Here is a 72,089-nt window from a genome sequence, read left to right as displayed (position 1 = left end):
ATTACATATAAAAATACAAACATTCTATGAAATTATTACACAAAAATATAAAAATGAAACCTTAAATCCTAAACAACTATATTAAATTTACAGATATAAAAAAATACAAACATTCTTAAGAAATAATACAATTATTTTTAATACTAGTTTCTTCACAATTAATCGTCTTCTGCTTGAATCAGGTCTACGTTGCATCGATACTAGTTTCTTCACAATTAATCGTCTTCTGCTCTAGACTTTTTCTTCTTCCATTCTCCCATGAGATACCTTTGCATGTGAGACTCTACCAACCGGTTCCAACCACAACCTAGTTGTGGAATAAACACTATTGCACCATAGATAATGTCCATCTACGTTGGACAACTCGATTAGCCATATATGGTGCAAATAATCATCCAACTCTTAATGTCATAACCTTTAGGGTGAATATGACAGTATATAATTCAACTCCATTAAAATATGACAGTATATAATTCAACCCCGAAATTCAGTTGTACACTACGAAAAACTCCATATACAATCCACTCCAAAAAAACTCATTTGATGATATACTACAAAACACTCTCATTTTGATGACTCTCTTAATTTTTTTTCTCATTCCATTTACACTATCAGAACCCAAACCACCCACTATATATAAAGTTTGATGCCAACCATTAGAAGTCTAGCACCTAAATTTTTTTTCGTATATTGGTCTCGGTCATTGACAGGCCAACACCAATTTTTTTTTTAAATTGGTGCCGGCCATTCACAGGTTAGCACCCAAAATTTTTTTTTCATACTGCTGGTACCGGACATTGACAGGGCAGCACCAAAAAATTTTTTTTCATACTGGTGGTGCCGGCCATTGATAGACCAGCACATAAAATTTTTTTTCGTACTGCTGGTGCCGGCCAGCACCCAAAACAAATTTTTTTGTACTGGTGGTGCCGACCATTGACAGGCCAGCACAAAATTTTTTTTTCGTATATTGGTGCTGACAATTGATAAGGCAGCGCCTAAATTTTTTTTTTCATATACTAGTGCCGACCATTGACAGGCCAGCACTAAAAATTTTTTTTGTTTTTTTTTTAAATTTTTGTATACCAGTATGATACGATTTTAAAAAAATATACTGGTGCCGGTCATTGACAGGTCAGAACCAAAAAATTTAATTTTTTTAAAGTCTGACGCAATCATCAGGTAATCATGGGTCTAAAATATCAAGTGGTGCCGGCCATTGACCAGGCAAAACCCCTTTTTACTGTTCATTTCAAATTATTTTGGTGATTATTTTTAAACTTGAGTCATTTTTATAAATATCAAACTTTTTTGAGTCAATTTGGTAAAATAGCCAAAAACAAGTTCATTGTTTCAATAAAATACGAAAGAAAATAGAGATTACTTCGTGCTCAAGGCATTGTGGATTCATACGTTCAGGCTGAGGTTTATGCACTAAAATGTCACAGTTTAATGAGTGGTTAACCAAAGCCGCCACACATGTATCCCATCACCTATTTTTCAACTAACTTTTCAGCTTCTCATTGAATTTTAAATCCCAACCCCCGCACTCCCTAAAGTTATCGGCTTCATCCATTGAAATTTAAGTCTGTTTTTCAAGTTGCATCTTGCAATTAACATTTATTTTCAACGACTTTTGGATTTTCTTTTTGGTTCGATTTCACACTTATCTAGTAATGATTGCAACATAAATAAATAAATAAAATTATGTCCATATATTACCCAAATCATTGAGGGAACATTATACATTTCAAACTCGTAAATTTCAAATAATGCAGCAACAAATTAATACTCAATTAATTTTAAGGAGACACTTCAAAAGAAACTACTTGTTTCAATGGGTCAACCGTCGTTAATGATTCAATAATAGTGGATGAAAATTTTGCCAACTATTCCACATATTTCCTTTAAATGTTGTGGACATGTGCATGGGCTAGCTGGATTGAGCCTGATTAAAAGAAAAATAGGGCCTAATTGAAAAAAAAATCTAAGTTGAGGCAAAATTCAATTCGACCCAACAACTCATTTTGTTATTCATAAAATAATAAACTATTAAAAATATATAATCTTTTATTAACCTTTATATATTTTTGCCATTAATCTTTAATTCAACCTCGACGTGACCAAAATGAAAAATGTCATGCTCACATCTATCTCAATTAGGGTGGGTGACTAAACTCATGGATAAAACTACTTGTTATGTATTTATGATTACCAACCTAAAATTTAGATAAAGTTTGGGTTGCCTACCCGTGACCCGACTGAGCTCTACTAGATGATGTGTGCAGGCCTTATAGTGAGGGCTTAGCTAGGGGAGTTCACAGTCTCAATTCGCATATGCCGAGGAGTGCTCGCACAGGGAGTCTGCAATTTCAGTTCGCATAGACCCAAAGAGTTTGCATGTGAGGCCACGAAGTCCATCAGAGAAACCAAAACAGTATATGTGTCCAGCATGTATAGAGCCTACTAAGAATATCAATTTCATGAACAGTAACCATGTGTATAAATATTTAATTGTCCCCTTCAATGAGATACAACAGAAAAATACTCAACAATATGTAATATTTCATATTCAATTTTAAAGCCTTTCATAGATAAGGTACATTAAAAAAACTAGTAGATCCAAGTAGATTTGTCTTCAATTGGGTGAGTCGGATGCATTTGAATCAAATTAATTAAAGTTTTAAAATTTTTGGGGCATTTTAGGTTTGAATTGTTTTGAGTTTGGATTTTGCAAATCAAGTTATATGGATTCGAAGTATTTTAGATTCTAACATGTTCGAGTTCAAATTATTTTAAATTAATTCAAGTAAATAAACAATTTAGCTTAGGATGAATTCGGGTTTGAATTCAAATTATTATTATTTTTTATCGAATCAAATTTTAAGACTTCGAGTTCAATAACTCAAATTTCTAATTCGAATAGATTTGACAAGATTATCCAGCACAATCCAGGCAAAAGAAATTGAAGCTGAAAACACAAGGAAAACAGAGCGAGCAATGAAATCTTTGATTTGATCCCCATCGACCATGCAAGGCCATTTCTAACAATACATGTTGCTGATCCACATATGACTTGAACATAAATCCAAAACATAATCTCTACTCTATTTGCATCCACAACCTGTACCGATAATGTATTGTATTTCTCTCTGTTTTTTTTTTTATGGATTATTTTGGTGGTGATATGTATTTTTTTCAATATTAGAGAAACGAAGTAATTATCATCTGGGTTAAAGAACAACAAACCACAAATTTATAACATAAATGAAATTTAACTTGAGATCTAAAATTTCCAACTTTTCTTATCATGTTATTTTATGGATAAAAGACACTGTGCAAAATGGGAACCAACTCTTTATTGATTTAAAGATCAAACAAAGCAGAAATTGTGGTGGTGTTGGTTGATTCACCCCATTTAAGAACTGACGGTGGTGGTCGGAGCTTGGTGAACAATGAAGTTTCCATAGAAAAAATGGGAGCATGACGGGGTTTCGTAAACCCCCGAGAGGTGTATGTGTACACTCTCGTCGAGCAGTTGTGCATTTACCTAGTATAAGCTATATATATATATTTTCTTTCTTTTTTTTTTTTCTCGCAAGCATTCAAGATTTCTAGTCATGGCCTCTTAAAAGACAGCTAATTGTCAACCCACAATTTTTTATTTGGTTCCGTAACTTATCCGTATGAATTCAAATACTATTTAGACACTTTGACGAAAGGTAAAATTATTCATATTTTCCCGAGTCACCTAGAGATAAATGCTATGTCATGTATACCTCATTAATAAATAAGTGAACGCATTCTAATCTTTTCAGGTATATATATTCTGTCTAGAGATAAATATTTATTATTGAAAAAAATATTAATATATTTTTAATTTATGCAAGGATAAATATCGTACCATGTATATTTCACCGGTAAATGAGTGAGCACATTTTAACATTTTCAGTCACAAGAGGTAAAACATATATTATTATAAAAAATTACTAATATTTTTAAGAATCATACAAAGATAAATATCGTGTCATGTGTAACTCGTGGATAAATGAGTCAACACATTTTAACTTGATCCGCGCAAGGATAAAGATCGTGCACATTCTAGCCTTTTTCAAGTGCACTGCAACTAAAGTTTTCCACCTTTTCAAGCTTGACATTGCCTTTACAGGCTCAACATGTCTTTTTAGGCTCATCAAGTTTAATAGCAGAGACGGCGTACCTAACGAGGGCTGGTAGGGCTCAATCTCTCTTAAAATAAAAAATTATTCATTTAGACTTTTTAATCATTTTAAAATTTTAAATTAATAAAAAAATTATTACTTTATTTTTCTAAAATATAAAATTTAAATTTAAATTTTTTAAAATTATAAAGAGTTAAGTTATTAAAAATTATAATTTAATTTTGACCCTCTTAAAAATATTTTTGACTTCGCCTCTAATACTACCAACATTTTAAGGCACTAAAAACTTGTCACATAAAATAATACAAATACAATATAAAAATACTAAAAGTCAAAGTCTATATAAAACATATTAATAAGACGTAAAAATTGAATAAACTTCAATTACTTTAAAACAAAGAAATAACACAATTTATCATTTCTGAAATTAAGTTACAATTATAAATTGTACATATAAATCCGACACAATAGTAACACATCATAAAATAATTAAAACTATAATCTAATAATCTAATTTTAATTAATTCAATAACCTAAAAGTATGAAGTTTAACATTGAAACTGATAAGTTCTAAACAAAGAAATTGATAAATTTAATCCAATTAAAACCTTAATAACAAATCCCCACCATATCCCATAAATCATAATGTTTACTATTGCTTAGCTGCCTCCAAATCAACCATCCTGTATTCAGAAATTTGTAATTATGTTAGGGACAACTTTAAATGTGCATAATTTAATATAGATGAGATTAATTAGAAACCGTAATTTAAATGGTAGGGGATAGAAAATTTAGTTCATGACCTACTGTTTTCTTGATTATTATGAATGTGCATGATAGCATGGTTAATAAACTCATGAATGCTAAAAAATTTAGAACGGATACATTGTCCCTGGGTTATTGTTATTTATTGTCAAATAGTTAGACAGTCATAATTAATGTACCAAAAATAGAAACTAGCTAGCCAAAGTTGCAAGCCAGATTGAGATGTGCTGATAAAGCATAGAATACAGGTAAATGAACACATGCGATTCATAATTTTTTTAGTTGAATGCTACTGTTTTCTTCTAGATTCGAATATTATCTTTTAGATGTTATAGATAAAAAAAAAATATGAATGTATTTAGGGTAATATATTAAAAAACCTGTTAAAGTATCTCACTTTGTTTAAACAAGCTCTTCAATTTTTTTATAGTTAAATAACTTCCTATCCTATGATTTTGTCGATTAGATCTTAGTTCGATTAGCATAGACATTGTTGTCAGTATAGGAGAACGTGAGTTTGAGTGTGTTGAAGCGCATTATCCTCCAACTTAAGGGTTGGGAAGAGGCTATGAGTAGTTCTAGGCATTGTATCAAAAAGAGAATATATGATTAGAATCTATAATGAAATTATAAAAAAAAAAGTTCATACGAATGAATTATTTTGAATTTTAGGCTCTTATCTTAATTTTTTGTTGATATAATAGAAATCCTAGACAATTATAACATCAACATAAAATTTAAGAGAGTTATCAAAATTTTCAAAAGAATGATTAAGTGTGTTATGTATATAAGTTTTTCAAGAAAAACTTAAAATAACATTTTGTTTTACTTTCAAAATTATTATTTTATTTTTATTTAATAAATTCTTCACATCATATTCACATCACATCATCATAAAATGTAAATTAGTTTAAAAATTCAAAATAATTTTACTTTAATATTAAAATTAATGACTTTTATGGTAGGATAGTAGCTTATTTAAGTGCAAAAATAGTTTAAGGACTTTTTCAAATATATTAGCCATGTATTTACCAACTTCCTCTATTATAGAGATTTGATCAAATAAACTCTTCTACTATTAAAATGAGTTAATTTAGTCATTATATTATTAAAAGAAAAAAAATAAGGTCAAATTTTAATGGAGTTAACTTTTGTAGTTCAAAAAATTATATATTTCTTTTAACATGGTTAATATTTTGAACTTTTTTAATGGTTCCACAAATTAGGGTTTTTTTTGACTTTTTAACTATTGTGAGTTTGGTTTGGTTCGATCAAGTTTTTGAGTTTTAGGTTTTTGACATATTTTGACAAAATGAGTTTTGTTTTATAATTTTTAACATTAATTGATAAGTTTTCAAAAATTATGAGTATTTCTAAAAATAATAATTTTTAAGCGAATAGAAATCTCAAAACTCTTAAACTAAAAAATTAATAAATTTTATATAATATTTTTAAAACATTATTTTCTATATAGAAATTTTAAATTATTCTCACTATTTTAAATATAAAATAATTTTACATCATAAAATATTAATTTAATTATAAACTAAATAGAATTTGGTTTGGTTCGTTCAATCATAATTTTTAACTTATATTTTATAAATAGTCCAAATATCTCAATTTGGGTTGGTTTTTGGTATCTCGAATTTTCTTAGTCAACCCTCTTGCAAATGAAATTTTTGTTCGTAGTTGAATTGCAAAAGAAAAAATAATTTCCATGTCATTTTTAAACAACAAATGTTAACTCTATTATAATTTGGTCTTATTTGATTCTTTTTAATAGTACAAAATTAAATTGATCTATTTAATAGAGAAATGATTGTATGAAATAAGGATATTATCCCTTTTCAATAGTTTTATGCCACATTAGTAATTTTATCCTGAATTTCAAGATTTTAATTTGGATTTGATTTATTTCAGGATGAAAATGCTGAAATTCAGGATGAAAATGGTGACATAAAACTATTAAAAAATATAGAGATGACGTGGCGTCACTATTTCATACAATCCTTTTCCTATTTAATAATAGAGATTAATTTAATCTAATCCTTAAAATAGAAGGACTTGATAAATTCTTTCACCGATAAAAAATTAGTAACCAAAAGTGTTAATATTTAATACATTTTCAATAAAATATTTTAACTGCACATGTTTTTTTACTTACTTTCTATTAATTTTGTTTATATATATTTTTTTTTACATTTTTATTATACATTAAATGGATATAATGCCAATTTTTATGGCTATATCAAATAATTTTTCTAAATGAAAACGAGTAAAAGAGTTAGAAATTGAAAGGAAGAGTTAAACAATTGCAACTGATCACTAGCTTCAATGGTCTCACATGGTTTACTATGGCCAAAACCCACAAATCGTTCCAATAATTTTCACACTTCAAAACATTTTTCTGATTCAGTGGCATCACCCACTTTAGCACTTTTTGAGATAATTTAAAACAAAATAAATTAAAAAGAAAGGGTATAATTCAAAAAGTAAATTGTTAATAATACATTCTGTTGTCAATCCTGACAAAGTTCAAGCACTCATCATTGGTCCAACTATACTTCTCAGTGAAGGGATATTTGACCAGGTCTTTTCTAGGGTACTCATCAAGCAATCTTCCCAAACCCTAGTATCCTCCAAACCATCCTTCATTACTTCCTACACGCAGTTGTTGCACATGAACCCAGCTCCAAGGCCCACCACGAGAATCTTATCACCTTTCTTCAACCTCTTCTTAGCTTCCATGTAACTCAAAATATACCATAAACCACTTGCTGATGTGTTCCCAAATCTGTATAGTGTCATTCTAGTTGGCTCTAAGTCATATTCACTAAGTCCCAAACTCTTCCCAAGTCTATCAATCAATGCCTTTCCACCTGGATGGAAACAAAAATAATCAACCTCAGACTTGAGATTTAAATCGAAACTTACTTCGGTTGATTTTTTCCCGAGAGTTGATATTGCATATCGAAGCAGTTCCGAAACTGGTAATATTTTTGGCAATAGGAGCTTGGAATTCTCTGTAAAAGCTTTAGTAACAGCTTTTATTATGCTTTTAGTAAGGCGGAAACCTTGGTAGCCTTATGGATCTTCAACCTGTATGCAACATCCAAATGCTTCGTCATCGTATCCTATATTGGGTCTTACGGTACACTTTAACTTCAACAAGCATCGATCCTTCAAACCCCTTTTGTTTGTTAAGAGGATCGACCACCCTCCGTTACGGAACAGGCAATTCGATAACATCATCGATTTCTCTTTGCCGCAGTACCAATGCCTAGCGATTGATTCGGTGCTCACAACGATGGCGAACTGGTTCTTGTATGTCTTGAACAACTGCTTCACCAGATCGATTGCAACCATCTTGTACCTGTTTATAATCCGGGATGTTAACGACGGTGCAGGTGAAAACAACGAGATATTGATGACGAGTATGTCGATTTCTGACGGGTAAACTCCCGTTTTCTCGAATAGATTATCGAGAGTGCTGAACATGATCTCATCCATCTCGGCATGTGCATCGTTTTCCGAAGGAAATTCTTCTCTACCATCAACAACATTCCTTGGACCATAAGTTTCTTCACCAAGACCAGAACTAACAATGGTTTTTAAAAGAAACCTGTATTGGTCCAGACCAAGCTTCTTGTTCCTCATCACAACTCTCACACAAGCATCAGTATCGAGCTTTCTATCACCGGCAGCCTTGAAACACTCGTAACCCAACATATAGCAATGTTGATTTCTCTTCTGAAAAAACATGTTAACAAAGTAGGAAATGAAGCTACAAAGGAATAGGAGACATATTTTCATTAAAAACTCCATTGAAAAGCTTAGAGAATGCGATGGTGATGGGATGTTTGTATATGAGATCAAGATCTGTCTATTTATAGTCTTCAATTGGGTTATTCGGATGGAAAAACCTGTACCCGACAGGTTGCAAACTGACCCGATCCTATAGGGGTTGGGAATTTTTATTTTTGAAATCGGGTTTGGAGACGGATTTAATTTTTTAATTAATCAAGTCCGGTTTAGGGAAAACCTGCCCGCTTCAAGTACCAATTTTTTAATTAATCAAGTCCTCTTTTATATATATAATGTTAATTTAAAATATATAATAAAATTTATATTAATATTTGCCCTAATATAATTGTACTTAAAAATAATTAATAGTATTATTAAAAATAATAAAATTATTATTCTACTATGATAAAATGTAAAAAAAAAAATTGTAGCATATTACGTCGGGTCGGATTTGAGTATAACTTTAATTTTTCAAGTCGAATTCGAGATAGATAAATTAATATTTAATTTCAGGCCAAGCTAGAATTGAATTATGTTGAGGTAAAAATGTTGATTAAGTTTTAGCTCAATTGGTATTGATATTATTGTCAGTGAAGGACGTGGGTTCGAATGTGCTGAAACATATTATCATCCTATTTAACAGTTAGGGAGGGGCTATGAGTAGTTCTAAACATTGTATCAAAAAGAGCATATATGATAAAAACATGTAATGAGATTAATGTTAAAAAAATATAAAAAAATATTTATATATGCATTAAAAGTGTATAGTTTTATGAACATCATTAAAAATGTTAACATCTTATTAAGAAATATTGTTGAACATCAATTAATTGGGAATGCTATTATATTTATATTATTATTTATTTATTTTATTAATTTCATGTCACGAATAAATAAGATATTAATTTAATTAAAAATATCAAATAATGAAACCTTTAAAACAAAATTCATAATGTTATATATATATATATATAAATAATTTAATGAAAATCTTCATAAAAGGAATAGTATAAACATGTCTTCATATGTTCTAATTTTTAGAGGTTGGAAATAGAAATTTTGCAGTGCAAAAGCTTTATATCCATCCATAATAATTTATCATGCTAATTATGATACTTATGTTATATTTTTCAATCCCATATTTGATGTCAAATAGCATATGATTTATAATTGGGAAATCCTTACAGGACAGTCTCCATAAAGGTGTTAAAAAAATTTACACCATAAATTTCTTTGTAGTATGCATCACAAGTTTTTAAATTGTAGTTAAATAATAATTTTATTTAATAAATAATTATGCATAAAGAAAAATAAAATATTTTTTATTTCTTCAACGTTAGCTTTCGAGCTAGTAGCGGTTCTTCAACATTCTTTTTTAATTTTGTTTTGTTTTTAATTTCAATACACGTTAATTTTGTGGTTTTTGTTTTATCTAATTTGTTTTCCTTGAAAGTAGATATTTTATTTTTACTTTTAATTTTTAATCATATTTTGGTGTATATATGAGATTTGCTAATATAAGGGTGCGGTCAAATCTATTAGGAATCGTTCTCGAAGGGTTTTTATCATAATAGATTATAGTGACGATGATAGATTCGAGATGATAATGATGATAGACAATCTGTGACTTGTCTTTTGTGCATCACAAATGCAGTGGATGTCTTGAGGCTTTTGACAAAATTTTCTTAGTTGAGCGGTGTTAATCATCATGTTGATTTGATGATGACAAGATTAGGATGAAAATTTCAGCGGTTTGATCAAGTTGATACATTTCTAGTTTATTTCTGAATTATTTGAGTATTGCAATTGCTATCAATTTGTTCTTTTGTTTTAGATTATTCGAAGGCATGATATTTTTGTATTTTATAATGATTTATTTATTTGTTTTACTATATCTCATGTTTTTGTATTATTATTGTCCATGATTGTTATTAATAATAATTTTTTAAAAACAATAATTTTATTTAGATAAAATAAATATGGGCATATAGGGTTTACATATATCAAAGGTACTTCTTAGTCCGTTTCGGATCATTGTGTCATGTTTTCTAATATCCCAAATCTGTAATATTGATTCATCAATATGAATTGATTTAGTTGATAATAGAGAAAGATCTAATTCGATTATAAATTGGATAAACTACATTTAAGGTCACTAAAGTATTAGTAAGTTTATGTTTCGATCACTCAACTTTAAAAAATTATAAAATGGTCCGTTAACTATTTGCAACTTTCATTTAAGTCACTGAGTTGTTCCTTCTATGTTCGCGCTGCCTGCAACAATCAGAAGCTCTTCTTCCTCTTATCTTCTACAATTTAGTTTTCTTTTTCATAAAACAACTTTGAACATTACAAATCTATAAATCAAAATCCAAACAGTTTTCTTCTCCGATCTCCGACACTAATTAATAGATCGACTTGGATCTAGGGCATGTTCTTCTACTTGTCAATGGGTATTGATTCACCATACCGATCATCAAATCGTCATTTGGAGCTCTCTCTTAAAACAAAACCCTTAGAAGCCTCGTGACTTAAACAAAAACTTTTGAATAGTTCAATAATTTCAATGAAAACTTTCAAAAGTTCAAGTACCGTTATGTAACGTTTTAAAGTTGAATAACAAAAACATAAACTTATTAATAATTTAGTGACTTGACTATAGTTTATCCCTATAAATTTCCGACAATTTCAATTGGTATAAATGATAAAAAACTCAATATAATTAAAAAATTGGTGGTAAGAGAGTAAAGACATTGTTGATTCATCTAAGTTTAAACGTCTATTGAATATTTAAGAGAAATTGACTAAAATATAAGACTAAAAAAAAAAACTCATCAAACTCATGAGCAATAAAAGAACCGCAAGCTTAGAGATGGGTTCTATCAATTTAATAAATTAATTGATTTTGTCATTCTTTGATTTTAAACGCATGTAAACGGTGTTTGCAGTACTATCAACGTTGACAAATCCCAACCAATTTTTCTTATCGGTTCATTATTTGAAAGTGTTATCATTATTATTTTTAAATTATAAGTGTTTTTATTCGTTTTACGATATTAGTTTAGTTTTATTTGGATCAAAGGTGATATTTAAGTAAAATCCTTTCAACAATGTTAACTTCAGGTATAACCTCCCAAATCCAGCCTAGATATTATAGCCAAATCTTGAAGGTTACATTAGCCACCAGAATGATCAACTAAAAACGTTTGGTCTAAAAATCGCTATTTTGATCAAATTTTCAAAAAACTTAGCACAGTTGCTTTAGGAATTCAGCCAAAGTAATTAGTAATTCGGCAAGAAGAAAAGAAAAAGAAGAAGAGAACACAAAGGGGTGGCACACGGGTGAAGAGAAAAAAAGGGAAGAAAAAGGGAGAAAAGAAAGGAAAATTGAGAGGAAATAGAATGGAAGGGGATGACAACAGGGGAAAAGAAGAGAAAAAAAATGAAAGTGTTTGAGTCAGACTAAAATCTAACAATTTGCTAGCTAGGGGTGGACGACACAGGCTTTAAAAGAAAAAGAATTTGTAAGTGAAGAGAATCAACCTCAAATCTCAAAGATAATTTCACTGACTCTTAATCACTAGGTCAGAAACTCAATTTTACTATAATTTTACAATATTATCAATTAGAAATTTGAGATATGACACCATGATTTAATACCTAAGGGTGGGTTTGGATGGGCGATTAGGTATTGTGTGGTGTGTTTAGCTTACTTTTTGTCACACGCTACAGTATCGCTATAGTCTCTAACTTACCGCCACCGCTGTTTTTACACTAACCGCAGGTAAACGCACCGTCCATCCAAACTCACCCTAAGAAAGAAATCTACTTCTGTTACTGTGAGGTCCCCTACAAAAAAAATATAAAATATTACTTTTAATTTTTTTAAAAAAAAATTATATAATTGATGCAATTACTCTACAAAACATTTGAAAATGACCTTATGAAAAATATGTTTTTGCAAAATTTAAAAAAGGGTGTAAGTTTTAGAAAAAAGTGATTAAATGTGTTATATCTATATTTAAGTATTTTCAAGAAAATTTAAAATAACATTTTATTTTACTTTCAAAATTATTATTTTATATTGATAAGTATTAGGTGTAATGGTAAGGTACATTGTACTTCCAAGAGGAGATATAGGTTCAAACCTTGGAGACGAAATTGTTGGGAAGAGCAGTCACAAATCCTGAACATGGGTCGTAAAATAAACATGAAGAAAACTAAAAAATAAACTACTATTTTATTTTTATTTAATAAATTATTCTCGTCATATTCACATCATATCAGCATAAAATGCAAATTAGTTTAAAAGTCAAAATAATTGTACTTTAATATTAAAATCAATGACTTTTATGGATAAAAATAATAGGATAGGAGCTTAATTAAGTACAAAAATAGTTTAAGGGTTTTTTAATATATTAGTCATGTATTTAACAAGTCCCTCTATTATAGGGTTTTGATAAAATTAATTCCTCTACTATTAAAATGGGTCAATTTAGTCATTCTACTATTAAAAGAATCAAAATGAGGTCAAATTTTAAAGGAGTTAACATTTATTGTTTTAAAAATATATAATTTACTTTTTAAGAGAGTTGGTATTTTAAATTTTTTTAATGGTTCAGTAAATTCGGAGTAAGTTCGGCTCGGTTCAATTGAGTATTTCGGATTTTTTGAATCATCCATTATAGTTCGGTTCCATTCTTAGTTTTTCATGCTATTTTTGAGTTTTGGGTTTTTTGACTTATTTTTAAAAAAAATGAGTTTTGTTTTATGATATTAAAACATTAATTGATAAAATTCAAAGTCCTTTTATGAGTATTTCTAAAAATAATAATTTTTGAAGCAAATAAAAAAATCAGTAACTTTTATATAGAAAATTTAAATTATTTTCGTTATTTTAAATATAAAATATTTTTGCATCATAAAAATAATTTAATTATAAATTAAATAGAATTTGGTTTGGTTTATTTAATCGCAAATTTTTAATTTATTTTTCATTAATTGTTTAAACACCTCGATTTGAGTTTTTGTTTTATTGTATCTCGATTTTCTTGCTCAACCCTATTGCAAATAAAATCTTTGTTTGTAGTTAAATTACAAAAAATAATAATTATGTTATTTTTTAAACAGCAAATGTTAACTTTACTACAATTTAATCTTATTTAATTCTTTTTAATAATATATGAATTAAATTAATCTATTTAATAATAAAAATCAATCCTTTATCCACCAAAAAAAAAAAGTACAAAAAGTGTCAAAACTTAACATGAATTTATAAGCACAAGAGATGTCTTTCATATTTGCCATGGACAACCAATTGCAACTCACTAGCTTCTATGGTCTCACATGGTTTACTGTGGCTTAATATCACTATTAAGCTTTTAAAGTCACACAACTATACATACACCCACTTAAATTATCACATGGGCACAACCTACAAATTGCTATCATAATTTTGACATTCAAACATTTTTCTGATTCAGTGACATCACCCTCTTTAGTAATTTTTGAGATAATTTAAAACAAAATAATATTTAAAAAAAGGGTATAATTCAAAAAGTAAATTGTTAATAAAACCTTCCCTAGTCAAGCCTGACAAAGTTCAAGATCTCATCATTAATCCAACTATACTTCTCAGTGAAAGGATTGACCAGGTTTTTTCTAGGGTACTCATCAATGCAATCTTCCCAAACCCTAGTATCATCCAAACCATCCTTCATTACTTCCCACACACAGTTGTTGCACATGAATCCAGCTCCAAGGCTCACCATGAAAATCTTATCACCTTTCTTCAACCTCTTCTTAGCTTCCATGTAACTCAAAACATACCATAAACCACCTGCTGATGTGTTCCCAAATCTGTATAGTGCCATTCTAGTTGGCTCTAAGTCATATTCACTAAGTCCCAAACTCTTCCCAAGCCCATCAATCACTGCCCTTCCACCTGGATGGAGACAAAAATGGTCAACCCCAGACTTGAGATTTAAATTGAAACTTAAATTTTGGCCTTTGGTTGATTTTTTCCCGAGAGTTGATATTGCATATCGAAGCAGTTCCCAAACTGGTAATATTTTGGGCAGTAGGAGCTTGAGATTCCCTGTAAAAGCTTTAGCAGCAGCTTTTGTTAAGTTTTTTGTAAGGAGGAAGCCCTGGTAGCCTTGTGGATCTTCAACCTGTATGCAACATCCGTATGCTTCGTCATCGTATCCGATATTGGTTCTTACGGCACACTTTAACTTCAACAAGCATCGATCCTTCAAATCCCTTTTGTTTGTTAAGAGGATCGAACTCCCACCGTTACGGAACAGGCAATTCGATAACATCATCGACTTCTCTTTACCGCAGTACCAATGCCTAGCGATTGATTCCGTGCTCACAACGATGGCGAACTGGTTCTTGTATGTCTTGAATAACTGTTGCACCAGATCGATTGCAAGCATGCTTGCACTACATCCCATTCCGGAGAGACTAAAGGACTTAATGTTGTGCCTCATCTTGTACCTGTTTATAATCCGGGATGTTAGCGACGGTGCCGGTGAAAACAACGAGACATCGACGACGAGTATGTCAATTTCCGACGGGGAAACTCCTGTTTTCTCGAACAGACTGTCGAGAGTACTGAACATGATCTCATCCATCTCGGCATGTGCATCGTTTTCCAAAGGAAATTCTTCTCTACCATCAACAACATTCCTTGGACCATAAGTTTCTTCACCAAGACCAGAACTAACAATGGTCTTTAAAAGAAACCTGTATTGGTCCAGACCAAGTTTCTTGTTCCTCATCACAACTCTCACACAGGCATCAGTGTCGAGCTTTCTATCATCGGCAGCCTTGAAACACTCGTAACCCAACATATAGCAATGTTGATTTCTCTTCTGAAAAAACAAGTTAACAAAGTAGGAAATGGAGCTACAAAGGAATAGGAGGCATATTTTCATTAAAAACTCCATTGAAAAGCTTAGAGAATGCGGTGGTGATGGGATGTTTGTATATAAGATCAAGATCTGTGAAACTTTGCTTCACAGAAATTTAGAGAAATATACTAGTTGGGTTACTCTTGGTGGATTTGATATCTGTCTATTTATAGTCTTCAATTAGGTTATCCGGAAGGAAAAACCTGGACCTGACAGGTTGCAAACTGACCCGATCGCATAAGGATGGGAATTTTTTTTTTTCCAAATATCTCTTATTTTTTACACTCTCTAGAATTTTTATAAGATAAGCATTCATTATATTGATACTTTCAAGTGGATGGTATTCTTAATTGGTAATGGCTTTTCCTTTTCTTTTTAAGTTTATTGATTAATCTCTAAAAAGAAAAAAAAGAATTGTAAAGTGTTTCTGATAGATTAAGATTTTTACTAAGATTTATTTTTATTGCATATTTGAGATATTGATTTTGTATAAAATTTCTAACATCGTGATTAGATAATAATTTTAGAGATTAATTAATACAAATCCTTAAATAAATTAAAATATCGTTAATCATTAATTTATATAACTTTTATAAATATTTTAATTTAAAAAATGGACCCACAATTCATCAATTAATTGAAATAATGATTGCTCAACAAATTCACGTGACAGTCATTTTCTCTTTTAGATTTTAGTACTTTTCTTTGGCTACTTTTACTATTTTCCATGGAAAAAGATATCATTTCTCCGTGTTAATTATATTTATTAATTAAATTTTATTTTAATTATATTTTAAATATTAAAAAACTAGTTTTTTTATCTCACATGCATTAATGCATGTAAAGGATATCATTGTAAAGTCTTAAATAATCAACATAATAATTAAAATGTTAAAGAATATGAATAATATTAGAAATATTGAATAACATAAAGATTTTATCCAACTTATAAATTTTTGAATCACTTCATATGAAAATAATTCATTATTTATTACAAAAAAAATACTATCATTTCAAAGATCAAAAGATATTATATATTCAAAAATTAAATAATTATAAATTTAAATAAAATTCTAAAATATAATAATGATACATGCAAATATAATAATTTAATTGATTTTCTTATATATAAGATTCATTGATAATTTTCAACTAACTAAAATAATTAGTAATAAATAATAATGTGTAAAAATTACTTAATTTTAAAATTAAATAATTTCATAATAAATAACAAAATATAGACAATTTTGTAGCCATTAATTTAATTATACCTATAATTATAATGTATCATAATTATCATACTAAAACAAATATAGTTTATTGACTCTTTTCAGAAAATTTCATATTTTAACCAGTTATGTAAAATGGTAATTTTTATATGTTATTTTAAAAATCATAAAATGAAACTATATATTGTGATATAACACAACTTTAATAGAAAATATATATAAATAAAACTAAAAGGAAATATTTAGTTAATATTTAATGGTAATAAAAATAATTTTAATAAATATTTTAATGTTAATGGTAATAAAAAGATTAAGATTTTACTGTAATGAACAAATGGTGAGTATTTGTTACCCTAGTAATGTATTTTTTATTCTATAAGTTGTTTTAAAAATTGACATGTGTCTGCTTTTTTAAACATTGTTTTTTATATTTTCCTCTACTCATATATGACACTTGTCAACCATTTGATCTTATTTGTGGAGTCTAAAAACTCCACTAATAGTGTTTTCCCATAAACAAATAGGATTAACAAATTAATTTTAGAAATTATCAAGGGCATACTTACGGTTTATTATTTGCACAGGTGTCCTCACTAATTTTTCAGTCTGAGTTTAATCCTATTAAAACTGGGATGGTATTCATATAAAGCTCTCCCGTAACAATTAATCAACCAATAAGAAACAACGATTCCTCCTTCATTAATAAAGTCACAAACTCTCTTTCATTAAATAAATTAATTGAAGTTAAGCTTAATCGCAGAACCTCTAAGACATCATTTTCTTTCCCTATTCGATCAAAAACAATTAAAGTCTCTTATATCTAATCACATAATCTTTCTACTCATCATCTCACACAATAGATATACATTAGCTATCAACGTTACCCTTCAATAACACTTTTAAGTTCCAATATATCTCATCTGATCTGACACATAGACCACTCCAATTTCAAAAAGTTTGTACACCCACCTTCCTTTGATAACAACTAGTTATGCTTTACACTATTCAAATCCATTATAAAAATGATTTTTACCCAGATGATGATTAATCCATTAGTTCTATCAATGACTATTTAAAATGAACTTCATTATTTATCAACTTAAAATTTTGTATATATATTTTTCATTATTTGTCTAATGAATATAAAGAGAAGAATCCTCAATTTACACCATTAATGTTCAATAAAAGAATCCCTTAGCTTTATTTCATTATTTTATATGCTTTTTTTATTTTTATTTTCCGTACATGTTTCACGAATTATGTTCAAGATTCGTGAAAATATGATATATCTTAATATCATACTCAACTTTGTTGATTAAATTTATATACTTTGATTGTTTGTATAAGTATTGGGTGAATATATTTTAATGTAAATACCAATATAATTTATTATAGATTACTTTATGGTCATGGAACAGGTTGGATGCGGTGTCGCAATGATGCTGAGGTTTGTGCACGTAAATTTTCTTGTTCAGCTTAATCAGTGGTAGACTAAAGCCACCACACACTTACCCATCACATAGTTTCGTATCTAACTTTCAGCCACCCCATTTAATATAGAAATCCCAACCCCACACCCTAAAGTTTGAGTTTCATCCATTGAAAAGTTTCTTTTTTCTCTTGTAAGTTCCACTCATGTACTAATTAATTGTGCTCATCTCCCCCCACGTCACTAATTCATTACTATTAATGTCATTGTTTCAACTCACAACTTGCAATCAACATTTATTTTCAACTACTTTAAGATATTTTTTTTGGTTCAAATTTGCACTTATTATCTAGTAATAGAAGCATGTGGATGGTAGAGCTGTTAATGGGTTTATTTTTATTTAGTTAGATTAATTAATTAAACGAAACTCAGAGGGTTAATTAGTTTAATTGATGAAATATAATTATAAATAGTCAGATTTATTTGAAATTGATAAAAAATCGGAAAATTAAGGCCACAAATGATTTTTGATAAATGAATTATTTTTTAGTGTTTGGATGATTCTGCATAAAATATTTTCGTTGTTTGATAATTTTTTCAAATCATTTTCTGAAAGTTGTTACAAAATATTATAGTAACATTTACTTCTAGCAATCAAATTTATTTTATAATAAGATCATATATAAACTTAATAATAAACAATGTATAATTAAAACTTAATTTAAATTACATATGTGAGAGTAGATAGTGATATATTTAAGTTGGAGATAAATGAGGCTAAACATGACTTAAACAAATACACATATTTATATAACTAAAATATTCATATTATATACTATAACATATTAAGAATATCATTTAAAATTAACATTGTTAAATTTATTATTAAATTAAAATTGTAATATCAAATAATTGATTAAAATAATAAATTGTACCATTAAATATAAATAATTAAATTGGTATGTTTAATAATATTTAAAATCATAATATTTTATATTAATATTTAATATTTTAAAATTAAAATAAAAATATTATTAATATAATAATATTAGACTTGATTCAAGTTAGTTTTATATAAAACAAAATTACTGACAAAGAAGCTTTTTTCCGGAAAATAACTTACACTTTTCAAAAGGATAAGTCAATTTATAGGAAAATGAATTTATTTTCCGTTAACCTTTTAAGTCATTTTTCACTTGAACAAACTGTTTTCATGAAACAAACACAAAGAATGCAAAGAAATCTTTTTGAAAGTCATTTTATTTGGAACAAACGTCTAAAATCTAAAATCCGGTTAAAATTTGGAAAACCAAATAAATTTTAATTACTCTTTTTAACAAAAAAATGGATTTTTCATTATGTTTTCATTCATTTTTATTTTTCAAAATATAGTTTTCTTAATATTTCATTTTAATTATTATTAATTTTAATTTTTAAAAGAATTGAATTAAAAAACTAAAAATTAAATCCGTCAAACTGTGGATCGGTTCTTACAACATTGGTTTGGTTAATGTTCACTTTTATTTACTTATAAAGGCTTAAGCAAAGCCTGGACTGGTCTTAGGGAAAAAAAGAATATGTCCATGTTTGACCTAAATTGGGCAATTTGATGAGCAGTGAAGAAGATAAACATTAAATTCGTTCATTTTCATCATTTTGTATGAAACCCATCTTTAATTTACCTTTCAGAAAATCCTTGAATCAACTCCAAAGAGGACATCATTTGATTCTTTGAAATATTATGTATTTTTAATATTTTTAAAATTAAAATCAAATTAATAGAATACAGGCTAAATTTATTATGATGTTAATACAAAATAATAATGTCAGACTTCCATCAGATAGATCAAAAATCAATTAAAATTTTATTTTAAAAGTACAAAATAAAAACAACCTCATAATTAGGTTATTATTCGTGCAGTTTATCCTACAATATTTTAGATAATTATATATTTATACCTTTAAATATCTTTAAACTTGAAAAGGCCTGAATCTAAACATTCAACACCATAAGCACTAATGTTTTACATTAATTCTGGTTATTTGGAACCTTTGTATCTTTGACTTATTGCTATTGTCGTACTATCTTTGACAGTGTATGATCTATGAGATGAACTTCTTCTACATCAAAAAGAGAAAAAAACCTTAAACCCCTAAAACAAGACCAAATGATCATGACCTAAACACTAGGCCCAAGTACTAAACATAACATACCATAAATATAAGGCCAAGTTTAAACTTTAATAAGCAAAATTTTCATCTTGAAGTTTATTTATTAAACAAATAAAATGTATTCAAAACTCAATTTATTGTTATACTGGTATATATTAATAAAATAATTATTAGTGCGTTTATTTTATTTATTTATAGTATACATTTAATACTTATATTTCACTATTTTATATATAAAAATAATATATATGTTTATTTATTTTAATGAACATGAACAAATAAGTATGAATAAAGTAAAATATATTTTTAATTTTACTTAAAAAGATATTTTTTGAGTTTTGTTTCACCTGTATAATGTACCACGATTGGAATTGTTTAGTTACTGACCAATTTTTCGACAATTTACTGTTTTCCATATGAGATTGCAATGGTTGATGTAAGATTTGAAGGTGTCTCACATGGAGTGATACTAAGGGTCAGTAATGGTGGTAGACACAAGTCTAGATCCAAGCAGATAACAGCAAATAAAACAGCCAGAACCATGCAATACCATTTCTAACAATAGATGTGGCAGATACCTAAATGACTTGGAAATAAATTCAAACAGATACCTAAATGACTTGGAAATAAATTCAAACAGAAATGTCTTTCTTTCATAGCTTCTTTAACTGTTTAATGCAAAACCGCTGATCATCATTGAATGTTGAGAGCATTTTCTTTGAATTTTATATCTTTCCTCCACAAATTTCAAAACGATTACATCAAAAGTAGACCAAAGCTACCATAACAGGATCACCAAAAGTCTGTCCCAAATGTTAAAGACACCTTATTTTTCAAAGAAAACCTGCACTTACTGAAAAAACTCCTTCGGTTTCTTGCAGAAGATGATTTCAGAATTTTTTGTTGCCCAAAAAGACACTTGTCAATACTGTCTTGGACTTTAAGGAAGCCTTAAGCAACCACAAAGCCTACCAGGGAGAACATACAAAAAAAGAACACTAAGAATCATGATATATATATAGAGAGAGAGTAGTTTTTAGGAGTTTAAATACCTCATTCATTCCCAAATCAACAACCTTCTCTTGAAGTGCTCCAACATCCGTAACATTGAACTTGTTGAGCATAGTCATGCTGGAGATTGTAGACATTGGTTTAACAGCCAAATCGTCCATCACCATATATGTACCCCTTTCACAAATCCTCCTTCATCACTTGTTTTCCCTTCCCCGACATTTCGACCTACAACCGTCACCTCAGTCGCCATCCGTTTCTTACACTGAGGACAAGCCATGCCCGAATCATCAGCCACATTGCGATGATTACTATCAGGACACATGTACACTTTCCTACCCGCCGCATCATTAACAAGCAAGAGTGGGACACCAGAAGCTGGAGTTCGAGCCCTAGGGTTGAGCAATGAATCTTTGTTTTGGTTGGGATGCATGTAGGTTTCGCTGAGCTTTTCGATACTCTCGTAGAGGCTTCCAAGAGAACCCACTATGGAGTTTGTTTTGAGAAGCTTAATAACAGTGCCAAGAGGCAGAGAAAGGAGGTTAAATAGGAAATCAACAAAGTCTTTCCCTGCTTCAGCAAAAAGGACTTTGTTACTCTTGCAGTCAATAAGGAGCTTCAAGCTCACCTTAGAACTCGCAGCCATGGTTTTCGCAACAAATTAACACTGTGGTGAGCTATTTTGTAGTGAGCTGAGCATCCTCCATCTTATAGGAGAAGTTGAATTGTTTGTGTGGGGTTCCCAAGGGTTAATTATGATCTTAATTTTGTTTATACCATTTAAATGCTTGGTTATTGGAAAGAAGCAAAAGTTGCATGCGGAGAAAACACATAATCGATGTGATCTGGCAGCTTTAACCAAATCTTAATACTACCTTCGAAAGAATCGATGCATAATTATTCGATTAGCAACTATGCAGAGAAAAACACATCGCCTCTATCCATTTCGTAGCGAGCATGAAGATCAGGTGTGCAGTGCTTGTGATAAGTTACGTATTTCACAAACAAATGTAAGCTTTGCAATTTTAATTTGCATCACAACCGTCTTACAGTGCCACTTACAGCTCAATACAGATCTGATGTATATCCTTTCACACTCACTTATCATCATCATCTGACAATTGTTCAGAAAGTCGATGTACAAGTTCCACCTTCAATAAATGAAACAAGAAAAAAAATCCTCTTCTTCCCACGAAGGGAAGTCCCTTACTTTATCGTTTCAAATTCACTAACATCTTTAACGTTGAACTTGTTGAGCAATGATGACAGTGGTGGGACTCAAGGAGCCGTTAAGAACATTACTCGAAACTTCAACCTAGCAGTGTTGGCAACCACGAGAGGAACACTATCAAATAATACTTTGACTCAAGGAGCCATTAAAAACATTACTCGAAACTTCAACCTAGCAGTGTTGGCAACCACGAGAGGAACACTATCAAATAATACTTTGAACTAGTACTTGATGGGCCATTCCAGAACAGGAAATAAGCCTTCAAAAATAGGCGTATGCCGCAATAAGCGGCGAGCACACGGTATTCTTTAGTAAAAGGCGAAAGAATAGTTCGCTCTGTACTCACCGCACGGCTCCGTGATTTTGCTGGGATGATTCGCGCTTTCATTTATAAAAGATGGTAGAGTGGCCTTATCTGTCTTTATGGAATGTGGGATTCTGTTCCTTTCTAAACCTTAGCAACTTCTTTTCCACCTCATTAAAAAATAAATGAAAAATCCAAATAATGTAAAACAAGCAGATACCAAAAACACCAAACCCATGACTTTAGGCATTACATTTTTGCCGCTAGCAACAACTCCATAGACAAAACTCATAGAAGCTAAAATTCAATAAATTAATAAGAGATGATACTAAAATTAAATATGTACACAATGGATTCAGAAAACAATATCATTCTCTATCAATTTCATTGTACAAACATTCACAATTGTTTTAACTTCTAAACTCAAATTTTAATTAATTAACAAATTAATATAATAAGAAATACAAATTTATGCATGTAAAATAGTACTTCCTCTCTTCTAATAAAAATACAAGTGTTGGTAGCTACCAATTAATGACTAATGGGAAATAGATGGCCAAAAGCAAAATATGACTACTTTCCTTCATTGGGTCTCAAACAAACTGAGTTGAACTGATTCACAAGGGATTCTTTCAACTATTTTCAAGTCTCATATTGTAACATACAGATGGTGTAATTTTTAGATATCATTTAGCTCTAACAATTTTCAAGAGAGATTGCATCCCTGCATGCAAACTTACATATACACTTAAAAGGGATCCTTTACCTCATCCACTCCCATACCAATAACATTCTAGACTTTGAACTTTGTTGAGCAAAGGAATAGTTAGCATAGGCCTCACCATTAGTTCATCCATGACCATACAAGTAACACCCTCACATGAGGATGAACCCTTGTTTCTAAGTTTCTCAAGAGTCATATTTTGTAAATAAAGTTAATTTATTTATAAATTTTAAATTCTTATTATTAGTTATTTTTTTATTTAATATAAATAAGGCTATTTTGGGAGTATAAAAAATTGATAGGGATATTTTAGGTAGAATAAAAAGGCAATAGAAATAATTTAGGCATGAGATCTTAATAAGGGCAATTTAGGCATTTAATTTTGTAAACAAAGTTAATTAATTTATTTATTTATAAAATTTAAAATTTATTTTAGTTATTTTTATTTAATATATATCCATATAAAATATATCTTTACCTCCTCTTTATTCCAAGAAAGTTAATAGGTAAACTCATCATCTTTTAATTCTATACTCCTTTAATATATAAAATATTTTTACCAACTCTATAAAAAGTATTTTGGGTGAAAATTTATATCTTTAAGAAATTTACTTGCAAATAGTCTATCAAAGGTGCAATAATTATGCATGTTATTTATTTTATTGAACAAACATATTAATTTATTAAAGATACTGTTATAAGTATATTTTAACCTATTGATAGTAATTTTTTAATACTACAAATACAAGTAAAAGATTAATGTAATATTGGTAATACATTTATTAGAATATTAATTATTTCTGACTATTATATTAATACATAAAAAATCTAATTTATGTAGAAAATACATTGAAGAGGATAAAAAAAAAAAAAAAAGAGAGAGGAGGAAATTGAAAAGTCCTCCGTTATGGGAGAAACTGATAATTTATTTATGATTTGATATTGGATTGGTTGCTTTTTACCATTCCGTGTTATTGGATGAAGTCTTGGAAGTCTCCAATAGCCTCTTAATTGAAGATAAGTATCTCATTTTTGCATGTTAACGGTTTTTACCATATTGATTTGCACAAACGCGAGATTACCTATTAACGAAGCTATTAGAATTCCACATTTAATCGGAAGAAAAAAAAAGAATTAAACATTTAATGAAAAAAATCTCTCAAATATTCCCTTCTTTAATTTACTGACAAGATAAGAATAAATAAGAAAAATTGAATAATAACATGCTATTGATTGAAGCGCAAGATAAAGTAAAATTCTTTTCTTCTCTTGTTATATTTATTAATTTTTACTATTTGAAATTAATAGTAAAACTTGATTAATTTTTATTCCTTATTCTCACAACATTTCATGTAAGTTACAAAATAATAACCTACTTAGAATTTGTTAACTTTTCTATTGAAAATCAAAATATATAGAATTATAATCTCATATATATACTTTATTTTTATTAAAAATTTTCCACTATATTATTTTTCCTTTCAATATTCCATGCAGAACCATTTTCCTATGAAGGAGACGACGCTATTAATCTAAATGGTTCAACCATATAATAAGTAATTTTTTTCTAATTCTTCGAGATTAATAATTAAATGAATAACCATTTATTCTTTTCTTTTTATAAGTTAAAAAAACATAATTTAGAAGTAAGGAAAAGTTAAAGCATCTCAGGTTTACTATTACTTACCATTCTTACAAGCATTTTATGATTCTCATAAATTGGAACAAAATAAATATTTGAATTATAAGTTTAGCTTCCATTAACCCATTTTGTTGTTATTTAATATACAAACAAGCAAGCAAACAAACAAAAACACAAAGATGAGCCTTCTACATTTTAGCCATGAGCATCCACTGGTGTCTATTGAAAGCCATAGCCACGAAATTGAAAAGGTGTATTGCTCAGGATGTGGGGAATTAGTGTCAGGTTCGAGCTTTGGTTGTGTGAAGTGTGGGTTTTACCTACACAGGCAGTGTACTGAGGCACCTGCTGAGATGAATCACCCTTTCCATCGCAACCACAACCTTAATCTTCTTACAAGGAATCCATACGGGGGTAGATGTATCTGCGATTTCTGCGGAAAAACCTGTGAGAATTTTGTTTATCATTGTTCTTGCAATTTAGACTTTCATATCAAATGTGCATTATTTTCTCATAGCATTGGTGAGAAAAGAAATGCAGAGTTTCAAGACATTCCCCGTATAGATCCATCGATCAAGACAGGAAATGTTACTGAAGAACTCAAAAAAGCTGAATGTTTTGCTTGTTGGAAACCATTATTAGATTCTGTATACTTTTCTCCTAATTATGGCTTTTACCTACATGCAAAATGTGTTGATCTACCAGCAGAAATCAATCATCTTTTCCACCAAGAACATCCTCTCTTTTTACAATTCAACAGTCAAAGGCTGTTTTGCAAGATTGGTCAAAAACCCCAACGTCGGGGATTTGTTTATTGTTGTTCACCATGCAAATTTGTTCTTCATATCCAATGTGCCACAATACCTACCAAAATCAATCAGCCTTTCCATCGCAAACATCCTCTTATTCTTCAAAATGTCAATGAATGTCTTCCTTGCCAAATATGCCAAGATACCACCGAACTTAATGATATCGTGTATTTTTGTTCAATTTGCAAGTTTGTTCTTCACGGTTGTTGTGTGTCATCCCCACATATCATAGAAGATAAACTTCATCATGAGCATCCATTCATCTTATTTCAGAGACAAGTCTCATTTTGTGATGCTTGTGGCACTATAGGGAATTATGTTCCTTATATTTGTTCTACATGCAATCTTGCGGTCCATAAAAAATGCATTTCAGTGCCACGTATCATCAAATTCTATCGGCACCAGCACAACATTTCCCACACATATTTCATTGAACAACGTGAACATGAAACTTGGGAATGTAGATTTTGCTTCGAGGAGGTGAACACTGAGCATGGAAGTTACTTTTGTTCTAAATGCAATTTCATTGTCCATGTAAATTGTGCAACAAAAAACCCTCTTCACTATTATGAGGTTGACTCAATAGAAACGATGGACTCAGAGGAACCTGTTGATTTGAGAGAAATTGTGACAGCCACGTGGATTAAACATTCATGGCATCAACATATCTTAACATTGAGTGGAGACATCCAAGATTTTAAACAATGTGACGGTTGCCTTCTACCCATCGTTACTTCTTATTATTGTTGCTCACAGTGTGACTTCTTTCTCCACAAAATTTGTGCTGAATTACCTGTAAAGAAGCATTTTTGGTTTCACTATTGCCAAAGGCTTCTTAAACTTACTTCTGGTTGCATTTTTCAATGTGATATTTGCGGCTATTTAACTAGCGGCTTCGCCTATATCTGTGATAAATGCGAAGGGAGGTTATGTTTGCGATGTTCTTTGGTTTCTGATATGTCCAGATCCCAAGGACATGAACATCGCATCTATCCATTTCTTAGCGAGCATGCAGATCAGGTGTGCAGTGCTTGTGATAAGTCTACGTATTTCACATTCAAATGTAAGCATTGCAGTTTTAATTTGCATCTCAACTGTCTTACATTGCCGCTTACAGCTCAACACAGATCTGAGGTACATCCTTTCACACTTACTTATCATGATGATAATGATAATTATTCAGAAAGTCATTATTGCGATATTTGTGAGAAAGAAAGGAACCCAAAACACTGGTTGTACCATTGTTCAGCTTGTAACACTTCAGCTCATACCAAATGTGTTCTCGGAGAATACTCATTTATCAAGTCTGGGACCATTTACACAGATCATCCACATCCTCTCACTTGTGTCAAAAGAGTTCAATATTATCCAGAATGCCAAATCTGTGGTAAGCTTTGCCTTGATCTGTCCCTTGAATGTAAGACAATTGGATGCAGTTATATTGTTCATTGGGAGTGTAAACGAGGCAAAAGGGGTTTGCATATAGCACAATAAATGTTGCTATGGTTGGTTGTTTTAGAACTATATTTCAATTATTCTCTATAATTATGGCGTGTCATTGTTTGAATTATTATTTAGAATATCAATGGTTCTGGCTTGATCTATATATGTATACTATAGTATGTAACTTGCATTCGATTTATGATATTTCTTACACATATATATTTGAAGATTCCAGGCTTCTCTATTTTTCAGATCAACGAATTGATTTGCGATCATCTGAATTGATTTCTGCCACGTACGAAATGTACGTATATTGAACAACATCAACATTAACAATATCTTGTTTTTGGTCTTTCAATTCTCTATGTTTTGAGAAACCAAGAAAAACACCTACAAAATAACGAGCCAAGTTTAGACCAATATATGTTATCTAAACTTGACAGTAAGTATTAGATATGGATATGTAGTTAATAAGGTTATGTTAGGTTTTTTATAACATTTTTCTTACATATATATTTATGGCAAGGGTCCCTCTTGTTTTAATCAATGGTTGAGAGTTTGATTTTCATTCTAGATATGGAATAGCTTTAAAACTTGTGACCAGAGTTTAAATCTCATATTATATATCTATTAAAACATAAAAATGGTAAAATTTTTAAATTATTTAGCTCTAAGCATAGGGCTATGGGGTAAACTTATAAACAATTGGAGAGATATGGCTACCTTCTTTAGCAGAAAATCTAATATTGCTTGGATCGCAAGAATGAAGATTATACATAAAAGTAAGAGTGAGTAAAATCCGATTCAATTCTAAAAACTCAATAACAAATTTAAATTTTGAATTAAATAGTTCGAGTTATTTGAGTTAATCAAGTTATCCGGATTAACTCGAATAAAAAACTATGTTTTTCGGTTTAACTCGAATATGAATTACACAATTCGAGTTATCCGAATATCCTAATAACAAAAGGCAAAACTACGTTGTTTTGATAAATGTTTATTTTTTTAAAGTTAAAAGTCAAAACCATTATATTAAAAGTCAAAACCATTATATTAAAAGACAAAACTATATCGTTTTAATAAATGTTTACTTATTAAGTTAAAAGTCAAAACCATTATATTGTTTATGTAGTTAAATAATCTTATACTTTGTCTATTAGTTAAATAATCGGTCCATGTAAACGCAACATTGAGTATAAGTAATAGGATTCGTTAACTCAACTCGACTTGACTTGACTCGAAATTTTTTGACTCGATTCGAAAAAAAATTAAAATTGAGTTAAGTTGCTAAAATAGGATTCGTCAACTCGACTAATTTAAAATTTTTTGACTCGACTCGACCCGACCAAATACTCACCCTTACATAAAAGGATAAAACAAGTTTAAGAGTTGTTAAGTAATTGGAGATTACCAGAGTGATGGTCTAAAGCACAAGCTTTGATTTTCTTGTAAGCAAGTTGGACATTGATATATATGCACCAACTTGAAAGATACGTTGAAATAGGGTTTTTTTTTGTCTAAATTTAATTCTTTACTTAAATAAAAATAAAACAATTTTATTCAATACTCTGTTGAAATCATTTATTAATCCTTTCCAATTCTACTCTTTTGCAAAGCCACACACTTCTCCATCTCATTTCCTCTTAATTTTCGCCCTTTCTTTTACAAAATATAGTAACCCTTTAAGCTCTACACTATGGATCTATCCCTTTATTCAAGTATTTATTCTGAAAATTATCTTTTCCATAGAATTATTTTAGCCATTACTTTATATTATCATTCCTATTGGTAAAACCTCTGCATTGTCAAAGCCACACAACTAGTTTGAAATATAAGTCTGCAACTATATTTTAACATCAACAAAACATCGACATATCAACATATATAATAACCATTCGAGTTCATAAAATTTCTAAATTAAGAGACATAAATATTGAAATCAACAAAAGAAAATGAGCAACGACAATCTTTGGACCAGCCAACAGCAAACATTTCTTCAATTTGTAAGAATAAAAAACAGCCAGGACAGCAGCAGAAGCATCAAGCATTTCGACCACTTAGAACCCGTCTTCCAAGCCTTTTGGGTAAGGAATACACTGGTAAGCACGGTCTTGGATTGTAGTGATGCCTTTAGTATAGCCACACCCTGAAACAAAAAACCAAACGAATGCCATGCCATGAAACCTGAGTTTATTGCAGCAACTTGTTAATGAAATGATAAAACGAAGCTCACCTCCTTAATGCCTACATCAACCACTTTCTCTTCCAAAGCATCAACTCATTGAGCCTTGAACTTATTGAGTATAGCTATGATTGAAATGGTTGACGTTGGTGTCACTGTCAGATCATCCATGATAGTATACGTGAAGACCCCTTTCACGTAGCCACCCTCATTAGCAACAGCTGATGAAGTTGAGACCTTATTTGGGGGGTTCACAAGTGTTGCGGGGGAGTACATGACACTAGAGCAGCAAGGGCACGTAGACGTTGGATCATTTGCATAATACAAACGACAGTCGCTATTACGACCATACGAACATCGGTAAAACCCTAGTGTTGTTGATGATTCAGTATTTGGCAACAAAAGAGGAACATCAGCTGCCAAGCTTGAAGAATATTTAGGTTTCAACAATGTATCCTTGTTGGTTGTCGGCTGAAGGTATGCGTCGCCCAAATTCTCAACGCTCTTGTAAAGGTTTGCAAGACATCCAACCATGCCTTCTTTTGCAAGCAGCCTTATAACAGTACCAACAGGCAATAACAGTACGTTGAAGAGAAAATCAACAAAATCTTTGCCAGCTTCGGCATATAGAACCCTTTTCCCTTTTTTATCTATCAGAAGCTTCAAGCTCACAGTGGTGGCAGTGGAGGCGGTCGCCATTGAATTTGTGGATATTAAACGGAGGGAATTGCAGTGAAAAACCATCCTATTACTGCTTGCTTTATATAGAGAGAGAATGGTAAAGGACAGAATGAACATTCACTAAAGAGAACTCTTGACTTTCCACTAGTTCATCTGTACGTAGTTTGAACCTGCCATGTAACATTAATGGAGTTCATTTATTCCCACAACAAACCATCAATGACTTAAAATTCGTTGAATATGTTATATAACTTACTCCTTCATCAACTTTCCAAACTTAATTACTTCAATATATATAACTTTGAACATACCAAGCTTAATTATATTCTTGATCATTCTTTTTCCTAGTATTAGCTTTTTATCAAGCATCAACAAAATTATAAGTTAAATTTCACATTCAAGATCAACATTTTCATATTTATCATATGACTCACGACTCAAAATGTCTACTTGTGCATCAAGGTGCCTTTATATACATGCCACAATATTTATACTGAAAAATGACATATATCTACCATCTTTTCATAGTGTGTGCTCCTCTACTAATCCAACTCAGTAGGTTCTGCAAGATGACAATCTACAAGGAAGAAAAACAACTTAAGTAAGCATTAAGAATACTTAGTAAATTCGAATGGAATCTGTGTACTTACCTTAACCAATTAAAGCATTATAACATATCAAACTTCTTGGCAATCAAAAGTGGTTTTTTTCTTAGCACATATTGGTACATCTAAATACATATCGCTAAAACCCTAGTTGATGATTCCGTGTTTGGCAACAAGGAGGAACTCGACCGCAAAGCTTGACGAATATTTAGGTTTCAACAAAGTATCCTTGTTTGTTTTCAGCAAATGTATGCACCTCCCAAATTCTCAACGTTCCCATAAAGATTTCTAAGGCATCCAACCATACCTTCTTTTCTAAGCGTCCCTATAATAGTACCAACAAGCAATAACAATATATTGAAGAGAAAATCAACAAAATTGCCAGCTCCGGTATATAGGACCCTTTTCCCTATTGAATCAATCAGAAGCTTCAAGGTCACGGTGGTGTGGCAACTGTGGCAGTCGCCATTGAATTTATCGGAGGGAATTGCAGTGAAACCCAAACCTATTATTGCTTGTTTTATCTAGAGAGGGAATTGCAAAGGACAAAATCAACGTTCACAAAAGAGAACTCTTGACTTTCCACTAGTTCATCTGTTCGTAGTTTGAACCTATTAGAAATCAAACCGATCGACTTCTCAAAGTTTGCAAAGCTTGAAGCTAAAAGTGGCCCTGAAATTTAGCTTAGCCGCAGCTTACTAATGATTACTTAAGTACTAAGCATGTAGATGAGGAGGCAAAGAAATTGGCCTGAAAGGTGGATAGCAAGCTGTCAAGAAATTTACCCGCAACTTGATAAAACAAGCAAGGTGGAAACTTGATACTTGTTTCATGGTTGACTAAGTATGAACGTGGGATGAGTTTAAGCATTAAATGGGTTAAGTCAATTACTAAACTTATAAATATGTAAGTAGAGTGTTATGAAAAGAATTATGGAATGTGTGTTGAAAGAGAAAAAAAAAAGTGTGAGAGATAGAAAACTAACCGCAGCTAGTATAGAGAGAAAAGAAACGTTTATACTATTAATTATACATCACGCTTCCAACAGAACCTGCCATGTTTAACATTATTGGAGCTTCTTGACTCCCACAACAAATCAACAATGCCTTAAAAGTTTGTTGAATTAATTTGTTACATTATAGAATTATTAGAGGAAATTTCTTATATATATGTTTAACACTTAAAGTTTAAAATAATGGGCTTGCATCAACCATATCGATATGTTCATCAAGATAACTATGACAATAAAAACCTTGAAGAAAAATACAATCATAAATGAATAAATTAGTTTATACAGGAAATTAGCAATGCCAACCATTTTAACTTATTTTTAGGGTTGTAAATCAGGTTGAAGCTATAACGTAATCTTATGATTAAATGTTTAGTTTACTTGTAACCAATGAATCTTATTTACCTTTTATTTTTAACATAAATCTCTCTTTCACCCTAAATTTCGTCCAACTTTATTTTTAGCGAGGGGAAACACTAGACAAATCTTCTATTACTTTCCTTTTCCTTGTTAATTTTAATAATAAAAATCTATCTTTTCTTGAAGCTACTATTAAAACTAGAAAAATTTAAAATAAATAATGTTTTATTAGAAGACTTTTTTCATCTCTTTTCTAGGATTAGCTTCGATTCTTTGGTTAGGGGTTTGATTTTTTATTTTTTAGGAGTTGAGGTTTTCGGTACTTTATAAATTAAACAATCAAGACTTATTGAGAGGAGATGAAAATAGAGGATCAAACAAGATTTTTGTTTGAGATTTCCCTTTTAGATAGACCAAGAGGGCAACAGTTTCTTATTTGTTGATCTGGGTTTTTCTTTGATTACCTTGTGAATGGTGTTTGTGAGTGTGGAATGTGTCTTGCATATTCGGGTCAAATCAGTAACAAAGTTGACGTCACAATGAGGAAGACCACGATGTCGGGATAAGACGATGCGTGATATGGTGATGTAGCGACGTGTTCCCCACTAAATCAAGTTTCTTCTCCCATTTAAACTTTGTTATGTTTTCTCAATAACTCTAGAGATATTTTAATAATATTAGCCTACGAATTTCAGTCTATAAATAAAGTTTTTAGCAACACTAGAAAAGTTGATGAAACAACACAACGAAAGAGAGTTTTAAGGAATATCGTGTTTTAGCTAGAGAGCTTTATATTATTCTAGGTTTAGGGTTTCCGTTTTGACTTTCTCCATCATTGTACTCTTTTTTAGTTTATTTGCCTACTAATTAAATTTCTTTACTTGTGGTTTTTTATTCTCTTCATTGGAAGGGTTTTTCCAAGTATATATTTGCGTTATCAATTCTCTTTTTTCCTTTTTATTTTTTTCGTTGCTTATACGTGTCGATCCAACAGTGAGGAATATGTTTATAATAAGCTTTAGTTTAGTTATGGATGGTATTTCACTTTTGTACAAGGCTTTGTTTACCTGATATTGATACGACTTCAAGGCTTTCCTACGAAGCAAATGTTGAATCCATAGAACACATATGTTAAGCTATCGGGTGTTCTCATGGATTCACTACAGCAAAACAGGCTTTTCGCAGCGCTTTTTTAGGGCTATAGCGGCGTTTCTTTGCGCCGCAAATAAGCGCCGCAAAAAATGCCGCTAATGACTGCGTCGCTAACTATAGCGGCGCTTCTTCTAATAAACGCCGCTATAGATGAAGACCTATTACGGCGTTTCTTTTGCCGCGCCACTATAGATGTGGCTCTTTAGCGGCGCTTACATACAAAACGCCACTATAGATCGGCCTCTCTAGCGGCGCTTATCCGAAAAACGCCACTATAGAGGGTGGGTCTATTCCGGCGATTATACTCAAAACGCCACTATAGATGTGATCTATAGCGGCGCTTATACAAAAAAACGCCACTATAGCTTGGGTTCTATAGCGGCGCTTGTACAACAAACGCCACTAGAGAGGGTTCTTTTAAAACTTATACAAGAAACGCCACTATAGATAGGGTTCTTCTCCGGCGCTTCTATAGGAAACGCCACGATAGATGAGGTTCTTTTCCGGCGCTTATGCAAGAAATGCCACGATAGATAGGGTTCTTTTGCGGCGCTTAGTCTAAAAATGCCACTACAGACGGGGATCTTTCGCGGCGCTTATGCAAAAAAACGCCACAATAGGTCATTTTTAGTGGCGCTTATCCAGGAAACGCCGCTAATGTTGGCAGATTTGAAATTTTTTTTTTATATTTTCAGCCCTCCTGTAAAAAAAATCAGAATAAACCAAATCTAATCCAGCCAAAAGTAATACATCTATATAATATTTAAAATAAATGTCAATAAATAAATTAAAATTCACATTATTCTTACAAAAATTGTAAAAGTCAAATTGAAGTATATTTACACGATAGTCTAAGACGAAGGTGGTTGCGACTGCTGAAACATCTTCATCATATTCTGAAGCTGCTGCTGGAGTTCATCGAACTTTTTAAGCTGTTCTGCTTCCCTCGTTTTAGCCTCTAATTCCCTCGCTGCAGCCTCTGCTTCTCTCGTTGCTGCATCTGCTTTAAGCTGCTGCTGGAGTTCTTCATACTTTCATTGAACCTCAGCTTCTCTCGCTGCTGCCTTTGCTTCTCTCGTTGCCGCATCTGCTTTAAGTTGTAGCTGGAGTTCTTCATATCTTTTTTGAACCTCAGCTTCTCTCGATGTTGCCTCCGCTTTAAGTTGTGTAATTTGTTCACTTGTTGTCGCTTGCATCTGAGCTATCTGGTCTCTTAACCTTTGAACTTCAGCTTGAGCCTGACTCCCCGAATGCATGTATCGTTGCGAGCTGGATCCAAAATATTGGGATGGGCTAACAAAAGATCCTTGACATCGAACCCGACCATACCTTTCAGGACCCAAAACTTCAGTGATAATCCGGTTATCAATGTCATCGATATGAACAGAACAATCACTTGAAGCAATCGCTTCGTACTCCGCCTTTTTGTCCTTCAGTTTTTCCTAAAAATTAAATGACATAGTTAAGAAAGCAATATATTAAAAAAACAAATGCAACATCCCTTAACAATATTTGCATCAGAAGAAATGAAATAAACCATTAGAACAGTAAAAATAATTAAAACAAGTCAAATTGTATTAAGCGAACGTACCATAATTTCTGCAGCTTCAGGAGTCATAGGGTTTCCATCTTTCTTCCTATGTGTAATGTCAAAAAGTTGAAGGCGTCCAATTTTTTGACCCGACAGCACTTCCTGCAATACAATAGTAAAAATATTATTTGATATAAAGTAATAAATATCTGCCAGTACCGCATAAATCCAAAATACCTCAGCCTGAGCTACACACGCAAAACTTCTCGACCCAGCTGTGTGCGTGAATTTTTTTTTTCTGCCTACTACTTGTTCCAACTCGTTCACGATCCTACATTATCAAATTATTAGTACGTTAATTATTAAATACTATAAACCAAAATAATTACAAGATTTTTGTAGTAACACATACCTCTCCTTTCTTCGAAGTCCAAAATCTAACGACCTCTTCCCACTGGTACCTAAGCATTCCCGGAGGGACATTATCTAATTTCTCATCGAGTGTTGTCTTTGTCTTAAAATATTCTTTCTTTAATGTGCTCTTATGGTCTCTCCACCTTTTTCCTAATGCCTTCTTTAGATAAGCATCGGAGACCTCTAGAGCAAATCTTGCCTACAAAAAACACGTTTTGTTTTTATATAGAAACTAAATGTAAACGAAACTTAAACCCAAGTATTATAAATGACATACACGTTTTGTTACCTTAATGTTATCGAGAGCTTGGTTCTTGTTACTCTCGGGCACTTTGCGCCATGACTCGAAGTTAATTGGCAATATATTTGGATTCCGTGCTAGAATGCCCATGTATCCTGCTAAAAGGCGAGCTTCTGATCCAACAGGCTGACCAAAGCTATTACTGGATACTTGGACACGCTCGATTGGATCTAGATCGTATAAATCCCTCAGTAGAGTACGTCCGCGAACTCTCCGCGTCCCGACAGTTTCAGCTAGAAAATAAAAGTATTGTAATATAAGAAATTTAAAAGATAAAATAAATAATAAGTGAACACACATGTAAGTTAGAAGTTAAATTACTTTCAGCTTCTATAGGTTCGTCATGTGGGACCGGAACATTCGAAGATCCAATAGCAGTTTGTTGTTCAGTGCTATTTGTTTCGGTCGAGTTTGGAGTACCTTGAACAATGCGGTGCGCTCGCACGGGTCTTCTAGGCATTTTATCTGCAATACAAAATAATTAGTTGAAAACTTAATATACAATTACAACAATAATAATATGTTTAAAATAGTTCGAATATATATTAAGACCAATATTATGATATGATATTACATATGATTAAATAATCGTAAAAGCTTACTATATTATAATCCATAAATATCTTCATCCGTATCCTGGCGGACCCATTGACTGTGTGTACTAGTACTAGGGATGTTTTCGTTTAAGTTTTGTTCTGGAAATGGCAAAGTTTCTGTTCTGTCGTCAATGCCATCTCTACTTCCACTGCCTATGTCAAACAAGTCCCTAGGGATGTTACAGAGTACAACGTACCAACCCTCATCAATTGGATCTTTTGAGTAAAATACTTGTTTGACTTGAGAAGAAAATACGTACGTCTCATCAATCAATTGTTGTCCTGTATGAATCAATCGATTGAAGTTCACCATTGTGAAACCAAATTGATCTTGCTTAATTCCACGACCAGTATTAACATTGGCCCAATCACCTCGAAATAAGACAACTTTCCATTTTCCGTAGTAATCCAACTCAATTATATCAGTAAGAAGTCCGAATATTCGATATTTCCCTCGACAGGATTGTTGTCCCTAGCACTAGCATAACTAGTAATTGAGGAATTAACAACTATTCCAGAATTTTGCGTAATATATTTAAGTTGTGTAAGTTTTGTTTATATTTAGGTTGTGTAAGTTGCGTAATATAACTAGTAATTGAGGAATTAGCAACTATTCCAGGTTATGTAAGTTGTGTAATATATTTAAGTTATGTAAGTTTTGTTTATATTTGTTATGTATGCTATGTATTATGTAAGTTTATATAAAATTTTATATAAGTTATGTATTATGTTTTGTAACATATAAGTTTATGTAAGTTATGAATGTAAGTTATGTATTATGTAAGTTATTTAAATTATTTAAGTTGTGTATTAAGTAAGTCATGTAGGCTATGTGTTATGTATGTAAATTATGATATGATTGATAAATTTTTCAAGTATATATATAATTTTAATAAATATATTAAAACTTTATATAAATATATATATCAAAGATGTTTTAAAATATAACTTTGAATACATTTCATTTAAAATATACTTTTGTAGCTTTAATCTCGGATAATTCAAATATCATTACGATATGATATATGTTTTGTAGCTTTTATTAAATCAAAGAACAAATTATGTCAAGAAAAAATTTAACATTGACTTCACATTACAAGATATAATTAATTTGTTTATATTTATGAAAACAATTTTGTTATTAAAGAAATAATACTTTGAATTGCCATTACAAAATAAATATATTTCGAAAAAGTATTTTTTATTTTAGTAGAAAATATAAATAAATATACAAATCTATTTGTATGTCCAAGATTATTAATCATTAACATAAAACCAAGTTGCAAATATAAGATCGATAATCAGTCATTAATTTGAAGTAAAATTTATAATTGCAACACATAATATCGAAATCGATGATTTGCAAACGCTCAACCGATTAAACGATTAGCCCATAATTTATTCAATTACTCAAATATATGTAGTTGTTTAAGAGTTGTATTCAATTTTAATAGTTTAAAACAATTGCCATTCCCAAATAGCAATTCTTAAATTTAAACATCAAATAATGTAATAAGCTGCAAAGTGAAATGGAAATTTAGCTAAATTGGTAATTGAAACTCCTTCTAAAAATGAGAAATAATAATTAAACTATAAAACTAAAAATAACAGAAATTTTTTTAACAATTTGACTTTTTTATAAGAAAATTAAATAGAGAAACATAGGAATAAATACCTTAAATTTCCTCAATTGCGAAGCAAATCCTGGAACAAAAAGACAAATACATTAGTATCGAAAAACCAGAAGTAATTAAAGCCAAAAAACTTAAAAAAAAACAGGATAGGATACTCACAAAGTTAGCTAAACTAAAAACCCTAAAAAAACCTAAATGCATAAATGATTTAAACCCATATCATTTAAGTCATACATCACTTATAACCTATCATCAAAAGCGATCGACTTGATGAAGTAATAAGGTACTCATTCTATTCCCACCGCTATAAAGCAGATATTTATAAAATCCACCCCACGTCAGAAGGTGACAAATTAATTGGGGCTCAATTTTTGTCAAAATTGCTACCCATTTGATTAGCAACAGTTTCGTTAAGGACGTTTTGAAAATAAAGTAGATTTAAAGGCAAATAATGCAAATATAAATACTAATAACAGCCTGTTTTCTAAATAGCAAACCTGTTATAAGTACTAGTCAACCTTGCATGCATATTACAATCTATAAATTATAACCTATATTTAATTATTAGTTAAATTCAGGCATATCATACATTTCACATATATATATATATATATATATATATATATATCACCTAACCAATGTGAAATAGCTAAGTATTATATATGTTTTAATACATATGACAAACATTTTAACTTATAAGTTATGCGAATTTCATATATTAAACATCACCAAAATATATATATATATATATAGTACACCATATACTTATATGACAGCATGATTAAGCAACAATAAAGATATATTTAAATCATAAATTAACCAAAACCGAACTTAACTACAAACTGAATTCACATTACGCAGATAATGCACATTAGGCATAACAAATTCTCTCCAGTAAATACTGAATTGATGTGGCCTACCTATCGTTTTTCCAAATTGATTATATTGTATGCCTAAATTAAGTCTAACATCAAACAACCCAGTTCAATACCGAAAAAGCATTACTCAAACAACATTCACACATTTACTTACTCAACCAGTAATATGAAAGTAATATGAAAGTAAATTAAACAAACAATTTCAGTAATGGATTGAAGAAATAATACATTTCCCCTTAAATGGATGCTGGAATAACAGAATAGGCAAGGATATTAAAGAAATTGATGATTCAAACAAAACGAACTCCATAATTTTAATAATGATTTCTCAAAATAAATCATGATTAACTATATTGAATACTGTGTTTTGACATTAATTCGCAGCACATACAAAAAGCATTTGTACGGCTTTTCTAAAAGACTTTGCGGATTATCACCAGAAATCCACAAATCGGGTCGGATAGGGGTTTAAGGAAGGAGGAAGAAGCAGTAACAACGCATCAAGGCAACACGGAAAGAAACCCTAAATTTACTTAGACTGACCAAAAACCCAAAATCCACATTTTTGATGTTCTATAATCGAAACCCTAAAACCCCAATTAACTTAGACTGACCTAAATCCCAAAAATTTTAATCGAAAAAGAACAGAAACGGCATACCTATTCAATGGAGAAATCTCGCAGCTGTGCCCACCTTGTTTCAAGATCGACTCGCTCGCACGTTTCTTTCCTTTGTATTTTCGTGAAAAGTTTTCCCCCCTTTCGACACTTAGAAAAGTTCTCTCCTAATTTCTCTGCGATTTCCAGTTGCTGTAAATGGAGGACGACACTGAAGGAGAGTTAATTTGTCCTCTGAAGAAACGGCGCCGTTTAAGTAAAGTTATGTAAATTTTGCGGTGCTTTGTGTAAAAACGCCACAATAGAAACTGATTCCCTAACACGTAACAAAGTCGTATATTGTAATCTTTGTGGCGTTTTTGAATGAAACGACGGTAAGGGATACCTTTTGCGGCGTTTTTATATAGAAACGCCACTAAAACTCTCATTTTTTTCTCTTACATTTAAATAATTAATTACCAATTTATTTAACAAATAAATAATTACTTACTTATTTATTTGTTTATTTATTTATACCAATATTATTTTGGTCCTATATATACAAATTCTTAAATTAATAACTATATATATATATATCCATATATATATCAAAAATATATCAAATGGTCGTTAATTTGGGTTAAATGTTTTAATTATATAACTAGTATATATTAGTTATATTGTATCATTTAACAAGTCTCAAATTATAAATTAACCTTGTAATCTTCATATTAACCAATCAATTTATATATGTAGCTACATGCATAAAGAGATCATCTACCTATATACTCAAAACTTATCTTAATATTAAATTTATCTCAAAACATATATATTGACCTCCAAATTTAATCAATCTAATATTAATTAACCTCTTAAGAAACCATAAACCCTGTCCAAACCCCTAAAACCTCTAACCCTTAAATCCCCCTAAACCCTAATTAACCCTATCCTTAACCCTAACCCATAAATTCACGTCTGAACTCCTAAAGCATAACCCAGCCCCTAACTCCTAAACCATAAATACCAAACCTTAAATTCATATATACCGGCCTGTACTCCTTAAAATACGACCATGCATCGACCAAAATATTCCATAAATATTCTTTAATATATAATAAAAAATATAGTGAAAATCTATTAAGCAACAAGTTATATATATATAGTTAAAAAAGTTGTATAAAGTTGAAATAAGGTAGCAATATTATGTTTGACAAAATTTCGTATGAAGCTTCAAATGTCCTCTTAACAAATGGAAAAAAATTTGTTATAATAAACTTAATTGGTACAACAAATTTTGTCTCTTTATATAAAATACAATTTTTTTAAATAAAATTTGGTATATAAAATGCATTTTTTTCGATAATAAATTCGTAAAACATGAGGACACGGGTTAAATAGCCTGTAAAGAAACGGCGCCGTTTAAATTAATTATAACTCACATTTGCGGCGTTTCTGCGTAAAAACGCCACTAAATTTTCAACAACAGAAAGAAACGATGACGTTTTCACAAAATAGTTGACATATTTGCGGCGTTTTCCCAAAAAACGCCAGTAATAGAGTACATCATTCAACTGAAACGACGCCGTTCTGACAGAGTTTCAAGACTATTAGCGGCGCTTCTCTATAAAACGCCACAATAGAAACTGATTTCCTAACGCGTAACGATGTCGTATATTGCAATATTTGTGGCGTTTTTCACTAAAACGCCGGTAAAGGCTATTATATATATATCTATTAATTATAATATAAACTATGCTAAACTTCAATATATTAAGTTTATTGATCTGGATTTATTTTACAAATATGTAATAACATATATATTTACCATAAAAAATAATCAAAAACTAATATTAATCTAAATTAAATCCTAACACATGACCGTTGAAACCCTAAATCTCAAACCCCTAAACCTCTAACCCTAAATTAACCTTAAATCTTAAACCTTAAATCTATACCCGTACTTCTTAAAATACCGTCCATAAAAAATTCCATAAATCTTTAATATATATATATATATAATCATAAAATATATTTTGTATAAATTGGTGTTTAATTTATATTAATTCCTTTGATTTATTTAGTCGAATAGTACTACCAAAATTTATTACTCTTACAAAAGTTAATTTCTATTTTTAATTTATTCTTTACAATACAAAATTTAAGTTTTATTATATTTTTATTCATAATTTAAGATATTTTGTCTCGTAATAAAGTAGTTTAAATCAACTGTAGTGATTGAAAATTAGTAATAAATAGTTAGTTGTTATATGCATATACGACTTCTCTTTAATAAAAACTTTTTGTATTAATCAATAATATTTTTTAATTATAATTTAGATGTAAATTGTACCACATAATAAATAGAACAAAATATTAATTATTTCAACTCATAAGATTTTTGTTACTATTAGCGGCGCATCAGGAAAAACGCCGCTAAAGGTAATAAACTAGCGGCGCTTAGATAAAAACGCCGCTAAAAGCCGGAGGATTACTGGCGCTTAGATAAAAACGTCACTAAAGATCCGAGCATTAGCGGCGCTTATACAAAATCGCCGCTAAATGCAAAGAGCATAGTGGCGCTCAGAATAACCACTAAAGATGCAAGCATTAGCGGCGCTGAAATAAAATCGCCGCTAAAGACCAGAGATATTGCGGCGTTCATATGGAAACGCCCCTAAAGATCGGGGAATTAGCGGCGCTCAGATAAAAACGCTACTATAGATGCGAGCATTAGTGGCGCACAAATAAAAATGCCGCTAAAGGTTTAAAAATCGCAAAAACGACGTCGTTGGTCTTTAGTTTTTTTGTGGCGCTTTATATAAAACGCCGCTATTTCCTAGTTTTAGCGGCGCTTTGTATAAATCGCCGCTAATGCTCCATTTTTTGTGGCGCTTTAGTTAAAAACGCCGCTAAAAGCCTATTCTGGTGTAGTGATTAGCCAAAGGTTCATTGGCTTACCATAATTATCCTGCCCAAATTATGTTTAAAGCTACCAAGGTACTGCAATTATAATTATGGGTGCCTTCGTTCCTGGCCTGAAGAGGAAATACCCATTTCATGAATACATCTCTACTTTGCTTATTGTGGTTGGTCTCATCCTTTTCACCTTAGCAGATGCCCAAACATCTCCAACTTTTAGCATAATTGGTGTGATAATGATTTCGGATGCTTTAGTCATGGATGCGTTTCTGGATAATTTTCAAGAAGTAATTTTCACCATGAATCTGGAAACAACACAGATGGAGATGTTGTTTTGCTCAACAATAGTTGGGATTCCTTTTTTACTTGTTCCAATGGTTCTCACAGTAGAGCTCTTTAAGGCATGGAGTTCTTGTTCTCAACATCCCTACGTTTACGGTGTTCTAGTGTTTGAAGCCGTGGCTACATTTATCGGTCAAGTGTCTGTTTTATCCTTGATTGCTATTTTCGGTGCAGCTACAACTGCCATGGTAACAACGGCCAGAAAAGCTGTAACTTTGTTGCTGTCATACATGATATTTACAAAACCATTAACCGAATGCCACGGGTTAGGACTGTTGTTGATATCCATGGGAATCATACTGAGGATGTTGCCAGATACTAAACCATCACCTAGGGTTCAAGTATCAAATGTAAATGTCAAGAAATCAAAAGCCTTTTCTAAAGAACTGGAAAGTGTAGTAGATGAACAAGATGAAGAGAAAAAACCCTAGTCTGGAAAAATTAAATATTTTTTAATATGATTAAGTACTTATTTAGTTCCTAAAGTATGTCTTATTTTACAATATGATAGTTATAGATTTTTTTTCTTAATTGGATACCTTTCGACACCATCAAACAATTCACCCTACATTGTTGGGAATGGTGACATGGAAACGGCTTTAGTTTTTAAAAGGAGTGGAAAAAAATTCCTGACATGATATTCATGTCATTTAAAAATATTATATTTTTATTTATGTTATATTATTAATAAATTTTTTGACTAATTTAATATCATGAATCAATTAGGTATAATTTAATTAAGAATTTATAAAAATTATCTTCAATATTTAAAATAAATTATATTATTCGATGGTACTTTAATTTTTAACATAAAAAGAAAAAATATATTTATGATAGGATTTAAACTCATGTCAATTACATTGAAAAAATTGTAAGTTTACCACTTAACCAAGATACTTTATTTCGATTTATTTATATATTTAAATTTTGTTCTGCATACTTTATTACATTTAAACACATATTTGTATTCTAAATATATAATTTTCGCGTGTTATAAAATTTTTATCTTTAAATTGTCTCTTAAAATATCCTGTTATAACTTCAATTTTCATTTTTTCTTAGATGAAGTGTCATTTGTCATGTTGAGTTGTCTGTATTACCATGTCACCAATCCTTAACAACATTGGGAGAAATATTTGACCATATTAAACTATAGGTAACTAATTGAGAGAAAAAATTCCATAAATACTACATTGTGGGATAAGATATATCAGGGCTAAAAGATATTTAACCCTTTCTAATATTTTAATATTCCATCATTTTTAGAAAATAAAATTTTAATCATTACTTTTTATTTTCTAGAAAACTAAAATCATTAATATAATCTTAGAAAAATAAAAATAAAAACAATATTTTAATATCTTTAATTTTAGAAAATCTTGTAAATTTATATACAAAAGCAAAGTTTTAATCTGTTTGAATATATATATAAAACAATATTGTTATAATTTCAGGTACTTTTAATATTATTTTTAATTTATAAAATATAATTTATAACTCATAAAATATTTTTAAATATTTTTAGTATTTTAGAAAATCCAAAAAAGTTTCTATATTTATAACTTTATTCTAAAACATCATATTTTTTATTTTATTTTATAAGTTTTAGTAAACTTTAAAAAAACAAAACATTTTTTCTAAAATTATAAAATTATCGTATTTAAAATTGTTGGGCCATTACAATAAGAAATTAGGCCTACAAAATTAGCCATATGCCGCTAAGAGCGGGGAGCACACGATCATATTTAGTAAAAGGCAAAAGAATAGTCCGCTCCGTGCTCACCGCACGGCTACGTGCTTCTTCCAAGACAATTTGCACCTTCGATTTATAGAAGTTAGTTGGGTGCCCTTGTCTGTTTCTTAGGGATGCGTGATCCTGCTCTTTTCTAGAGCTCTTATCTTTGCAACTTCTTTCCAACTCTACTTTTACTTGACGAACCACGCACTTCTCCATCTCTTTCCTCTTAATTTTCACCTTTTACCTTTTACAAAATATGGTAAACCTTTAAGCTCTACACAGTGAACCCATCCCTTTATTCAAGTATTTCTTCTGAAAATTGTCCAATTTATATTAGAAATTTACTTACTTTATATTATTCCAACTGGTAAAAACTCCACATTGTCAAAGCAAACAACTAACATAAGTCTGAAACTAGGTTTTAACATCAACAAAACACTGAAAGATCAACAAATAAATAACCAACTAAGTTCATAACAGTTCTAACTTAGACATCTAAATATTGAAATCAGCATAAGAAAATAAGCGACAGCAATCTTTGGACCAGCCAACAGAAAACATTTCTTCACTTGTAAGAATAAAAAACAGCCAGGACAGCAGTAGAAGCATCAAGCATTTCGACCACTTAGAACCCGTCTTCCAAGCCTTTTGGGTAAGGAACAGAAAACATTTCTTCACTTGTAAGAATAAAAAACAGCCAGGACAGCAGCAGAAGCATCAAGCATTTCGACCACTTAGAACCCGTCTTCCAAGCCTTTTGGGTAAGGAACAGAAAACATTTCTTTACTTGTAAGAATAAAAAACAGCCAGGACAGCAGCAGAAGCATCAAGCATTTCGACCACTTAGAACCCGTCTTCCAAGCCTTTTGGGTAAGGAATACACTGGTAAGCACGGTCTTGGTTTGTAGTGATGCCTTTAGTATCTCCACACCCTGAAATAAAAAACCAAACGGATGCCATGCCATGAGACCTGAGTTTATTGCAGCAACTTGTTAATGAAATGATAAAACGAAGCTCACCTCCTTAATGCCTACGTCAACCACTTTCTCTTCCAAAGCATTAACTCTTTGAGCCTTGAACTTATTGAGCATAGCTATGCTTGAAATGGTTGACATTGGTGTCACTGTCAGATCATCCATGATAGTATACGTAAAGCCCCCTTTCATTTAGCCACCCTCATTAGCAACAGCTGATGAAGTTGAGACCTTATTTGGGGGGTTCACAAGTGTTGCGGGGGAGTACATGACACTAGAGCAGCAAGGGCACTTAGATGTTGGATCATTTGCATAATACAAACGACAGTCGCTATTACGACCATACGAACATCGGTAAAACCCTAGTGTTGTTGATGATTCAGTATTTGGCAACAAAAGAGGAACATCGGCTGCCAAGCTTGAAGAATATTTAGGTTTCAACAATGTATCCTTGTTGATTGTCGGCTGAAGGTATGCGTCGCCCAAATTCTCAACGCTCTTGTAAAGGTTTGCAAGACATCCAACCATGCCTTCTTTTGCAAGCAGCCTTATAACAGTACCAACAGGCAATAACAGTACGTTGAAGAGAAAATCAACAAAATCTTTGCCAGCTTCGGCATATAGAACCCTTTTCCCTTTTGTATCTATCAGAAGCTTCAAGCTCACAGTGGTGGCAGTGGAGGCGGTCGCCATTGAATTTGTGGATATGAAACGGAGGGAATTGCAGTGAAAAACCATCCTATTACTGCTTGCTTTATATAGAGAGAGAATGGTAAAGGACAGACTGAACATTCACTAAAGAGAACTCCTGACTTTCCACTAGTTCATCTGTACGTTGTTGGAACTTGCCATGTAACATTAATGGAGTTCATTTATTCCCACAACAAACCATCAATGACTTAAAATTTGTTGAATATGTTATATAACTTACTCCTTCATCAACTTACCAAACTTAATTACTTCAATATATAACATTAAACATACTAAACTTAATTGTATTCTTGATCATTCTTTTTCCTAGCATTAACTTTTTACCAATTCAAGCATCAACTAAATTATAAGCTAAACTTCACATTGAAGATCAACATTTTCATATTTATCATATAACTCACAACTCAAAATGTCCACTTGCGCATCAAGGTGCCTTTATATGCATGCCACAATATCTATACTGAAAAATGACATATATCTACCGTTTTCTGATAGTGTGTGCTCCTCTGCTAATCTAACTCGGTAGGTGATGGGTGTCGATTCCACCAATATAATCTTACGCCTAATTCGCAAATGTAAGCAGTATAGGGAGTAGGGTCGATCCCTCAGAGACTGGGTTTACTGCAAATTGTTACCCTCTTGACCAGATTTATGTCGGGGCAGTTGTCGTGCCCAAGAGGTTTGGGGGGATAAAATTTAAAACCTGAAATAAATAAATAAATAAAATGCGTAAAAAGTAAAATCTGAAGATAAAACAATAAAAACAGTTAAATAAATCTGAATGAAAATTAATTAAACTTAGCCCAGCTTCAGGCACGGGTTTTTCCTCGTCTTTGAACTGATTCTCGAAATTAGATGAACTCCTCTTTTCCAATAAGCTAGTTATAGCTACCAAGGACGCCTCGGACACCAACTCTTCATTGTGTAAATTAGTTATGAAACGTCCAATAATTAACCCTTACCGATCGAACAACCAACGAAACGTTCGTGATGTAGAACTCCGGCAGCTTTGCGTTCTAGAAGAGCCTAGCTCGAACCAATTCCCTCAACCGCGTGGGACATTTAAATTCGGTTACTACTTCCCTTGACGGAACCAAACAACAATCCCCACTTGGAACGGCAATGTGTTCACGGAAAACCAATTAGACAATCGATCATTTCGGAATTCCAACTGTACGTCTAACCACACTAACTCAAACGACGCCTTTTTTGACTTAGTGTTGATTTGACTTTGTGAGTTGATGAAGTCACACTCTTAATCCGGAGAAGTAATAAATATTGAAAATTAGGAATTAAATTGCTCGGGTTCGTAACTCACGGATCTTGACGAAGCTAACACCGACCTGAAGCTGAAATGAGTTTAGTTAACTAAGGTTTGGGGCATGTTGGTATTGGGCATAATTGGAGAAGGTTGAATAAATGAAAAGGAAATGAAAGTAGATGGATGTGGGTGACGCAAGGTTTGGGTGCAGTATTTCTAAAGCTGAAAATTAAGTAATGAAAGAGAAAATAAAGAACTAATGCTAGCAAATAAAGAAGAAAGGAAAGATTATATTTTAGGACATAAAAGCTTGATGAAAAGCTTGATGGAAAACACTTGATGAATGAATGAACATAGTAGCCCTTATTTATACTAGTGGCTTTGCCAAATTAAGAGCCACTAGCCATAGAAAATTAAGGAAATAAAATATTCCATGATATAAAAATCCCTACATAATCTCTCACTAAGTCAACATAAAATTTCAGCTAATTAAATCTTGGAAAAATTCTGCTTTGGCCCTCCTTCTTTGCTCCTTTATTCAATCTAGCCCAATTGCTTCTCCTTTTTCTCTTTTGACCCCAAATTGCACCCCTATATAAAATTTAATATAAACATGGAAAAATCAGTGGAGCACTCTCATAAATTAACCAATTTAATTACATAAAATATTTATTTTTAGCATTTAATCAGTAGGTTCTGCAAGATGACAATCTACAGGGAAGAAAAACAACTTAAGTAAGCAATAAGAATGCTTAGTAAATTGAAATGGAATCTGTGTACTTACCTTAACCAATTAAAGTATTATAACATATCAAACATTTTGGCATTTGAAAGTGGTTTTTTCTTAGCACATATTGGTACATCTAAATACATATCTGTAAAACCATAGTGTTGTTGATGATTCCGTGTTTGGCAACAAGGAGGAACTCGACTGCAAAGCTTGAAGAATATTTAGGTTTCAACAAAGTATCCTTGTTTTTTTTCAGCAGAATGTATGCATCTCCCAAATTCTCAACGTTCCCATAAAGGTTTCTAAGGCATCCAACCATACATTCTTTTGTAAGCAACCCTATAATAGTACCAACAAGCAATAACAATATATTGAAGAGAAAATCAACAAAATTGCCAGTTCCAGTATATAGGACCCTTTTCCCTATTGTATCAATCAGAAGCATCAAGGTCACGGTGGTGGCAACTGTGGCAGTCGCCATTGAATTTATCGGAGGGAATTGCAGTGAATCCCCAACCTATTATTGCTTGTTTTATCTACAGAGGGAATTGTAAAGGACAAGATCAACATTCACTAAAGAGAACTCTTGACTTTCCACTAGTTCATGTGTACGTAGTTTGAATCTATTAGAAATCAAACCAATCGACTTCTCAAAGTTGGCAAAGCTTGAAGCTAAAAGTGGCTCTGAAATTTAGCTTAGCGGCAGCTTACTACTGATTACCTAAGTACTAAGCATGTAGATGAGGCGGTAAAGAAATTGGCCTGAAAGGTGGATAGCAAGCTGTCAAGAAATTTACCTGCAACTTGATAAAACAAGCAAGGTGGAAACTTGATACTTGTTTCAAGGTTGACTAAGTATGAACGTGGGGTGAGTTTAAGCATTATCCATAATTAATGGATAAGATTGACAACAAATTAAATGGGTTAAGTCAATTTACTAAACTTATAAATATGTAAGTAGAGTGTTATGAAAAGAATTATGGAATGTGTGTTGAAAGAGAAAAAAAACTGTGAGAGAGAGAAAACTAACCGCAGCTAGTATAGAGAGAAAAGAAACGTTTATAGTATTAATTATACATCACGCTTCCAACAGAACCTGCCATGTTTAACATTATTGGAGTTTCTTTACTCCCACAACAAATCAATAATGCCTTAAAAGTTTGTTGAATCTGTCACATTATAGAATTATTAGAGGAAATTTCTCATAAATATATATTTAACACTTAAAGTTTAAAACAATGGGCTTGTATCAACCATATAGATATGTTCATCAAGATAACTATGACAATAAAAACCTTGAAGAAAAATACAACCATATAGATATGTTCATCAAGATAACTATGACAATAAAAATCTTGAAGAAAAATACAATCATAAATGCATAAATTAGTTTGTACAGGAAATTAGCAATGCCAACCATTTTAACTTATTTTTGGGGTTGTAAATCAGGTGAAGCTATAACGTAATCTTATGATTAAATGCTTAGTTTACTTGTAACCAATGAATTTTATTTACCTTAATGAGTTGGGAAAGAAGCTTCATCTTGAACGATAATTTTCCTTTTATTTTTCTCAAATCTCGTCTATTTCATTTCCTACCTTTTTTAAGTCGTGAGTTCTATTTGTCAGTTGCCACCGTTTTCCCAAAGAGATAAAAACACAACACCTAAAAATCTCCATAAATCTCTCTTTTTCACCCCCTAAATTTCATACAACTTTATTTTTAGTGAGGGGAAAGACTAGACAAATTTTCTATAACTTTCCTTCCTGTTATTTTTTAATAACTAAAATCTACCCCTTATTTTCAAGTTTTCTGTTCAGGGTAGCAAAATTTAGAAAATACAATGTTTTATTAGAAGACCTTTTTTCATTTGTTTTCTATGCGTAACTTCTATTCTTTGGTTAGGGGTTTGATTTTTTTGTAAGAGTTTCAGGTTTTTGGTATTTTGTAAATTAAACAATCAAGAAGGAGATGAAAAACGGAGATCAAACAAGATTTTTGTTTGGGATTTCCCTTCATAGGCCAAAATGGCAACAATTTCTTATTTGTTCATTTGGGTTCTTCTTTGGTTATCTTGTTAATGGCGTTTGTGAGGAATATATTTATAATAGGCTTCAGTTCAGCTATGGATGGTATTTTACTTTTGTACAAGGCTTTGTCTACCTGATATTGATACGACTTCAAGGCTTTACTATGAAGCAAATGGTGAATCCATGGAATTCATATGTCAAACTATCAAGCGTTCTCATGGGTTCTCATGGATTAACTAAAGGTTCATTGGCTTACCTTAACTATCCTGCCCAAATTATGTTTAAATCCACTAAGGTACTGCCAGTTATGATTATGGGCGCCTTTGTTCCTGGCCTAAGAAGGAAATACTCACTTCATGAATACATCTCTGCTTTGCTTCTTGTGGTTGGTCTCATCCTTTTTACCTTGGCAGATTCCCAGACATCTCCAAATTTTAGTATAATTGGTGTGATAATGATTTCCGGTGCTTTAATCATGGATGCGTTTCTGGGTAATTTTCAAGAAGCAATTTTCACCATAAACCCAGAAACAACACAAATGGAGATGTTGTTTTGCTCAACAATAGTTGGGATTCCTTTCTTACTTGTGCCAATGGTTCTAACAGGAGAGCTCTTTAAGGCATGGAGTTCTTGTTCTCAATATCCCTACGTTTACGGTGTTCTAGTGTTTGAAGCCATGGCTACATTTATCGGTCAAGTGTCTGTTTTATCCTTGATTGCTATTTTCGGTGCAGCTACAACTGCCATGATAACTACGGCTAGAAAAGCTGTAACTTTGTTGCTGTCATACATGATATTTACAAAACCATTAACCGAACGCCACGGGTTAGGATTGTTGTTGATATCCATGGGAATCATACTGAGGATGTTGCCAGATACTAAACCATCACCTAGGGTTCAAGTATCAAATGTAAATGTCAAGAAATCAAAAGCCTTCTCTAAAGAACTGGAAAGTGTAGTAGATGAACAAGATGAAGAGAAAAAACCCCTAATCTAAAAAAAATGTGCCATTTTATTGAGGGGTTTGCACCTAATTCTCAAGATTGCCATTTTTATCTTTCTTTTCTTTTTTTTTTCCTTCTCATATTCAATTCAATATTTTCATTTTTTATTTATATTTCCTTATTGGACCTAATGTATTGCCATTATAACTGGGAATAAAAGAGAAATAAAATAAAGTTGATGAACTACATTTAGACTTTTTTTAATTAATCATAAGATTAGATTCATACAAGCTACTCCATTTGGTCCGGAAAGAAAATTTTGAACTCAAACTTCTTATTTTCAATTAGCATTAAGTATATCATTTTCACTTAAACTCAAAGCCCATGTAAATAACATCAAATTTAAATTCGAGAATAAGAATTGGGCTCAATTTTTATTACATAAACAAATTCATTTAGCTAATTTGATAGTTTGATTTGTTAAAACAATTATCTATCGTATTTCAATTTTGAAATTAAGTAAATTAGTTTTTCTCAAAACATTAGATCAATTTAATTTTGTCAATTTTAAAAGTGAGCATTTGACGACAATTAATATCGACATTGATGTATTCCATCAACTGTACATAATTTGGTTGGTATAATAACAAATTTAACTTTCAATATTTACATATTTTGTCATTTTGGCCTTAATTCTAAAAATTTCAACAAATTCAGCCTCAACATTTATACAAACGTTCAGAGATAATTTTTTAAATTAGTATCAAACTAATAAAATGTGTAAATTTTAAGAGCTAAATACTAATTAAAATAACATATAATAACATTCACTTGTCCTTAGTTTTCACTTTTGAAGTTGACCATGATTAAATTGCTCTGATTTAAAAAAAAAAATCAAGACTAATTTGTTCAATTTCAAAATTGAGTGAGAAATTTTTTTGGGGTTTGATTTTTATATTGAATTCAAATTATTTTAATCTAAGTCCAAGTTCAAATTATAAGAAGCCGAGCAAAGACAGCTTGAATTGAGTTTGCCAAGTCCAAAAGTTTCAAATAAAGTTAGCTCGATTAAAGCTCGTTTATCTAATTAAAAAATTTGTTGGAATCTCATGCTTGACTTCGTATAGATGAACTAGTGGAAAATCAAGAGTTCTCTCTTCTTTTTTGGCCAAAGGAAAATCAGGAGTTCTCTTTTATGAATGTTGGTTTAATTTTTTCTATTCCAATTCTCTCAGTATAACATGATGAGGATTCACTGCAACGCAATTGCCATTGTTTCATATAGACTAATTCAATCCGTGGCAACGGACAGCACCTCCACCACCGGAACCTTTAGTGTCGGAGAACATAAGATCGGATAAAGTGGTCGGAGCATCGAGGTTGGCATCATCATCGAGCTCCTCGTTCTCATTAGCTCGTTGCTTGGCATAGTTCTAGAAGTTCAATTTACAAGAATAAAACAAGCTAAGAACATAGGCCATCATATATATATGCATCAAATTATCATTTAAGATTATAACTATTGTGTTTCCAAATGACACAAATGCAAGAACAAAAAGAACCACTTCTCAATAGTTTCCTGGTTTCGGTTTCTCAACAGTTCATTCTACCAGCTGCATTCTCTGAACTAGCACCACGACAAAAAATCGACAAAATCCAGTTAATCCTATATTATATTACTAATCTTAAACTGTTCTATTTTTCATGTGGGGAAATTAACAGTCAAGCCTAAAATTTGGACATCAAAAGTTTTTTCAGCAGAAGGGATAGTATATTAGTGAGTTAATGTAAAACTGGCTTTTTTTTTCCATGTAAAAATGCTACCAAAAAGCTTCAACCTAACAGCGTTGGCAGCCATTATAGGAACACTATCATATATAGATTTTGTCAAGTTTTACAGAGTCTCTGCTCTATACTGAAAACAAATATAAACAAATTGAAGGGATTCTTTCAACTGCTTTCATGATTATAATTCTATTATAGCATACAAGTGGTATAACTTTTAGCTTAGTAATATTTAGGGATAAGTTTTTTAACTTTTTCTATTTTCATTTTCCATAATTCCTTATATGACCGAGAAGATCCCGACCCTGCCTCATTTAAGCATTGTTTAGATATAAGACTAAGGTTATAAATAAAGGTTTTGAAGATTAGATATAGCCTTAAAGTTTCAAGTTCTACAACTGGACTAATATGCAATAGTAAATAAGTCGTTAACATAATCCATCTCTTATTTATATTGAAGAGCATAAATATCACTTCCATCCTAGGGACACAACTGCAAGAACACCACATCACTTGAGAAATAGTTTAATTTCTTTCCCAAGGAACACAGCAGTAAGCACCATCTTGGATTGCAAAGATGCCCTCAGCAATTTGATTCCCTATTTGCACAAAAGTTTTAGCCAAATGTTATTAGAAACGCCAAACTGAATACACTACACCAAAACAGGCTTTTAGCGGCGTTTTTAGTGGCGGTTGGATAACAAACGCCGCTAAAGATAGATCATTAGTGGCGCTTCATGGAAAACGCCGCTGAAAATAAACATTAGCGGCGTTTCCAGAAAACGCCGCAAAATACCTAAGCCCAACGACGCCGTTTTCGGAGCTTTCGGGGATTTAGTAGCGTTTCTAAGTAAGCGCCACTAATGCTCAGGGCTTTAGCGGCGTTTTTGGGAAAACACCGCAAAAATACCTAAGACCAACGACGCCGTTTTCTGAGCTGTCGGGGATTTAGTGGCGTTTCTAGGTAAGCGCCGCTAACGCTCAGGGCTTTAGCGGCGTTTTTGGGAAAGCGCCGCAAAAATACCTAAGACCAACGACGCCGTTTTCTGAGCTGTCGGGGATTTAGCGGCGTTTTTAGGAAAGCGCCGTTAATGCTCAAGGATTTAAAATAATTTAAAATATTTGTTAAAAATGGAAAAATTAAAATACTATTATTTAAAAGGATACATTACTGATTTTTTTAGTTTATATATTAAATAATTTCTTATATAATCGTAAAGGAGATAATATTAATTTTAAATATTGAATTAATTATAGTATATGGTTTAGAGTTTAAGGAGTATGTCGGGGTATGGATTTAGGGTTTGGGATTTAATGTTTAGGTGTTAGGGGGATTTAGGGGTTAAAGGTTATGCTTTAGGGGTTAGGGGATTTAGGGGTAAGGGGTTAGGGGGTTATGGATTTGGGGTTTAGGGTTTCAACGGTTAAGTTAGAGTTTAAGTTTAGATTAATTAGTTTTATTAATTTTTATATTAAATATGTTCTTATATATATTTCTAAAATAGATAATAATAAATTTAATATATTGAAATTATGAGTATATAGTTTAAATTTATTTATTTATCAATAAAATAAATATTATAAATTTCAAACTTTATACAAAAAAATAAATATTATAAAGATAATATTACAAAAAGTTTTTACTATTAATTATTGTTTAATCAATTATAACTATTTTATGATTATTAAAGATTTAGGGATTATTTTGGATGGCCTGCTATTTTAAGGATTAGGGGGTATTGATTTAAGGTTTGGGATATAAGGTTTAGGGGTTTAGGGGTTACGAGTTACGGGTTAAGGGTTAGTGGTTTAGGATTTAGGGTTTAGGATTTCAGGGGTCGGATAAGGGTTTTAGGTTAGTTTAGATAATTTCTTTAAATAATATTTTAAAAAATCAATTTAAAGTACCAATTGATATATTTAAATATTATTTTAAATAGAATTCATAAATAAGTTAAAAAATATATTGATATATATTATATGGATGGATATATTTAGGACCAAATACATAAGAAATGAAATAAAAAAAACAAAAAATGACAAAAAAATCTAAAATTTACAAAACGGCGCCGTTTTCGAATGAATAGTTAAACTTTTAGTGGCGTTTTAGCTGTTAAACGCCGCAAATGTGGGAAGCAGTAGTGGCGTTTGTTCAAGAAACGCCGCAAAAGTGTCTTTAAAATTTGAGTAAACGACACCGTCTGTCTACACGATTTTTAACTTATGAAAAGTTTAGAATTAATTACTTGAAACGTCACCGTTTGGCTTGTTGTACGTTAAGTAGTAGTGGCGTTTTCGTGATAGTGCCAGAAATTTTGGAATCAATAGCGGCGTTTTTTCAGTAAACGCTTCAAAAGGGTATTAAAACAATGTCTAAACGACGCCGTTTCTGTATTCTAATTTTAACTTAGCATTTTCTCTATATTAATTCAACAGCGCCGTTTTTCATTAATTTCTAGTGGCGTTTTCATGGAAACGCATAAAAGTGACTTAAAATATTAGCTAAACGATGGCGTTTAGCTTAAGCAAATTATTTTTAGTGGCGTTTTTATAGAAAATGCGAAATATGCATTAAAGCTTTATTAAACGCGGTAGTTTCAGATTAGAACTTCAATTTTAGTGGCGTTTTTGAAACGCCGCAAATATACAAGCAATAGTGGCGTTTTCTAAGAAACGCGATGGTGTCTTAAAATTTTGGCTAAACGACGCTGTTTACATTCAAAGTGTGTTTTAACTTATCATTTTCTCTATAAGGCGAACACAAGCGAAATGAAGCGGAGGACAAAGCGAAAGGGATAAAAGCGAAGAGAAAATACAAAGGAAAAAAGGGAGAGGAGAACTCATAAATCATCAGAAACGAAGCAACAGTTGAGTCAATCTTGACAGGATACTATCAAAGTTGTGGAAATTGTGGTTAAAAGGTAAGCTTTTTTTCTTTCAAAACACTGTATCTTGATTTAGGGTTTGGGTTCAGTGTAATTTGGGAATTTGGGGTTTAGAGTCCAAGTTCAATCACCAAGCTTGTACCAGTTTGTTTGGGAATTTGGGGAATTTGGGAATTTTTGCGTGTCTAGGGTTTGGGAAGAAGTACCGATCTTCTGTGTTTGCTTTCTAGTTTGTTCTTCTCATTGTTGAAGAGTTAAAAATAACACTTGTTCTTATGTTCAAGTTTTGTTCCCCAGTAGTAACACTTGCATTTGCCCAATCATAAAGAAAGGAGAACTCAAAATTGTGGATTAACCATTTATTCTTGCCTTATTGATCATTTCGTATTTAGGTAAGTTTGTTGATATTATTTTAATCAAAATGTCCTTACTTTTATTCCTTCGATTTGAGTTGAATTTATTTAGTTATTACTAAAAAGGGGTAAACAACTGAACTAAAACTACAAAAGTTTACTCTTCGACAATCTCTAATTTTAGTTGACTTCACTGTGAATTTCCTCAAATAAGCATCACAGTTTTTGCTTTAAGTGTTATTTAAACTTTTAACTTGGTAAAAACATTTGAATGACTTGGAAATTTTTGTGCATTTTAAAATCTCTTTTAAGAAAAACTTATTGGGTGGGGCTGGACAAAGCCTAATTTATTCATATACTGTTGAGGCTTTGAAGTAATTTAGTATAAAACTGCATCTACAAGTAAATGCTTTAGCTGTTCTTCCTTCTTTATATATTTTTAAATTTTTCTCCATGTTGCAGTAAAAATTGTTGAAAGTAATTTTCTTAGAACGTAATCGATTTTCCAGCACTCTGTAATTAGCTCTGTAGTTGGTAAACAATGTTAAACTATGTTACACGATTTCTTCATTCTTCGATTGTTCCTAAAGTATCCATCTGACAGATATATCTGGATTCCGGACACATATTCAAACATTGATATAGAACACATGGAGAACAAAAAGTTCCTTTCACACCGAGTTCCTACATGTCTGCTACGCTTTGTTCAATGAGTTTGTTATTTCTCTGCTGTTTGTTTCTTACACAGATTTGGATATTGTATATACATTGTAAAATGGGCTGCCGATTTAATGAATGTTAAATACATGACTTACTAAAATTACAGTATATATTACATTACTTACATTACTTACTAAAATATATTACATTACTTAAATATATTACTTACTAAAATTTATAACTTACATTACTTAAATATATTACATTACTTAAAATTTATATATATATTACATTACTTAAATAAAAATTAGCTTTTATTGTTTTATTTAATTATAAATATATTATTAATTTATTTAACGTAAGGCACAAAAATAAATTTATTATTAATATTTACTTATTCGTCATTTCAGTCTTAATTTTATTTTTTATCATTTCTTTCTATATTCAAACTTAATTAAATTATTTTTATTTTGCAAAAATACTTATATTAAAATTTTAATATATTGATAACATTTCATATAATGTATACTTTATTACTGTTGTAGATATTTGTTTTTATGAATATTTTTAAATTTGTTGAAATTTTAAAATTTTTTGTTATTTTTTCTGATTTTTATGCAATAAATATGAATTATTACGTGAGTTGTCACTTTAATGTCATTAAATTTTAAGAGTTTATCTAACCGTTTTATCTAAAAATTATAATTTAATTAAATATTAAAAGTTGAAAGTGAAAATGATCGAAAAATCAAATTAGTGTTGAAATGATAAAAGTAGTAAATATTAAAGGGGAGTGATCCACTTACATCCTCGATTAATATTTTAACTATTTTGCCATTGAACTTTTAAGTCGATTGTAATAAATAAAACTTGCATAATACATAATACACAACTTAATTAATATTATACATAACATACATAATAATACATAACTTAATTAATATTATACATAACATACATAATACATAATACATGATACATAAATTACATAATACATAACTTACATAATACACAACTTACATAATACACAACTTAATTAATATTATACATAACTTAATTACAAGTTATACATAACATACATAATACATAACTTACATAATACACAACTTAATTAATATTATACATAACATACATAATACATAATACATAAATTACATAATACATAACTTACATAATACACAACTTACATAATACACAACTTAATTAATATTATACATAACTTAATTACAAGTTATACATAACATACATATGACGTGGCACCATGATGGACGAACCGATGATGGATTATCAAGTCAAACAAGTTTTTTACTCAAAAGATCCAACTGATGAGGGTTGGTACGTTGTACTCCGTAACATCCCTAGAGACTTGTTTGACATGGGCAGTGGAAGTATAGATAACATCGACGACAGATCAGAAACTTTGCCCTTTCCAGAACAAAACTTAAACGATAATATCCCTAGTACTAGTGCACAATTTCAATGGGTTTGTCAGGATACAGATGAAGATATTTACGAATAATGATGTAGTAAGATTTTACGATTGTTTAATTATATGTAATATCATAATTTAAATCTTGATCTTATTATATATTTGAACTATTTTATATGTGCTGTTATTGTTGTAATTAGTTATAAAGTTTTTAACTATTTTACGTGTATTGCAGATAAAATGCCTAGAAGAAAAATTCTAAGGGGAAGCATTGTTCAAAATGATCCAAACTCGATAGAAACAAATAGTACTGAACAACAGATAACAATTGGATCTTCGAATGTTCCAATTACACCTGAGGATCCTACAGAAGTTCAAAGTAATTTTACATTTAATTTACATGCGTGTTGACTTATAATTGATTTATTTTTCAAATTCTTATATTATAATATACCATTTGTAGCTGAAAATGGTGGGACGCGCAGAGGTCGAGGACATACGCTACTTAGAGAGTTATACGAGTTAGATCTAGTCGAGCGTGTCAAAGTTGGACGAAACAGTTTTGGTCAGCCTGTTGGATCAGAAGCTCGACTTTTAGCAGGATACATGGGCATTTTAGCACGAAATGCGAATATGTTGCCTATCAACTACGAGCCATGGCATCAAATGCCCGATAGCAACAAAAACCAAGCCATCGATAATATTAAGGTAACAAAATGTTAATGTCATCTGTAATGCTTGGGAAATAGTTTCATTTATATTTACTTTATTAACTTGTGTTTTTTGTAGGTGAGGTTTGCTTTAGAGGTCTCGGATGCTTATGTAAAAAAGGCATTGGGAAAAAGATGGAGAGACAATAAAAGTACTTTGAAGAAAAATTATTATAAGACAAAAATAACCCTCGATGAGAAATTGCAAAATGTCCCGCCAGGTATGTTGAGGTACAAATGGGAAGATGCAGTTAGATTTTGGCATTCGAAGAAAGGCGAGGTATGACGTACTTCCAAACTATTGTAATTATTTTTGTTTATAGTATTTACTATTTACGTACTAAAAATTTCATAACGTAGGATCGTGAACAAGTTGGAAAAAGCAGCAGGCAAAAACAAAAATTCACTCACACAGCCGGGTCCAGAAGTTTTGCATGTGTAGCTGAGGCGGAGGTATTTTTAATTTTTTAATATTGTCAAATATGTATAACTTTCCATTAAATAATATTTTTACTACTATATTGTAGGAACTGTCGTCCGGTCAAAAAGTTAGACGCCTTCAACTTTTTGAAATTACACATAGGAAGAAAGATGGATCTCCCATGACTCCTAAAGCTGGTGAAATAATGGTACGTTTACTTAATACGATTTGACTTGTTTTACATATAAAATAGTGTTTATTTTCTAATGGTTTAATTCATTGCTTGTAATGCGACTATTGTTATGTTGCATATGTTTTTTAATATATATTGCGTTCCTAACTATGTGATTTATTTATTAGGAAAAACTAAATGATAAAAAGGCGGAGTACGAAACGATTGCTTCTAGTGATAGTTCTATTCATCTTGAAGACATTGATAACCGGATTATTACTGAAGTTTTGGGTCCTGAAAGGTATGGTCGGGTTCGATTTCAAGGATCTTTTGTTATCCCAACCCAATATTTTGGATCCAGCTCGCAACAATACATGGCTTCGGGGAGTCAGGCTCAAGCTGAAGTTCAGAGGTTAAAAGACTAGATGACTCAGATGCAAGCGACCACAGTTGAAGTTCAAAGGAAATATGAAGAACTCCAGCTACAACTTAAAGCAGAGGCGGCAGCGAGGGAAGCAGAGGCTGCAGCGAGAGAAGCAGAGCAGAGCAAAAAGTACGACGAACTCCAGCAGTAGCTTCAGACTATGATGAAGATGTTTCAGTCGCAACTTCCACCGTCATAGTGTATTGCATAAATATTTTTATCATTTTAACATTTAACATTTTGCAAAAATAATATGAATTCACTTTTATTTATTGATATTAATATTATTTTATTTGTTTAATTTGAAATATTATATAAATTTATTGCTTTTGGCTGGTTTAGATCTGGTTGCTTTTGATTTGTTGCTACAGGAGGGCTGAAAAAATGAAAAATTTAATATAAAAAAATCCCAAAAATAGTGGCGTTTTTGTATAAAACGCCGCTAAAGACTATGTTCTTTAGCGGCGCTTAGAAAGAAACGCCACTAAAGACCATGTTCTTTAGCGGCGCTTAGAAAAAAACGTCGTTAAAGACCATGTTCTTTAGCGGCGCTTAGAAAGAAACACTGCTAAAGATCATGGTCTTTAGCGGCGTTTTTGTTTGTAAACGCTGCAAACGTTTGCGACGTTTTCGTTAGCGGCCTTTTTTGCGGCGCCTTTGGAAGCGCCGCAAATACCTTTAGTGGCGTTAAAAAGCGCCGCTAAAGGCCTAAAAAAACGCCGCTAAAGACCTGTTTTGGTGTAGTGATACACATGTACATACATTATATATTGAGACTTAAAAGGGATACTTTATCTCGTCTACTTCAATATCAATGACTTCCTCTCTTCAAGAACCTCAACATCCTGAAATTTAAACTTGTTGAGCGAAGTGATGCTAGAAATTTTGGACATAGGCCACTACCAGATCATTCATGACCATATGAGTAACTACTCCCTCGACATAACCTCCCCCGGCTGAGGATGAACCCTTGCTTCTCTGATTTCGGTCATTTTCCAAATACGTGAAACAACAATAGTCGCTACATCCATAAATTTTGGTCGTGGTTGTTGAGGATTTCATGTTTGGAAACAAAAGTGGCACATTATTAGCAGCATAGTTTGAAATCATAGGCTTCGAAAGGGTGTCTTTCTTTGCTAGTGACTGCATTTAGGTATTACCCAAGTTTTTGATGCGTCCATAAAGGTTTCCAAGGCATCTCACCATTCTTTGCTTAGTAAGGAGCCTTATGACAGTTCCAACAGGCATACAAAATACTGAAAAGAAAATCAACAAAATCTTTCCCAGCTTCAGCGAACAGCACTCTCTCAGACTTCGAGTCTATCAGAAGCTTTAGCCTAACAGTGGTGGTGGCAGCCATGGCAAAAAGCTATTTCTAAAAACTAGGAGCTTCACAGTTGTTCAATACGGTTACTGCGATGATAAATATGACAGAGTCTATGCTTTATATAGAGGTTAATTTGCTGTAACCAAGGACACTACTACCTAAGATGTGGACTTCCCAATACTATGTTTATTACTGGCCTCTAACAAAATGAAGTACCAACCTCTAACCCGGTCCCTTTTGTTCTTTAAAATTCAACATTTAATACCAGGAGCTGAACCAAAAGACTCCTTAAGTAGAGTCTCTAGTAATTCTGACTTGAGATCTCAACAATCAGTAGCTATTGTCATTCTTCAATGGGGTCTCCTTTAGGAGTTTACGTATTTCTCAGCAAAAGTTGTTATGTAATTAGAGATTACCAGAGTGATGGTCCAAATTACTTATTATGGGCTTCTGTTTTCCCATCAAAGCCAAGGAATTAAGGTCTACAAGACAATGTTGTTAACTTTGAAGGAATTAATAAATGATTTTAAGGATGTGGGATGCTGCTCTTTCTAGATCTCTTGTGTCTGCAACTTCTTTCCAATTCTACTATTTTGCAAAGCCACACACTTCTCCATCTCATTTCCTCTTAATTTTCACCCGTTCTTTTACAAAATATAGTAACCCTTTAAGCTGGATCTATCCCTTTATTCAAGTATTTATTCTGAAAATTATCTTTTCCATAGAATTATTTTAGCCATTACTTTATATTATCATTCCTATTGGTAAAAACCTCTGCATTGTCAAAGCCAACAACTGTTTTGAAACATAAGTCTGCAACTAGATTTTAACATCAACAAAACATCGAAAGATCAACATATATAACCATTTGAGTTCATAAAAGTTCTAACTTAAGAGACATACAAATATTGAAATCAACAAAAGAAAATGAGCAACAACATGTTAGATTTGTAAAATAAATTTAAAATAAAACTTAATAAATGAGGATCTATAATGTCAAATAATCAATAATAAATCAAGAACAAAATTAGATGCAGAAGCGTGCCTGAATTCATGAATTTCTTGAAATCTACAGATCTTGAGGATTTGATCTTTCAAATTAATACACAAAAAAAAACTCAGAGAATATTTGTTCTCTCTTTCCTAAGGATGAGATATCAGAAAAGATATCTTGTGTGTAATTTGGAGATCATAACCCTAATATTTATAACATTGACATATTAGTTCTAATTTCTAATTAGCTCATCATTAATTAGAATTTGATTAGAACTCAATTACTAGAGTATCTACACATATTTGACCTATAATTTATTTAATAATTAAAGCCTAATAAAATTTTAACCAAATTAGATCACTTTTAATTTGGGCTAACCTATCATGATAGTAAATAATAACATGTAATTGCCCTTATTATATATATGATATCCATATTTTCCAACGATCTCCCACTTGGACCACATATATACTAATTATTCTATAATTACATGTCATTATATAACCTTATGAGCTCAAAAATTTTATTATCATATCTAAAAGGTATTTTGAAGAAATTTGTCCACTAATTATGTTAACATAGAACCAAGGTGACTTTTGTTACATATATCATAACTAAGTCAATCCCCGATCACGTATATTAACAAAAAATGACATAGATTAAGTATGGATGTGTAGCATGGAATTTACATGCAATATGATCTAAATATGTCTATTTCAAGTGGTCCTCTTAAACCTTAGTGAGATCAAACATTACCAAAATCAGAGTTTGAATAAACCAAATAAACTTTATTTCTACAAAAAATAAATTTAATATATTTAAACTAAAATAACTAAAAATATGTCTATAATATAATAGCATTTAAAAATACAAACTCCTACTAAAACCAAATATCCTTTAAATGACATTACACCCATATGAGCAATATGCTCTTGTAAAACCTTTAGGTGTAGTTCCTTAGTAAGCGGATCCGTAATCATGGAGTTTGTCCTAATATGCTTTGTAGGTACCTAGCCACTCTAAACTTTTACTTTAACAACCAAGAACTTAAAGTTTATGTGTTTTAACTTTGATATATTCTTGTTGCTATTGGAATAAAATATTGCAATTTGTTTTCTCAATTTGCATCTTAGTGACAAAATATTGTATCCATATTTCATCAAAATCGATATTCTATATACTTGATGATCTCTAACTGATGAGATCTCTGATATGCGAGTATGTAATCTTTTGTTCTCTAAAAATACCTTATAACCCTCTTGGATGCTATCCAATGGTCCAAACTAGGGTTGCTTAAAATATCTACCTAACATCCCAATAATGTACACAATATTCCAATGTATACAAACCTGAATGTACATTAGACTTTCCACTACTAAAATGTAAAGATTCTTATGCATTTTCGTAATCTCAAAATTATTCTTAGGGTATTGATTGAGGTTATACTTATTATTAACAAGCAGTATGTCACTAACATATAAAACCAAATATAGAACCTTGCTCCCACTAAACTTATGGTATATACGATTATCAACAAAATTCATCTCTAAATCGAATAAGATAATCATTTGGTAAAATTTGTAATATTACTGATGAAAAGTCTGCTTAAGCCCATAGATGAAGTTATTTAATTTGCAAATCATTACCTTTGCATCATCAGACACAAAAATTTTTGATTGCACCATATAAATGTATGGTCAATGTTACCATTGAGAAACCATTAACTTAATATTCATCTGATGTAGCTTAAGGTCAAAATATTCCACTAAAGCCATTATAACCCTTTCTCTAGTGGACCTGTTTAATGATATTCATTCTTGAGGTTGTTGAGTTTGTTCTTCTGGAACAATTACCTCATCTTGAATAGGGAGGTGTTCAACATTGTATTATTGAGGCTCTAGATTCACTTCTTAATCAATGATAGGTATGAGAACCTAAACATCGTCAAAAGTGATAGTAGAAACTGAGTTAAAATTCAATTCATCCTTAAAAGCAATATCTTTCACCTTATTTCCCCCTCCAAACTCAACACCCTAAAAGAATGTTGCAATTCTCATCTAAAAAATATATCTAATTGTGGGATCATAAAACTCATAGCCCTTAGATCGCTCAAAATTTCATTGACCCTTATACTTTATAGACATCAAAGAAGTCAGAAGTGATGTCATTTCAACCTTATCATTTTTAGCAAAACGTTTCTCAATTTCGTCAAGGAAACTTTGACCTAAGTAATCTTTTTAGATTCTTTGCCCTTAAAGGCTTCTGAAATGTTGTGCTTCATGACCATTAGACTCATGCAATTTGAACGATCCCACCTCTCAAAATCCCTTTTAACATAAGGGGTGCTTTCTACAGTGAGAGGTGCAGGTTGTTCTTCCCTTAGTGTAATGTCTATGTTCATACAACCAAATACTATAAGTAAGTGCCTTTTCCATTCATTGAAATTAGTCCCATTAAGCATGGGTGTAAAATTTATATTAGTAGATATTGTGGCAGTAAAAGATGAATTAGCTAAATATAGAACAAAAAATATATAAAAATAAGCTCAGATCAATATTCATAAGTAAACAATAAATTTAGGATAATGGTTAATCCCATCTCAAGATGCCAAACACAACATCAAGTTTTTGGATAGTAATATTAACAGTAAGCGGTACTCTTGCTATATCAATCAAACATTGACAATAAATTATGTCGAACAATGAATTAATCTTTGGACTAACATATTGCTCACATAAAGTACCTTATAATTGTCACACATTTATCGCCACATATGTCGTTGAAATTCTACCAAATATTAACTTACTTTTGGGTCAATTAATAAACGCATGAATCACAAAAAACATATAATCATCTTGACATTTTAAATAAACTAATCTACACAAAAGAGGTCACTTTGGCGGCATTTTGTTTCAACTACTCTATTTAAAATATTAGACATCATTAATTAAAACCTAAAGCCAAAATCAATTTATTTGTTTAAAAATATTTCTCTTAATTTCATCTTTCAATCAAATTAAAACATAATAGTATATATATATATATGTATATATATATATTTATCTCAAAACAACATAGAATAGTGTTGACAAATATAATAATAGTAGAATAAATCATAAACCATAAACAACCTCACATAAGACTTCAAATTTAAACTAAAATAATTTGAATATATCGAGACACTCCATTAATATTTTATTTTCGAACAAAATATTAATTTGTAAGTGATATCCGGTATAGTAATCGACATTGACAATAAGAACATGTCGAACAATAAATCTTCTTTTGAGCCAATTTATTACTCACATGTAAAACCGAATAATCGTCACATGTTTATCACCATAGTTGCACATGTAATATTATTAATCCTTCATTTAAGCCGATCAATATTAACATAACATAAGTTATATGCACAGAACTTTTATATTTTAAAACAAAATAATTTATACAAAAAAATCACTTTGGTTACTTATTGCTTCAATTAAGTTATTTTAAAATATATAAAACATATCAATATTCAAATTTAAAAATTACTCGATAGTCAAATGTCAAAGCTATTTTTTATTGCTTTATAAACTTCAAAATAACCCAGTTGTCTTAATAATGCAATAAAAACCGAAAATCTTAATCGTTGATTGTTTTTTTTTGTTCCAAAACTATATATATCAAAATCAAATGAAATAATGTAGTGGTTCAATGCCAAATAATTAACAAGCACATGTATTCATAATTTTGACATGGACAAAAACACCAAAGCAATTCATGCATATACATATATTCATAATTAAATAGAAAACTTAAGTTGTTATGATTAAATAGATATTCACATGAATCCTTGAAAAATATTTTCAAGCCAATAAATATATAAAAAATTCATAATAGTTGGCATATCCCACAATTCATACAATAAACCATATCATCATAATTTAACCAAATATTTGGAACTATAAGATGCCAAAACCTAAGATTATAGAACCAGATTTAAAACCAAAATATTTAAATATGTATGTGTCTTGGTAGTATAGATAATTGAAATTCATCGACTAATATTAATAACTTTAAAATGAACAATTATGCACAAAAAAGGAATCAAAATAGGCGGCACAATTGGTAAAATTCAACAACAACTATGATGCAAAACATTAAACATGAAAGATTAATTCATCTTGCACCAAAGCACCCATTAAATTGAATATATAACCATAACAAAAAAAAATTAACAACTTCAACGATTTTCATCAAAACTTAATTTCACCAATTAAACTATAAAAGATATCTTATTTAATAATGATTATAAACACCTATTCACGCCAACTATAATCATGCACTAATCCTCAAAATCATTGATATGCATATAATATATATACACACAATATATACACAATTATAATAATAGAAAAATAATACTGGTTTGCCTTATACATTTCATGTAAACTCAAATTTATATTTATGACTAAAGACATTACCATAAAACTTCTTTATATGCACAAATACTTTAAAAAATTTCATAACCATCAACTATAAAAGAATCTCAAATTGTATAAAAACCTTTATATGCTAACCATTTATGAAAATTCATAGTCACCATGTTAAAAAAACCTAAATATTTTAATTTTAGTCGGATTCCATAAGGATTAAAACTTATACAAAATAATTATTTGCGAAACCAAAAGTAATTATTCAGTATATATGAATTGAATTCAATGGTGAATATAATTCATCATGAATAAAGACAAAAGATGATAATTCCATATATATTCAACCACAAACAGAAAATTTAAAACAAATAGTGCAAAAAAAAACATCTTACCAACATTCATTCATTCGATTATCAAGTGAATTAACTTTCAAAACCAATTATACAACTCAATTAGAATTCTTCAATTGCAAAAGTTGTAAGTATGTAACTTTAATTTAATAATGACTTTAACCAAAATTTATAAAATAGTTGTGTGAAAAGAAAATAAAGAAATCTCACAAATCAATTTTTATCAATTGATTATAAATAAATAAACCTTCATCTAATTTTGAATAGCATATGCAAATATTAAACTAGATTATATTTATAAAACCCTAAAATTTTATTTAAAGAATCAAAACCCAAAAATTTATCAGATTAATCTCAAAGATTCAACATAATATATAATTAAAATATCAAATCCATAAAATAAAAAAAGAAAAACGAATCAATCCAAAAATAATAAAGAATCAATTCATTCTCAATGATTCAACATGACAAAGCTCGGATGTCACTTGTTAGATTTGTAAAATAAATTTAAAATAAAACTTAATAAACCAGGATCTATCATGTCAAGTAATCAATAATAAATCAAGAACAAAACTAAATGTAGAAGCGTATCGAATCCATGAATTGCTTGAAATCTATGAAGCTTAAGGATTCGATCTTCCAAATTAATACAAAAGAAAAATTCAGAGCATATTTGCTCTCTCTTCCTTAGGATGTGATATTAGAAAAGATATCTTGTGTGTAATTTAAGACATAATCCTAATATTTATAACATTGACATATTAGTTCTAACCCATCATTAATTAGAATTTGATTAGAACTCAATTACTAGAGTATCTACACATATTTGACCTATACTTTATTTAATAATTAAATCCCAATAAAATTTTAACCAAATTAGATCACTTTTAATTTGGGTTAACCTATCATGATAATAAATAATAACATGTAATTATCCTTATTATATATGTGATATCCATATTTTCCAACACGACAATCTTTGGACCAGCCAACAACATACACTTCGTAAATTTGTAAAACAACCAGCAACGCATCAACACAAGCAGAAGCATCAAGCATTTCGATCACTTAGAACCCGTCTTCCAAGCCTTTTGGGTAAGGAATACACTGGTAAGCACGGTCTTGTATTGTAGCAATGCCTTTAGTATCTCCACACCTTGAAATAAAAAACCAGACGAATGCCATGAAACCTGAGTTTATTGCAGCAACTTAAAAATGAAATGATAAAACGACACTCACTTCATTAATGCGTACATCAACCACTTTCTCTTCCAAAGCATCAACTTGTTGAACGTTGAACTTATTGAGCATAGTTATGCTTGAAATAGTTGACATTGCTGTCACTGTCGGATCATCCATGATCGTATACGCAACGAACCCTTCGACTTAACCACCCTCAATTGCAGCAGCTGATGAAGCTGAAACCTTATTTGGGGGGTTCACAAGTGTTGCAGGGATGTTCATGTCATGAGAGCAAGAAGGGCAAGTAGATGTTGGATCATTTGCATAGTACATACGACAATTGCTATTATGACCGTTAGGACATCGGTAAAACCTTAGTCTTATAGATGATTCAATGTTTGGCAACAAGAGAGGAACATCGGCTGCCAAGCTTGAAGAATACTTAGGTTTCGACAAGGTATCCTTGTTTGTTATCGTCAGAATGTATGCATCGCCCAAATTCTCAACGATCCCGTAAAGGTTTGCAAGGCATCCAACCATGCCTGCTTCTGAAAGCATTCTTATAACGGTACCAGGAGGCAATAACAGTATGTTGAAGAGAAAATCAACGAAATTTTAGCCAGCTTCAGCTTAAAGAACCCTTCTCCCTTTCGTATCTATCAGACGCTTCAAGGTCATGGTGGTGGCAGCCGTTGCGGTCGCCATTGAAATAGTCGACCTGAAATGGAGGCAAATGCAGAGAATTCCCATCCTATTACTGCTTGCTTTATATATAGAGAGAATTGTAAAGGACAAAATGAGCTTTCACTAAAGAGAACTCTTGACTTTCCACTACTTCATCTATACGTAGTTTGAAACTGCCATGTAACATTAATGGAGTTTCATTACTCCCACAACAAATCATCAATAACTGACGTTGAATCTGTTACCATATAGAATTAATAGAGGAAAGTTCTTTTATAAATTTCTGCCACTTAAAGTTCAAACCAATGGGCTTCCATGAAATTCATCAAGAAACTATAACGATCAAAAACCTTGAAGAAAAACAGTCATCAATGTATAAATTAGTTTATATTGGAAATTAGGAATGCCAACCATTTTAAGGTTTTGTTGGGTGTAAATTATGTTGAAGTTACTCTATTTATTCCTAAAAGAACAAACTTTTATTTTAGAATTTTGATTAGCATTAAATAATATAATTTTAACTCGAACTTAAATTGCATGTAAATATGATCGAATTTAAAATGGAGAATGAGAACTAAATACATTTTTTTATTAGATAAAAAAGTTCATTGAGCTAATTTGGTAGTTTGATATTTAAATTGAATTGAATCAACCCAGAGATTATGGTCAGGCTTCATGGTTATTGTTGGTCATTTTCTGCAGTTGATTTTAACATTTAGATGGGTATTCTTTCGGTATGAAAAAACCTTGTAAAATCAATACGAAAAATATAAATTATTTTAATCGAGTCAAGCTCAAATTATAAAGCTTGAATTGAGTTTGTCAAGTTCAAAAGATTCAACTCAATTTGCAATAGACAAATTGAACTGCTCATGCTAACCCGATTAAAGCTCGTTTATCTAATAAAAACATTTGTTCGATTCTCATGCTTGGCTTCCTACAGATGAAATAGTGGAAAATCAAGAGTTCTCTCTTCTTTTTATTTTTTTGGCCAAAGGAAAATCAAGAGTTCTCTTTAATGAATGTTCATTTAATTTTGTCCTTTCCCATTCTCTCAGTATATAAAGCAAGCGATAACATGATGGGGATTCACTGCAATTCCCGTCATTTCATATGGTCTAATTCAATCCATGGCAACCTCCACCACCATAACCTTGAAGCTCCTGATTGATACAAAAGGGCAGAGTGTTCTATATGCCGAAGCTGGCAAAGATTTTGTTGATTTTCTCTTTAACATATTGATATTGCCTGTAGGTACTGTTATAAGGCTGCTTGCAAAAGAAGGCATGGTCGGATGCCTTGCAAACCTTTACGAGAGCGTTGAAAATTTGGGTGATACATACTTCCAACCGACAACAAACAAGGATACCTTGTTGAAACCTAACTATTCATCAAGCTTGGCAACCAATGTTCCTCGCTTGTTACCAACCATTCAATATAAAACCACACAAAGCATTTACATGTGTTCTACTAATAATTTTGGCTGTGTTTCACGTTGTGGTAATTATTATGCAAATGATCCAACATCGAAGTGTCCTTCTTGCAAAAATGCTATGAACTCCCCTGCATCATTTGTAGAACCCCCAAATAAGGTTTCAACTGCATCATCGGATGCAAATGAAGGCGGTTATGTGAAAGGTGTTGTTACATATACGATCATGGATGATCTGACGGTCACGCCAATGTCAACTATTTCAAGCATAACTATGCTCAATAAGTTCAACGTTCAACGAGTTGATGCTTTGGAAGAGAAAGTGGTTGATGTAGGCATAAATGAGGTGAGCTTCATTATCCCCATTTCTCTATACGTTGCTTTACACATAGGTTTCATGGCATTGGTCTGGATTTTTGTTTCAGGGTGTGGAGTTACTGACGGCGTCGCTACAGTCCAAGAACGCGCTTACCAATGTATTCCTTACCCAGAAGGCCGGGAAGAAGCGTTGTAAGTGATCGAAATGCTTGATGCTTTCTGCTGCTGTTGATGCGTTGCTGGTTTGTTTACAAATTTACAAAGTGTGTTGCTGTCGGCTTTTTCATTTGTGATTTAATTACTTACATCTCTATGAAGTTTTAACAGTTATGAAATCAGTGGTTTTGTTGATGTTACAATCTGGTTTCAGATTATTATGATAAAATAATTGTTGGCTTGTACAAATCTCAAGTTTTTTACCAATTGGAATGTTGAACCAGTATCAAGAAATCTTAACATAAATTTTATCATAATAGAATTTGATGATTTTCAAAAGTACTTAAAAGAAGGGATAGAAGAGCCTAAACTCTAAAATTGCGAATAGTGGAGGAGAAATTTGCGCTTAATAATTTTTAATTAATTATTATATCTTATTTTATTAAAATCAAAAACATTTTTATTATTTTATTCTCATAAATATTAAAGTCATTGTTTAAGTAAAGTTGATTAGTTAATTATTAAAATAAAGTAAATTATCTGATTTTTTAATAGATTGAATACCAACTAATTTTGTTAAATTAAATATTGGTTAAAATTTTAAAAGTATTTACGTGAATCAAATAAACTATTTTCAATTATTAATCAATTATCTTTTGTTAAATTAATTAATTACATATCAAATAATTTTACCATTAATTATTAATTATTAATTATTAATTAATTAATTAATTAATTAATTATCTCAATATTTGTATTACTATATATGAAAGGAGACTCATTTTCCTTTCTTTTCTTTTTCATTTTATACAATATTGGTCAAATACCACTTTGGTCTGTACAGTTTTATTTTCTTTTTACAATTTATGGAACCACAGATGAAAATAATATTGCTGATAAAGTAATATTTCCACTTATTGATCAGAAGAGATATATCCTTTGAGGTTAGGATTTGAAGTATATTTTAAATGTCAAAACTATTTTTTATTGCACAATTGATAAAATTCAACAGCAACTATGATGCAAAACATTAAACATGAAAGATTAATTCATCTTGCACCAAAGCACCCATTAAATTGAATATATAACCATAACAAAAAAAAAACAACTTCAACGATATTCATCAAAACTTAATTTCAC

At 30.9% G+C, this 72,089-nt stretch overlaps 7 protein-coding genes, 2 non-coding genes and 2 pseudogenes across 9 annotated transcripts; 4 read left to right on the top strand and 7 right to left on the bottom strand.

Moving 5' to 3' along the window:
- Positions 1 to 7,291: 7,291 nt before the first annotated feature.
- Positions 7,292 to 8,823, bottom strand: LOC105777886 (3-ketoacyl-CoA synthase 19-like; annotated as a pseudogene).
- A 5,179-nt stretch (positions 8,824 to 14,002) lies between these two features.
- Positions 14,003 to 15,820, bottom strand: LOC105777885 (3-ketoacyl-CoA synthase 19). The gene has a single exon (XM_012601388.2). It carries the CDS (start codon positions 15,701 to 15,703, stop codon positions 14,333 to 14,335), a length of 1,371 nt encoding a protein of 456 aa, XP_012456842.1. The 5' UTR covers positions 15,704 to 15,820; the 3' UTR covers positions 14,003 to 14,332.
- A 5,848-nt stretch (positions 15,821 to 21,668) lies between these two features.
- On the bottom strand, positions 21,669 to 22,154 carry LOC105775946 (uncharacterized). Its single transcript, XM_052622531.1, has one exon. It carries the CDS (start codon positions 22,152 to 22,154, stop codon positions 21,669 to 21,671), a length of 486 nt encoding a protein of 161 aa, XP_052478491.1.
- Positions 22,155 to 22,977: 823 nt separating this feature from the next.
- Positions 22,978 to 23,094, bottom strand: LOC128034238 (U5 spliceosomal RNA). Its single transcript, XR_008190368.1, has one exon. It is a non-coding gene; the product is annotated as a U5 spliceosomal RNA (small nuclear RNA).
- Positions 23,095 to 25,567: 2,473 nt separating this feature from the next.
- LOC105775641 (uncharacterized) lies at positions 25,568 to 28,057 on the top strand. The gene has a single exon (XM_052622854.1). The coding sequence runs from the start codon at positions 25,589 to 25,591 to the stop codon at positions 27,710 to 27,712; it is 2,124 nt and encodes a 707-aa protein (XP_052478814.1). The 5' UTR covers positions 25,568 to 25,588; the 3' UTR covers positions 27,713 to 28,057.
- Positions 28,058 to 29,939: 1,882 nt separating this feature from the next.
- Positions 29,940 to 30,542, bottom strand: LOC105775640 (hypothetical protein). The gene has a single exon (XM_012598135.2). It carries the CDS (start codon positions 30,540 to 30,542, stop codon positions 29,940 to 29,942), a length of 603 nt encoding a protein of 200 aa, XP_012453589.1.
- A 2,315-nt stretch (positions 30,543 to 32,857) lies between these two features.
- Positions 32,858 to 43,292, top strand: LOC105797401 (UDP-galactose/UDP-glucose transporter 4-like; annotated as a pseudogene).
- Positions 43,293 to 44,534: 1,242 nt separating this feature from the next.
- On the bottom strand, positions 44,535 to 44,654 carry LOC128034361 (U5 spliceosomal RNA). The gene has a single exon (XR_008190487.1). It is a non-coding gene; the product is annotated as a U5 spliceosomal RNA (small nuclear RNA).
- A 1,111-nt stretch (positions 44,655 to 45,765) lies between these two features.
- On the bottom strand, positions 45,766 to 46,266 carry LOC105775639 (uncharacterized). The gene has a single exon (XM_052622530.1). The coding sequence runs from the start codon at positions 46,264 to 46,266 to the stop codon at positions 45,766 to 45,768; it is 501 nt and encodes a 166-aa protein (XP_052478490.1).
- A 3,829-nt stretch (positions 46,267 to 50,095) lies between these two features.
- On the top strand, positions 50,096 to 51,421 carry LOC105775099 (UDP-galactose/UDP-glucose transporter 4). Its single transcript, XM_012597636.2, has one exon. It carries the CDS (start codon positions 50,247 to 50,249, stop codon positions 51,300 to 51,302), a length of 1,056 nt encoding a protein of 351 aa, XP_012453090.1. The 5' UTR covers positions 50,096 to 50,246; the 3' UTR covers positions 51,303 to 51,421.
- Positions 51,422 to 70,173: 18,752 nt separating this feature from the next.
- LOC105775636 (hypothetical protein) lies at positions 70,174 to 70,993 on the top strand. The gene is made up of 2 exons (XM_012598133.1): positions 70,174 to 70,821; positions 70,901 to 70,993. Exons 1-2 carry the CDS (start codon positions 70,174 to 70,176, stop codon positions 70,991 to 70,993), a joined length of 741 nt encoding a protein of 246 aa, XP_012453587.1.
- Positions 70,994 to 72,089: the final 1,096 nt, after the last annotated feature.

The sequence above is a fragment of the Gossypium raimondii genome, chromosome 10 (assembly GCF_025698545.1).
Source record: "Gossypium raimondii isolate GPD5lz chromosome 10, ASM2569854v1, whole genome shotgun sequence".
Lineage (NCBI taxonomy): Eukaryota > Viridiplantae > Streptophyta > Magnoliopsida > Malvales > Malvaceae > Gossypium > Gossypium raimondii.
The sequence above is the reverse complement of the archived record's forward strand: the minus strand, read 5'-3'. Positions and strand labels throughout refer to the sequence as shown.

What these genes read in the sequence shown, in the direction of transcription:
- LOC105777885 (XM_012601388.2), bottom strand. Translation starts at nt 15,703, where the DNA reads ATGGAGTTTTTAATGAAAATATGCCTCCTATTCCTTTGTAGCTCCATT.
- LOC105775946 (XM_052622531.1), bottom strand. Translation starts at nt 22,154, where the DNA reads ATGGCTGCGAGTTCTAAGGTGAGCTTGAAGCTCCTTATTGACTGCAAG.
- LOC105775641 (XM_052622854.1), top strand. Translation starts at nt 25,589, where the DNA reads ATGAGCCTTCTACATTTTAGCCATGAGCATCCACTGGTGTCTATTGAA.
- LOC105775640 (XM_012598135.2), bottom strand. Translation starts at nt 30,542, where the DNA reads ATGGCGACCGCCTCCACTGCCACCACTGTGAGCTTGAAGCTTCTGATA.
- LOC105775639 (XM_052622530.1), bottom strand. Translation starts at nt 46,266, where the DNA reads ATGGCGACCGCCTCCACTGCCACCACTGTGAGCTTGAAGCTTCTGATA.
- LOC105775099 (XM_012597636.2), top strand. Translation starts at nt 50,247, where the DNA reads ATGAAAAACGGAGATCAAACAAGATTTTTGTTTGGGATTTCCCTTCAT.
- LOC105775636 (XM_012598133.1), top strand. Translation starts at nt 70,174, where the DNA reads ATGGCAACCTCCACCACCATAACCTTGAAGCTCCTGATTGATACAAAA. An exon ending in TTGATGTAGGCATAAATGAG is followed by an intron (nt 70,822 to 70,900) that starts GTGAGCTTCATT and finishes TTTTTGTTTCAG; the next exon opens with GGTGTGGAGTTACTGACGGC.